This window comes from Dysidea avara, chromosome 8, assembly GCF_963678975.1.
Source record: "Dysidea avara chromosome 8, odDysAvar1.4, whole genome shotgun sequence".
Lineage (NCBI taxonomy): Eukaryota > Metazoa > Porifera > Demospongiae > Dictyoceratida > Dysideidae > Dysidea > Dysidea avara.
In genome coordinates this window covers 8,975,550-9,047,638 of record NC_089279.1, presented here as the reverse complement: position 1 = coordinate 9,047,638, position 72,089 = coordinate 8,975,550, and the positions used below count along the sequence as shown (strand labels likewise).

Below are 72,089 nucleotides of genomic sequence, written 5' to 3'. Positions count from 1 at the left end.
TCATGACGTCGGTATGCAGAGTGTAGGGGTTGATTTGAAGGTGCACTAGGGTTAAAAATTCTGACATCAAAGTATGATCTCTCAAATCGTCCTCCCCAAAAACCATTAGCTGCAATGTCAAGCCTTGCGTTATCATCATGATTAGTTGTTTTGTATTGAAGGGTCTCACCAGAAAGAGGCTGAAGGTGGGGTTCAGTGACAACATTATTACAGACCTCGGAAAGTAAATTGGCAGTTAGATCACGCACTTCATTATGTCTCAGAGAAGGAAACCTGCCCTTTGGACAAGACAGAGCATGTTCTATGGTAAAAGAGTGACCACAGGCACAGGAAGTAGGGCAGGCAGATGGTAGCCAATGATAGCGAAGCGTAATTGCATCACGAAAAGCAGTTTTATGAAGCACAAAATTATGCGACTTCAATGGAAGACAAGAGAGCCAATTCGATGCACCCTTCTCCTGAGCCAACATGACTGAGGAATGCATGCTAGGAGGAAGTTCATTGAACTAGTGATTAGCAGATTGAAGTTGCTCTTGATGGCTCCTAGAGTGATGCTTGGATCGCAACTGAACCTGTGCATCAAGACAGTCACCTAGCTGATGTACCTGAGAGATAATCAAGCCAATGAGACCAGCATTTACTTCTACAGAGCAGGAACGCTGCTGTGACACAACAATCGAAGGATCAAACACACCAAGGCCTCCTAGCCGCACAGGCAAGGCAAATAGCTTTCTCTCAACATCACCAGGGACAGTTCGACCCAATAGACTAGGAAGGAAAACAGATTTAACAAAATGTTCAAAAGGAAGGAAAGGGTATAGTACGAACGAGTGAACTATCAGGGGCGGATCCAGGAGTTGGCAAGGGGAGGGGCACAAACAGGCTAAGTTGTAAATGATTGGGGAGAGCCAGATTCTCTAATTCAGTGCTGCATTTTTGAAGCAACAAATAATCACCTATTAGTGGTGTCTCACTGTTGATTTTAGCCATTTTTTGCCTTTTCAGATGGTTATCAAGTCTTAAAAGCTGTTTAAAAGGCTCTGAGTTTCTTAAACAAATGCAATACGATGATTATTTTTAGAGGCGCTTAGTACGTACAAAGGTGCCGGGTGACAATTTCACAGGTAGTTTGACTTTGATTCGCTTTGGTTTTAAGCAAATTTGTAGTAAAATGTGCATATTTTCATGAGTTCCTTGGCCTAATAAAGTTTGGTAGCTATTTTAATCAGACGTATGACTAGCTCCTCCACAAGGTGAGGAATTGGGAGGATGGGGGGGGGGGGGGGGGGATTTGCCCCAAATTCCCCATCCTGGATCCGCCATTGACTATCACTACACTTTTTCTTCAAAGCTTGTCACTTAATATACTGAGCATAATGACATTGCTATCAGATGATTACCAATGTGCCTGACAATGTCATGCATATTTAAACTGTAAGCTCACTGGTAATATGTACACATGGGGCCAAGGTTGAGATTTGAACTCAACTATGATGAGCACGACATTGCTTTGTGCTGTTGCTTTCACCGTAAATTCTTACAGGTGAAACAACATGACCAAATGGTTAGAACAGTGGCTTGGTATGCCCCATGATGCTGTCTGGCTCATGCTTTTGCAGTTGCTTGCACTACTTACCATGACTATAACAGGCTATTATGGAACTTAGAGCTCCACAGCTTCTATCCATGTTAACCTCCTGCAAGTTACTAGTCTTGTCCAGGTAGATTTGCCCGCATATACTCAAGCGCTTAGGATACTTTTTTCAGCAGATTCAAGCCTAATAGAGCTCATTCTTAACATAATGCAGCATAATTTTTCATTTGATATCCAGCTTTTATTTCTCTTGTAATACTGTGTACCCCCAGACACTAAACAAGACTACGGGACCGGCCATAATTGACGCAATAAGATACTAAATATTCGTGAATTATAGTTTAGCTTTTTTCATTGTACCAGTGATAGACATGATGTCATGCACTCATCCAGTATTTTCTATAAACGCAAACTGAGTACAAAATTTAATATTTTATCTTCAAATGTTTAGTAAAGCACTTGTTCGTATTCTCCCTATTGTGTTGTGCGTATTGTCAATCTTATATCAATTGCTTTATTTTACAGATTATTTAAACAAAATGCCACAGAACTTGGCAGCTTGAGCAATCCTAATGTAAGTGTAGTTTGTCTGTGATTTTACAATAAACCATATGCAATCTTGGGGGCATGGTTTTGTAGTATTAATCATATGCAATTTAGCAAGAATACTATAGTAACTCTCGGATGTTCCTTTCACTAAGAGTATGGGCATTTAAAATTTTCCCAGCATAGAATTTCTTGCTCTCAGGAATATATGAGACTATGCTCTAGATTGCACATAGTCTATAACAACAAAACGGTGTCCTCAGTAAGGAGATTGATTTAAGCCCCCCTACCCCACCCCCACCACCAACATATATTCACATTAGTACCACCCTTTGAGCAAGGCCTAAACTGTCACAGAGGTCATCACAATCCTAGGGGGGGAAGGTCTGAAAGCTACTGTACAGTAGAGAACTTTGGCAGTGTAAAACATAGGTAAATTTGGCAAATAGTCCTTTAATTGTCCAAGTTTTTTTCCTGCCTACAGCCATTGTTAGCTATGTCACTGTGTAGAGATATGTAACAAAACACAGCTGGGGTGTAGCTACGTAGCTTTCTGAATTACCCGGGCACAAGGTCTGGCTGTCCCCATGCAAACCATTTAACAAGCAACGCTAGCCCATCTCTGTGGACTCTTTATTACACATTTGCTTTAAAAGAAATTATGCCTAGCTAACTGCTACACTGCTGTTTGTACAGCGTATTAGACTAAGATACTACTGCTGGAATAGTACAGAAGCTTAGATGACTAACTTAGCCTCCAGCCCCAATATTGTACTTCGTTTTCACTCTTTGTCTCTTCTACTTGTACATACTGAGCGTTTTAGCATACTTCATAACCAACATTGAGAAATTGAGTAAACAATGATCCTCCTTAATATTCCTACCTCCCGGCAGTATAAGACGGGCACTATGGCCTACAGTAGGAATTAGCTTTTGTTTGTCTTTCATCAGTTTACCATTGTCCATCTAGCCCATGGAAAAATTAAACATCTAATAAATCAATTACTTTACATGTCCAGTACTGAGCAGTTTCACCAAATTACAGCACATGTTTTGACTCTCAACCACACAAATTTAGTCAAATATTATTATAGAGTCAGGTATAGCTACGCCACTGAAACACAGTGATTCATCAAATGGATATTTTGCACTGCCAAAGTTCCTACTAATATAAGGAACATGCATTTACTGCTTTAATTTGGTGCAGTCATTAGTGGAGCTACTTGTTATAATGTTGGTTGTGAATTGTCAAATATGTTTTATTCTATGTAGCAGCATAGTATCTACTACAAGGTATATTAACATAGGTACGTAGAAATGAGTGATACATTTATCCATTCACAACCTACAACAAACAATAATTTGTAACTATCGTTATATTAAACATGGTAGGATATCCTAAACGATATACTACCATTTTTATTTACTCATTGCAATGTGTTAACATGCCCATGTTTTTTCACTCCTTGCATTCCATTGCAATGAAATGTTCAGATTTCTTTAGGAAGGGACTATGGTGTGTACCATTAATCATCAGAAGGTGTCCCATATTTAAAGTTTCCAACAACGGACTCGTTATTTACTGTTCAAAAATTACCTTCATATTGTGTTGATTTTTAGTTAAGACTGTCACAAGTGCATGGTGAATGTTCCTCTTTATATTAGGTGCTAGTGGTACACCGATGTTTATTCATTGGAGTCATGTGCATACTGCTGAGGTAAGTCTATTGTCAGCTATGTATATACTGTACCATATGGATAATCAAATCATGAATCGAGCATTGTCATTTGCTCAGTTCATTCAGTGCTATTGTAAGGATGATGTAGGTTGTCGCTTTTCTGCCTTACAATGTCACTGGAAAATTAGCATGGTTTCAGAGTGACCCAAAACGCTTCTGGGAAGCTATTAAATTTAAATTTTAAAGAATTTGTATTGAATAACTTGACGCCTTCAGCCAAATGTATCTCAACTATGCTGGTTTCTTCACTGTTAGACATTGCTTAGGCCTAAGATGTGCCTTTTCACCGACCATAACAGCTACAATACATGCATCATTGACTTTCCTTTGTGTCCAATGCCTTTCTTACTCCACTACTGCAATAGTGTTGATTTGGGTAGTGAGATTTTGGCTTCATTTGCTGATTTGATTGTCCAATTTCTGTAACGTGTTTAGTGGTCTTTTATTTCTATGATAATTGGCAATTGTCATTGATAGGTGTTCTGGAGATTATGAGAAGACACCACACACAATGCAATTGGTTTATAATAGTGTGTATTCTATCTTATTCCATAACTAATTAAAGTTTGTTTGTCATATCGATTGAGTTGTGTATATTTTTATCACTTGTTCAGACCTGTTGAATATTACAAGTTTAATCAAAGGTTTACTTGAAGGTGGCCAGAATAACATTAGTTGATGGGAACTAACGTTGAACACTATATATGTACTATTCAGTAAATAGCTAAACAATAGGGTTAGCTTGATCACTATGCATGTCAGCGTTGAAACCGGGTCGGGTCATCCGAGTCTGACCTAGGGACCCGCTGATTATGCTCATAATTTTACCTATTATGCTCATAATTTTACCTATTATGCTATGCTGCACTGCTAAAAAATTTACCTATTATGCTTAAATTTATGCTCAATACTTACCCATTATGCTCAAATTATGCCCAATTATTTATGCCTTAGTTCTCATGCTCTGCTAATAATTTCCAATTTATGGATAAATAATAAGTGGCTGCAGCACAAACTTACTTGTCAAAATGCATATTGTAACAATGTGCTAAGAATGTTCTAGAATGATTTCACAACACTCACGTGCCTTGTACAATCACGTGCTAATCTATATATTACATCTCCATCATTACAAAAAGGAGTGTGTTACAGGGTACAAGGATGAAAAACCCTTACAGTGCTCTAATCAAATAAGTGAAAGTAGTGCAGTGTGTGCGTATGTTATAGTCACGAAAACTGGTCGGCATATCGAACTGGTGCTCTTATGGTTCTTTGGGAGCGTCTCAGGGCTGAAGCTGATACAACAGAATTAGTGCCACAACTTTCCTCAACTGGTTCATTTGTGTCACTGTCATATGCTTGATCATCTAGGAACTCATCAGTGCTTGTGTTAACCTCTGTTTTACCCATCACCTTTTTTAAGTCCTTTCGGTTTCTACGATAGTATTGCCCTTGTGGTGTCACAATGTTATAGGAGCGTGGAGCTCTTTGACTAATGCTGGTTACTTTGGCTGGCTTCCACGTGCCATCCTTTGATGTCATCAACACTGAGTCACCTATTTTGAGGCTTTTCAATGGTTTTGCCTGGCGGTCGTAAAACATCTTTTGTTGTTTTCTGTGTTTTTGAAGTTCCTCCTGTACTGCAGTTGGGTTAATTGTTGCTGGCTTTAGTAAAGTATTTGCTGTAGGTATGAGAGTCTTTGTCCGCCTCCCCATAAGTCGCTGGGCTGGTGACCCAAGGGTGTCTGACCATGGTGTGTTCCGATACTCTAGCAGTGCTAGGTAGTGGTCATTTCCATCATGTGCTGCCTTCTTCATCAATCGTTTGATGGTTTGTACTGCCTTTTCAGCCATGCCGTTGGACTGTGGATGGTATGGGCTGGATGTACTGTGGTCAATCTGGTATTGCTTGATAAACTGTTGGAACTCGTGGCTGGAAAATTGGGGGCCATTGTCGGATATCAAGACATCCGGTATTCCATGACGGGAGAACTGAGATTTGCAATGCTTAATTACTTGCTTTGCTGTGGTGTGAATGAGCAGGTCTAGTTCAACAAATCCTGAGTAATAGTCCACTATCACAAGGTACTGCTTTTGCTGCAGCTCAAAAAGATCAACACCAACTTTGGACCATGGACGGTCTGGGATACAATGTGGGATGAGAGGCTCCTTCTGGTTTTTTCTTTGGTATGTATTGCAAGTGCCACAAGCTGAAACGGTATCTTGGATTTGGGATGACATCCCTGGCCAGTACATTATATCTCGGGCTCGCCGTTTGCATTTCTCTATACCTAGATGGGAACAATGTATCAGTTTCAACATCTCTGGCTCAATGGCCTTAGGAATTATGAGCTTTTCCCCTTTTAGAAGAACTCCGTCGCTGGAGGATACTTGATCTCGGAATGACCAATACGGTAAACACTCAGTTGGCACTTGTGACTTGTGATCTGGCCAACCATCCAGTGTTAGTTTCATTAATTGCTTTAGAGCTGAATCAGATTGGGTCATTGATTGAAATTGCTCTAACTTGGTTTTTGATATTGGCAGTGATGCTACTACATTCACTTCAAATTCAAATGATGTGGAGTCATCTGGCTGTTTTGTTAGATACGCTCTGGACAGAGTGTCTGCAATCACTAGCTGTTTACCAGGGCGGTAAATAAGATTGATTTGATACTTTTGTATGGACATAATCATCTTCTGGAGTTGCAGTGGTGCTTGATGTAGTGGCTTCTTGAGTATGGCTTCTAAGGGTTTATGGTCAGTCTCTACTTCAACAGACGGCATGCCGAAAATGTACTCATGAAATCTGGTGCATCCAAAAACCACAGCGAGCATTTCTTTCTCAATCTGGGCGTAGTTCTGCTGGCACGTAGTGAGGGCTCTGGATGCATAGGCAATGGGGTGATTATCTTGTAGAAGTACAGCTCCCAATCCTTTAGAACTGGCATCGACGGATAGCTTGGTAGGTTTACTAGGGTTGAAATACTTGAGCACAGGGGCAGTGGTGATTAATTTCTTCAAAGATAGAAAACTGTTGGCTTGTTCAGTGTGCCAATGCCATTCCACATTCTTTTCCAATAGGGTTCGTAGAGGCGAAGCTACAGTGGATAAATTTGGTATAAACTTGCCCAGGTAAGTTAACATACCTAAGAATCTTTGAAGATCATCTTTGTTCTCTGGGCATGGCATTTTAAGGATGGCATCGGTCTTTTTTGGATCAGGTTTGAGACTATCTTTGCTAAGTATGTGACCGATATAGGTAATGACATCCTTTCTGATTTGGCACTTGGTTCTATTGAGTTTGAGATTTCTGTGCCGTGCTCTTTCTAAGACTTGTATTAAGCGGGTGTTGTGTTGCTCTTCATTTTCGCCCCATATGAGCAGGTTGTCCACAACAACTTCGACTCCTGGTATATCTTGAAACATCTCTGACATTATTTTCTGGAAAATGTCTTGGGAAGACGAGAGCCCGAAAGGAAGACGTTTGAACATGTAGCGTCCAAAGGGTGTGTTAAACGTGCAAAGCTTTGCACTTGGTGTGTCTAATTGGACTTGCCAGAATCCAGAATTGGCATCCAGGACAGAGAAAACCTTGGCATTTGGCATTCTTGTGACGATGTCATCAATTGTGCTCATTGGATAGTAATCACGTTTGACTGCCTTGTTTAAATCGCGTGGGTCTATGCAGATTCTGAGGTTACCATTTGGTTTAACAATTGTTACCATACTATTTACCCAGTCTGTGGGTTCATCAACTTTCTGGATTACATCGAGCTTTTCCATGCGACTGAGTTCCTGTTGAATTTTGGGTCTCAAAGTGACTGGAACTTTTCTCGGTGGGTGTACAATAGGCTGGGCATTTTTGTCAATTTTGATGTGGTACAAGGCGTCTGTGATACATCCCAATCCGTCAAAGACATCACTGTAGGCATTGAGAATATCATCAGGTTGGTTGTTGATAGCATCTAATTGTTGCACTAGATTCAGTTCCATACAAGTCGTCAAGCCTACTATGTTGGGAACATTCTGGTCAATCACTTCAAGAACCACAGGGTAACCTTTTCCTTTGTGCTGGCAGTTTAGTGTGACCTTACCACATGTGTCGAGTCATTGGCCACCAAAGGCAACTAGCCTTGCATGAGACTTTTGCAGTGGGGTTGAGCTTAGTTGGAGGTATTTCTGTCTGGAGATGACATTACATTGCGCACCTGTATCAATCTTAAAACTCATTTTCTGGCGATTTACGAGGATTGTTACTTTCCAATCGGGTGACTTTGAGGTAGCACATTGTATCATATCAATAAACATGTCGTCAGGGGAATCGGAGTCTTCATGTGTAACACTGTGCACTTTCTTTTGGTACTTTGTAGCAGTGCGACTTCGGCAAACCTTTGCAAAATGGTTTCTACGACCACAATTGTAGCATTCTACGCCTTGTGCTGGACAGGGCTGGTGACGATAGTGTTGATTTCCGCATCGGTCACATCGAGGTTTGGGGTTAGCTTCTTGACTTTGACGTCATGCTGTAACAGCAAGGACTTCCTGATAGTGTGTTTCTTTACCGGTAGTACTGGAACTAATGGTTTTCAATTGGGTAGATGTAGCTTCGTTCGCTCTACATATGTCGAGGGCCTTCTGAAGAGTTAAGTCGTTTTCTTTTAATAGACGCGCACGGGTCTTATCGCAAATAATGCCACACACAATTCGGTCACGAATCAGACCATCCTTCAATTCGGAAAATTCACAAGACTGAGCTTTTGTTTTTAAATCTGTTACATACTGATCAATGGTTTCTCCTGGTTGCTGGTTTCGCGTGTTGAACTTGTGTCTTTCCCACGTAATATTTTTGCGAGAGTTGCAATACTCATCAAACTTTTCTATTATTTTATCCACCTTGTTCTTGTCGTCGGCATTTTGCCATGAGAAAGTATTATAAACTTCCAGTGCCTCCGGTCCGGCCACGTGAAGAAATGCTGCGGCTTGAATTCCCGCGTTTTTTGTAGATAGTCCACTAGCAAGGGAAAATATCCCGAAACGTTGTTTCCATCGTCTCCAGTTGTCAGCAATAGTTCCGTCTAAGTTCAATTCCTCTGGTGGCGAAAGCTGATCCATTTTCGCAAGAAACTTCTGACACCATGTAACAACGTGCTAAGAATGTTCTAGAATGATTTCACAACACTCACGTGCCTTGTACAATCACGTGCTAATCTATATATTACACATATCACAGAAAAGATTGATATACTCTAATAGAACAGTCAGCTATGTGATTGTTCTATTAAAGTTACTGACTGTTCTATTATAGTATATCGATCTTTCTGTGATAGCTATTTTAATAAGCAAGAATTCATACTATTACACAAATATTCTACCTATTATGCTAACATTATGCTCAATGCTTTCAGGCACCTATTATGCTCATAATTATGCCAGCATGGTCGGCGGGTCCCTAGTCTGACCCGGATTGGATCACGTGAGAAACGAAATTGTTCGTTTAACGACGTGGAAACTTATAAGGCTGTTGATATTTAGCCGGTCATTGCAATTAAAAAAAAAAACTTAGAAAAAATCGTGACACAAAAAGGTTTAAGAAACGAAGAAAAAAAAGTGTGGCGTGACCCAGACTCGAACCCACATATCCAGGTTTAGACTACCACTGTACCACCGGTGCTTGCTGGCTGCCCCTCTTGTTTTTGGATTATTTAAATGTTACAAATATACAATACTATATAGTCTAACCATACCAATGAAGAAGAAACCAAAGCTGAACCCGACCCTAACCCTAACGCTAACCTGACGTTTGCCTGTTAAACGTAATGATGGCTTTCACTGTCTGTATGAAGATAAGTTTTTGGGTGAGTTCGAGGCGAGCTAGGGTTGGAGCGAGCGAAGCGAACCCTAGCTCGCCTCGAGCTCACCCAAAAACTTACCTTCATACAACTAGTGTGTTTGATACTAGAGTTATAGGTGGCATTTCCCAACAAACGACCGGCTAAATAAATATTTGCGCCGTGACCGGTGACCGGCTAAATATCCACTTCGAACTTATAAACGCTATCGCGTACCTCTTTCGTGAGCCACGCCCACTTATCGCGTTACCAACATACGCTCAGCTACGCCCATTTATTAGTAAGTGCAGTTTGTAGCACGAAACTGAGGGTATTTATGGTGAGGGGGTAGCTATAGAGCATTTTCAACACGTGATCTACATTACGTAACTTCAAATATCGCCTACGCGTCCGCCATACTAGTGAACCAAGCACTGGTGAACCGTATAATAGTTCGCTCAGTATAGCGGTGTGTTTACAATATTCTTCTGGCAGTGGAGAGAAGCCATGGTTGCTGTGGAAGAGAATTGCATCTTTGGCAGTGCTTTAGAGGCTAGGAGGGTGATTAATACTGAGCACGAAAGGCGCCGGGATTGAGCTGAAAGAAGGCGTTCTTTAAAGAATCTCGAGGGAATTTCTTGTGTTAGACACCCGTTTCTTAGTATCCTTGACAAGAGTGATCATTCCAGTGTGTAGTGGTTCAATGTCAAAGGACTGGGATGGGTAAGGCTGTTCAACATTTCCGCGAGCATTTCCGCGTAAGGGGGCACTAGCTAGCTACGTTTGTTATATTGCAGCTGTTCAGCGCTACAACCTTGTTGGCCTCTGCACCATCTCTAGTTTGTAAATATTTTGTTGATGGTATGGAGACCAGCCTGTATACAGGAATGGGATGAACACATATATTATAACAGCATTTAACTGCTAAAACCAGACATTTTGTTTAAGACTCCTTACTGAATCTGCCTTTGCAATGATCATGCTGATACCTGTATGCTGTGCCCATTTTAGGTTGCTGTCCAGCAATAACAACACCCAGGTACAGCACTTAGTATGGCTTACTAGGTGTTGGATAGGCTTGGGTTGTCAGAACTAACATGAAAGTAAGGCAAAAGTAATTATGACTGCTGAAGTATGCCCAGCAAATGCAAATCTCAATAAGCTGGATTTTACTGAGTGCCACATGTGTTCTGTTCTTGATAGCTATGCCATGATGGTATGACCAGACACTTGTCTTATTGGACAATTTACAGATAATATCGTACTTGAGTTGTTTCTCCATGGCAAGTGCTGCACGCAAACAGAGTTGTGTGAAGATCTTCTGCACACCTGCATGCAAACTCAAGTGTCATGATCAACTACAAAATTAGAGTAGTAGACTAGATAGTAGATGTCCAGAAAATCTATATGTATTTTTGTTAACAACAGATGGATCAGTCCACATGTTTGTGTCGTTTGTAAGATTTGTTGTTGTTTTGTTATAGAAAAACAGCCATATTCTTGGACTCCATGCACTGTTTACCAGGAAACCAGTATCTGCAATTTAATGACGTAAACAGTACTACACACATCAGGGGAATAGATCACTTCTGATTAAATGTTATCATGTCTGTCCATGTGTCCCATCAGCACTACATGAATGTCTCACATCTACATACACTGGATAAGCCACAGTTATGACAATCATGTCAGAAAAATTTATTGTATTAACCATCACTGAGACTCACCACTTCACAGTTGTAAAGTGGATCACCCAAAATTATAATTTTCACGAAGTTCTTGCATTTAGTGTATGATTATTTTACATGTTTGGTTTTGTAAGTTTTTACATTTGTATACATCTGAGGGGCAGAGACGATTAGTATAGTGACCCATCTACTATCTGAACCCAGAGTGTGTTCTGATAATTGAAATGAAATTGAAGCTCACTCATTTCTGTACAGAACTGTTCAATTAGTCTAATACAATGCACACTTACTCTAACAAAACTATCATTTCTACAGCTCAGATATGGCCGTATAAAGGAGGATAAGTCATCAAACATAGACAACTTTAACATAATTCAGTCTCATCACCTCAGCAGTAGTACCTATACTTTTAGGTACTACTGCTGAGGTGATGAGACTGAATTATGTTAAAGTTGTCTATGTTTGATGACTTATCCTCCTTTATACGGCCATATAAAGTGTAGCATTCATTGCAAGATCTGTGAAAGACACCTCCCAGAGTCTTCCTTTCAGCAATCCCACTTGCAATATGTGCACTGAGTATTTCTAGGTGGCAGCTGGCTACATATACAATGGACCAAAGAATCATATAGCATCATAGCTAAGTTTTCTATCCTGGAACAATTAGTAATAACATTTACAAAGACATACAGAGTTCATATCTCACTAAAAATCAGGCTGAGCTTGAACCATTCACACTGTAACTCGAACTTGGCTACAGTGGATCTGCTGAGTCAAATGCCGGGCGCAGGGCCGCCCACAGGGGGGGAGGGTGGGGCAACTGGGGCATTTTGCCCCGGACCCCAGCCTGAAAGGGGCCCCAGGAGGCCCCATGAAGGGCCCCCCGAATACCTGTTTAAAAGATCGATATACTCTAATAGAGCAGTCAGATCTAAATACTCTAATAGAGCAGTCACAGTATTCTTCAGAGGAGCAGTGTAGCAAGCTTATAGATAAGGAGATATGGTTGGTGATGGGTAGTTATTGTCATTGCCAGCAGGTTGTGACCTTTTTTTTTTTTTTTTTTTTTTTAATTTTTTTTTGGTCTTCACCTTACAACTTGGGTCAAGGGCCCCACTTTAACTCTTTGCCCTGGGCCCCTTAATTTCTCTGGGCGGCCCTGGCCGGGCGGTACTCCGGCCAGCAGCCAATACCTTTAGTAACAACAGCAAACAGAGTAACTTGTCCGGGATAGCCTTTAAGAGAATTCCCTGTTGAACGGCTCTATTCAGTCAAGAATCCCTGTCCGCCCCTTCGTGCAGTTACTGATCAACCTTGTAAAGAATTGCCAGAGATGTAATTCTCTTCCACTTCTAGTATGAGTTCTCTTCAACACCAGTAGAATACTGTAAACACGATACACTGAGCGAACTATTACACGTTTCACTCGACGTTTCACCAGTAGCTACAGTGGTTCACCGGGGGTGTCTATTTTACGGACCGGACCGGACCGTCGGACCGGAAGTTCCTGCTTAGCAAGCTAGGTGTTTAGCAAGTCTATTTTACGGACCAGACCGGAAGAGGTATAATTAAGCGGGCATGGATCTCGGCATGGATCGCTCGACGTGGATCGATGCTTTCATGATCGTGCGTGCTTTTTGAATTCCGTGTGTAAGGCTCTAAAGGCTGAAAGCTTGTGAGAGCTGCGGGTTTTCGGGTCCCATCAGAGCTAGTGGTATTCAGTAGCTATCTCAGCATAATGTAGTGTGCCATTGTTTCAAAGTGGACAAAGAGTGAAGATTTAGCCGTACACGAAGTCATAAGATTATTAATTTAAAGCTTCACTATATGAGTGCAGGTGATTCAGGGACACTGAGAGATTGCAGATTAGTAAGTAAGCAGCATTTCTGCAGATTATTTACAACTAAATGAAACCAACTCGGGATCTGTTGAAGAAAACTGGAATTATATACGTGGAAACCTCTTACAAGCTGTTGACACCTACATACCAATGAAATATATTTCTAGCCAGAAAAAACTTCCATGGATGACACCTTGCCTTAAAAGACTAATAAGGAAAAAGCAGAGATTTTACAATAAAGCAAAGCGAACCAGGACAGCTACTGATTGGGAGCAATTTAAGAAGATTCAAAAACAAGCACGCCGATCCATCCGACTACAACATAACAACTACCTTACCAATATTCTTAATTCTTCAAGTAAACTGAAAGGAAACAAACCCTTTTGGAACTTCATTAAATCTCAGAACCGTGACCACACTGGAATTAGTGTACTACAAACCCCTGATGGAATAGTTACTACACCAAGCAGTAAAGCTGAAATTCTCAATAGTACATTTCAATCAGTGTTTACAGTAGAAGATCAAACTTCCTTACCTACATTACCAGAATCAGTTCATCCACCCATAGAAGAGATAACCATCACAGAACCTGGTGTCTTTGCTCTCTTATCTCAGACAGATCCACACAAAGCAGGGGGGCCAGACAACATTCCAGCTCGAATACTTAAGGAACTTGCATATCAGTTAATACCAATACTTACACACCTATTTCAACAATCTTTGACTACTGGCGATATACCACAGGAGTGGAAGTCTGCATTTGTAACTCCATTATTTAAAAAAGGCAAAAGATATGATCCATCTAACTATCGTCCGGTGTCCTTAACATCAATTGTCTGCAAAACGTTGGAACATATTTTAGTCAGTCAGATTATGAAACACCTGGAAACAAATAGTATATTGTGTAACAACCAGTACGGATTTAGAGCTAGACGCTCTTGCGAATCACAACTGCTGCTAACAATTGATGATTTTGCTTGTGCATTAAATAACAGGTTACAAGTCGACATTGGAATTCTGGACTTCTCAAAGGCATTTGATAAAGTTCCACATGCCAGGCTTGTGAAGAAATTAGACTATTATGGAATACGAGGGAAAACACTTCAGTGGATTACATCTTTTCTAAACAACAGATCACAGCAAGTAGTCATTGAGGGCACATACTCATCCCCATGTAAAGTCACTTCTGGAGTACCTCAGGGTACAGTTTTAGGACCAACACTATTTCTACTATATATTAATGATCTAATATCAAATATTCAGAGCACTGTTCGTTTATTTGCTGATGACTGTCTTATCTATCGTCCAATAAATTCTCCTAACGATCATCAGCTATTACAACAAGACTTAAATACACTAAATACTTGGGCTAAAACATGGCAAATGAAATTTAATGTTGACAAGTGTTGCATTCTTCAGTTATCCAAACACCACCATAAAACAACATTTCTTTATCACATGTCAAACAAACCCCTCAAAGTTGTTGAACAGCATTCTTACCTTGGAATAATAATAGATCACCATCTTTCTTGGGGACCACAAGTTAACCATGTATGCAACAAGGCAACCAGACTAATCGGTTTTTTACAACGTAACTTAAGAAGCTGTTCACGTGCACTTAAAGAACTAAGCTATAAACAATTTATCTTACCTGTGCTGGAATATGCTGCTGCAATTTGGGACCCATACCACCTAAAGGACATAAATAAAATAGAAATGATACAACATAGAGCAGCTAGATTTGTCCTGAATCGACCATGGAGAAGGAATATGCGAGATAGTATAACTGATATGCTAACATCATTCGAATGGCCACCACTCCAATTAAGGAGAAAATGTGCAAGATTAACTCTATTATACAAGATTATCCACAACCTAACTGAAATACCTAACAGCTACTTACCAACATTATCACCTGTCACTATTACAAGATCTAATCATGAACAAAAATTCCTACACTATCATACATCAATAGACAATTATAAGTACTCATTTTTTCCAAGAACAATACCAGAATGGAATGGACTACCACAAGACATCATCAACCAACAAACTATTGACAGCTTCAAACAATTATTATACAATCACTTTTAATTTAATGTACATTAGCACTTATGCCCCAGGCGGGCTCTGCTAATTAAACAATATAATAAAAAATAATAATAATAGCCATGTGCAAGGCAATGTGTGACTTCTCTGGGGACTGGAGGCATATTTTTTATGCCTACTTGAAGAATGTCCCTTACCAATCAGTAATCCCATAATCAATCATATTGTAAAAATTTTGTATGCATGTTTCATATGTGCGTTAATCCTCAAACTGAGGCTGCAAATTTTTGGAAAAATAAATAATAATAAAAAATGTGTAGTCCACGAAAGTAAACTCCCACTGTAGCTATTTGTTCTGTTGAGCAGTCTGAGCAAGAAATTTTTCGGAAGAATAGTTAGCTATTGCTGCATGCCAGAACCAAAACATTGTTTCAGTGTGTAACCAACGGCAGCTTTGATCAAATTAATTAACACTTTTTCTTCTGATACAGATCAAGGAAAATTGGCCAGTCAAAAATAATAGCTAGCTATGGCCTTTTAAATAATACTTGCAATTGTATACATAGCTATAGCATGCTAGACTATATAAAAAACTGCTGTAATATTACACAGTGAGCTATAGCTACTGTAACATTTTCATGTGATATTGGTTTGTACGATAACTGTACACAGAGGACTGGAAATCTGACCATGCGGCATTGCATACCGGTATCAAAGTGGAACAAAAGAGCTTTTTGGTAGAGCTCAAGAAGGTTCACAGTGTGTGTGTGTGTGTGTTTGTGTGTGTGTGTGTGTGTGTGTGTGTGTGTGTGTGTGTGTGTGTGTGTGTGTGTGTGTGTGTGTGTGCGTGCGTGTGTGTGTGACACCAGATGGAAAGGACATGTGTGCAAGTCTTTTAAATGCTTGACTTGTTAAATATTACCTAGGTGTGATCCATGCGCAATACCACAGTGTATATATAGCAGTCCAGTTTCCACATGGAACTTATAGATCAGGGTGTTATAATCACTCAAAAAATTCAAACCACAAAATGGTTACAAAAAACAAACAGGTCAACGTTGAAACCGGGTCACTACTGCTGACCCGGATGACCCACTGACCCGGATTAATTAAAGCCGAGACGTGTTTCGGCTAGTCTCGGGCGAGCGAACGAGTCTACATTTTGAGCGTTCGATTCGTGTTGAGTAAATATTGCAACTTCAGCCTAGCTGTAGGTTGAAGACCAAAAAAAAAGAAAAAAAAAGGTCTTCACCTACTGACAATAGCTACCCCTCACCATAGATACCCTCAGTTTCGTGCTACATACTGCACTTACTAACAAATAGGCGTGGCTGAGCATATGTTGGTAATGTGATAAGTGAGCGTGGCTCACGAAAGAGCTACGCGATAGCGTTTATAAGTTCCACGTCGTCAAACGAACAATTTCGTTTCTCACGTGATCCAATCCGGGTCAGACCCGGATAAATTGTAAACCGGGTCAGACCCGGATGACCCCGAGAAAATGTGACCCGGATGACCCGACCCGGTTTCAACGCTGACACAGGTACATCCCTACTTTGAATGAGACACAACAGCATGAAACTACAGCAATTCTTACAAAACTGAAACTAAGTTGTATTACATCAAGGTGCATGTGATTTGATGTAATTACAATTGATAATGTGCGTGCATTATTACAAGTCATTAGCTACATCTCCTCCTTTAATTGACGGAGCAATTATAATTAAATAGTAAATAATTCTGATGCCTTTTATAGGTTTGGTATACAACTACATCTTGGATTACGATGTGGCAAAAGGGAGGGAACAGTCTCTGTTATTGGGTGTTCCCTAGATGATCCAAATGGCTCAGTGACAGTGGTTTCTTGATGTCGTCTTAAATGGTCTTGATGTCTCCTCCATATAATGTCCCCATCTAACAAGCAAACTTTAATGACAATGCATGGGCCACTCATGATTGGATGTAATTACAATTAATAATAATAATGTATGTGCATTATTATACAAGTCACTATACTCTGGGTTTCTGATAAAGCATGCAGTGATCACCACAGGAGCATGGACAAATTGCAGTATTATCAATGCCAGCCAGTTTACCCTGTACAATCAGCCAAGATGTTTTTAATGAACTATACATACTCAGCAGTCAGTGTTAGTTATATCCAAAAATTTAATGCTACATGATGTTGACAGACCTCACTGGCTAACTGTCAGTAACCTGACCAGGAATTACATATGTTTATGTTATATAGCATGTAGCTAGCTCTCATGTTTGAGCTCAAATGGCATGTTTGCAACAGACAGAGAGTCCGGTCCATCCATATTCTAAATTTTGTAGATGTGCATGCATACGTGAGAATCTTGATGACTGGCATATAAATTTGCCTCGTATAAATTACTAGCATTACTTATTTCATTGCTTTGTGCCTTGGTTGACAACCTGGATCTTTATGACCAGCCGTGGGAATTTATTGAAATGTCTTCAAAATCAGCACTATAGTTTTCATTGTTTCCTAGTAAAGGAAACTTCTATAAGAAGAGGGCATTTAAAGTCTGACAGCAAAATAGTGTAATTATATATTCCAAGGCAACCAGATATCAGTGATCTGATGAAAAGTGGCACCCTCGGTGGTAGCTACTATGGCAACAAAGATGCTTGGAACAGATATATGTTACTTGGTCAGTAGCTATTGCTTTCAAATTCAGGCTGTTCTTCAAATCATTATCTATACACATGCTTGATTATTTGGTTGTATGAAAAGCGTTCAAGCTGCTACGTACAGACTGATATATTGTTGAGTAGTCACTATTTTCAATCATTTGATTTGTTCTATCACCTGAAAAGGGCTAGCATGCTCGACACTATATTAGCTAAACGTTTGCTGCTGCCGGGTAGCTATAGTCCGGTAGATTTAAGGCTGGATCCAGAAAAAATTTGAAGAAAGCTGATTTTGGTATCATTAGAAAGCAATTTTTTCATAGAATAACATATCCAAAATCCTTTAAAATCCACCTTGGGGAAAAATTTTTATGGCCAATTTAGTATTGAAGCATTTGCGATGGGATTCGGGAAAGTGGATCTTCCACACATATCCAATTTACCAACTTTGACAACTCATAACTTCAGATTGGAAAATGGTATTGACTTGAAATTTGATCAGTAGTGAGCACCAGCGTCACTTATTAGTTACAGAAAATTTCAGGTTGATATATATTCACCTTGTACACTAAGTTGTGGTTTCTTTATTAAATGCATTTGGTAGACCTATTTTTTGCAAATCTGGTCATTTGTGACTAACAAAAATGCATATTATCCTTAAAATATTTTCTCATAAGAAATTCATTGCAATCAATATTAGCTGTATGAAATAAGAATAAGACTGGTTATAGAAATAAAAAGGTGCCTATCATGTAAGTTCTGAACAAATACATTTGTCACAATTATTGTAAACAGTTTCCTCAGCACTTCTGCAACTCTCTCCCCTGCAATTGCCATATGCTGCAACATACTTTAATCCATGATTACAATGAGAGCATAATGTTGCTACCACGTGGATTTGCAGTAGAAAGCTTGCATTTATATTGTACAAATTTAAGTAAGACTTCTGGTGCTAGTCCCATGTCTGTCATCATCAGTTGCATACAGCCTCGATCCTTTTAGTTTCCAGCTCCATTATGGTGATGGATCAAGTTAGTCATCAAGTTCCTTCTAATGAATAACTTGTAGATGCACATAAAAGTTGTGAAAGTGTGTTGCTCTTGCAATCATTTGCACATCATTTTCTTCTTGATTAGGCCAACTTTACCCTGTTCAAATGTTGCAGATGTTGTGTCACAGCCATTCTATGCAAGCATGCGAAAAGAGAAGACGCAATTATGACATTACAAAGGATCTATGTGCCCAATAATGTCATCAATTTTCCAATGCTCAAATGTTTCCCAACCTCGGAAAGAAAAGATATACTTGCTATGTTATGGTGCACCATGCAGGAGGCTGTGTCATCAGCTACAACACACTTTACTTCCTTCAATTGCAAATTGAAGTGCACATTGAACAATCAGTGTGTCAGCATCCAAATTACTCTGATGCACAACCTGGCCATCATCTCTCAGATATTGGACAATCAATTGATGTTTGCTCTTTTCATTTGCAAGAAAACTTCCTGACTTTTGTACTGTACTTCCATAGATTCACTTGACTGAATATCTGCACCTGCACATACCTTAACATACCTGGGGATGCTGACAGCCCTAAACACTGATTGCACACATGGAGATTCTGACATATAATACTGATGGTCCAATGCGCACTTCAATTTTGCAATTGAAGGAAGTAGAGTGAATGTTGTAGCTGATGACAACAATGAAGTTCTTGTGCTACTGGTGCGCGCTGGAAGCAGAACATGACAAGTACGTATCTCTTTTCATTCAGAGGTTGTAAAACATGTGAAAATTTGGAAAAATGATGATGTTATTGGGCACATATGTAGGTCCTCTTTTCACATGCCTGGGGTGGCTGTGATACAACTTCCGCAACATTTGAATAGGTAAAGTTGGCCTAATCAGCAATCAAATGATGTGCAAACGATTGAAAAGTTAATGGTGGATTGTATATATAATGCAACAATTGCACATGTTGAAAAAGTTGGAGTTTGATGGGAATCAGTCTGATTTATTGAGGAGTCTCAGGTATACAAAACAAAGTACATGGAAATGGTGGCATCAGAAAGTTATTACACATGCGAGCTGTGAAAGTGTGCTAACCCTTGCAGTTGGATGGAGTTTTGAGGATCAATGGTTTTAGCTGATGCAAGAAGTTATTCATTGGAGGGAACTTAATATGGGGCTGGAAACTAGAAGGATTAAGACTGCAATCGATGATGATAGACATGGGACCAGTCCCAGAGATCATATATATTAATTTTGTACAATATAAATGCCAGCTTTCCACTGCAAATCCATGTGGTAGCAATATTATGCTCTTGTTGCAAACATGGAGTAATAGTGTGTTGCAAAATGTGGAGGAGAGAGTTGCAGAAGTGCTAAGGAAACTGTTTCTTATGGAAAAATAATTTAAGGATAACACATTTTTGTTGGTCACAAATGACCACATTTGCAAAAATGGGTTTGTAAATGCATCCGATTGAGAAACCACAACTTAGTGTTCAAGTTGAATATCAATCTGAAATTTTCTCCACCTAATACGTGATGGTGGTGCTAACTACTGATCAAATTTCAATTCAATGCCATTTTCCAATCTGAAGTTATGAGTTGTCAAAGTTGGTAAATTGGATATGTGTGGATGATCCACTTTCCTGAATCCAGTCACGTATGCCTCAATACTAAATTGGCCATAAAATTTTTTTCCCAAAGGTGGATTTTAGAGGATTTGGATATGTTATTCTATGAAACAATTGCTTTCTAATGATACCAAAATCAGCTTTCTTCGAATTTTTTCCGGGTTCACCCCTTTTTTCAGTTATATCTACCGGACTACTAAGGGCATTAGCTAGCAAGATTGCTGTCGTCTCTGATAAGCTTCACCCCTGAACTGTTGCTATCGAGGTTGCTATATACTGTAAGCTATACAGTTACTGTAGTTAATAAAATGGCTTTGCAGGGCTATGGCTATAGCTCAGTGGCGGATCCAGGGGGGTTTCATTGGTTTCCACGGAAACCCCCTTTGAAAAATGATTGCGTAACAATTAAATGTTTTAATTATCGCGGCGTGCGTCTCGATCGAGATACTGTAATTAGAGCAGTCACAGTAGCTACTAAAGTAGTGTGTAGGAAGTTTTTAATATATTTTATGTACTATTACTAGGCTGTGACCTTTTTTTTTTTTTTTTTTTTTTTTTTTTTTTTTTTTTGGTCTCACCTTACCAAACCAGACGATGTAGTGCAAACGTTGCGTATCTCATGTCAATATATATCTCCACCTTCTAAACTGGAAACCCCCTTTATAAATTCCTAGATCCGCCACTGTAGCTAGATACGTACGCCCAGCACGAGAGTGACCAGACCAATGCGAAGCTACAATCATCCGAGCACGACAGAGCTGGCAAAATGTTCGGGGGCTGGCACACAGACTATTTCTAGTCTGGTCCGTAAAATAAACTTGAAAGTATTAAACACTTGGCTTGCTAAACAGGAACTTCCGGTCCGGCGGTCCGGTCCGGTCCGTAAAATAGACATTCCCTGGTTCACCAATATGGTGGACGCGTAGGCGAAACTTTAAATTACGTAATGAAGATCACGTGTTGAAAATGGCTCTAATTATTATTTTTTTTTGGTTTTCAACCTACAGCTAGGCTGAAGTTGCAATATTTACTCTCGAATGCTCAAAACGCAGTTTCGTTCGCTCGCTCGCTCGAGACTAGCCGAAACATAGCTCTTATCGCACACCTTTTTTTTTTTTTTTTTTTTTTTGAAGATATAAAGAAAATAAGATTAGAACATACAAATAACAGTTAAACAATTAAATCAAAAACTGAGTCTCTGATTGCACCAAGGCCACAGGAGCACTTTTGATGTAACGACCTTGTGAAGATCGTGGTCCTCTAATGCATTGGATTGCTGAACGCAGTAAACAAAATGACAATCTACATCTAATCCATCCTAGTACTATGGCATAAGGGTCATTCCATTTGTCAGACAATAAACTCGCCAATTAGTAGAGCTGCTAAGCACTTTCTTTGTGCACTTTGTGATAAAAGTATGAAACTTGGTACATAGTTTGCATGTATCATAAAGGTCACTTTAAGATCGGGAGCCACCTCAGATTTGACCTTTTGTGACCTCTAGAGGTCAATTAAGTATTACAAATGCTTAATTTCTACCTTTTGACCATTTCTACAATGAATAAATATAAAGTGTTGTGTATCAAATGAAAGCTGAATATTCAAGGAGTAAAATGAGACTGGAATTATGTCTGTACCATATTCTATTATAGATGTGTGTTTCATACGACCGTCTTTTGCAGTTGACGTCAGATTTGGGCAATGGGGTATGTGACAGTTTCGCTTTAGATGGTGTTGTTTGTCCTCCAAAGATGCATAGTGGACTATTTACAGTGGCAGTAGTTGACAATATTGATTACAACCCCAGTGCTGCCACAGCAAAGGATCCTTTTCGTGGTACCGGAATCTCTCTCATACAGCATCGTTCTGATGGTTTTGAAGGCAATGATCGAGGTGCATTAATCATTGACCAAAGTACTTCCGGTAAAGCAATTGCTCCTCTTCCTCAGATGTACACTAGTGTGCCACCAGCTGCATTTAAAACTAAAGAATTCAAAGTGCCAATTATCAATAATCCTGTGCGATGTTCCAATTTTCATGCTGTTAGCAAAGCTAGAGAAGAAGAGTGGAAGTGGCTTGAAGCGGTAATGGCAAGTCTTAGAAAGCAGCACTTAGAGAAAGCAGATTGGATATCTTGGTCGGCATACCATTCCAGCATGCAAGAAGCTGTGATCCCACCACCTGCAATTAATGCACTGTTACAATTGTTCCTAGATAGTGCAGATTCTGTAGCTATGATCAAACATTCAATGGAAATTGTTAGAGCTGCAGTTCAGCACCTCAACCCTAGTCAAGTCCCTATTCTTGCTTTGGATCAACCACTGTATGCACTTGCCAAGCTAATTCAGTGGACTTGGCCGACCAGTTTAGGAGAAGATCACTTTGTACTGATGTTAGGTGGACTACACATAGAGATGGCTATTTTAATAATATCCCTTAAGACATTTAAACATTTGTAAATAACTACAGGTATTAGGAAACTGGCTTGAAGGGAGTGGATGGACCAGTGCTCTAGTACAAGCATACATTGCAAGTGCAGGTACAGCAGATTCCTTCATTAAAGTAAGTCATGTGACCAAGACAAGGCATGCACACCAAGTCACAGTCGCATGTATCCATGCGCTCTTGAAACAAGCATATGACGAATACACATCTGAGCCAGGGATTAATTTGCCTCTTGAGTAATGGTGCTTATCACAAGCACAGCAGAGTTTAATGTTCAGCTACTGGCTTAAAACATTGTCCCTGGAGATTCTTTTACTGCTGTATGTTAGGTCTATTCGGGAGGTTTTCAGCTTTACATTGAATCCCTTACAAAGATCACTCCCTGGATGTTTGCACTAGACCACATTCATTACTCCAGGTGGCTACCGGTACATATTCGTGACATGATGGCACTTTCGAAAAAACATCCAGATATTGTGGCAAAATTCCATGCAGGAAAATTCGTCATCCACAAAACTAGCAACAAGTTTTCAGCAATGGCTATTGACCAGTGCCATGAGCAAAATAATGCTACAGTCAAAGAGCCAGGAGGAGCAATTGGATTGACAACTGATTCCTTAGCTTTGAGGCGTTGGATGGTGGCTGGACCTGAAGTTGCAAGGATTGTAGTAGAATTTGTGGAGTATGCAAACATAGCACAGGAAGATGGCAAACACTTACATCATGAACAGTATTGTAGTGTCCAGCGCACATTTCAGAAAGATGTAAATTCTTTAATTGCAGTGTTCAAAGAGTTTGGAAATCCATTTCTTGAGAAAGGTCAAGATTTATTGGTCTTTGATACAAGAGATATTATGGATAATTCTGTTGGAAAAGCAGTCCAGGAAATTGAAGCGATTGGTGAAGATCAGTACAAAAGGTTCATTGAAGAACGACTTGAGAAATGTGAAAAACCCATTACAGAGCCAATCATCAAAAATAAGTTGCCTTTATTCAGCAAACCAACAGTCAAACATACAGTCAAACATCATCCTACAAGACAGCAGAATCAAATCACAGCACTAAAGAATGACTGTAGTCTTTTTTCTAGACTATATATATCTTGTCAAATCAGAGATGGGGATTTGGATACATTCTTTGCCAATGAAAATCAGGCCACTCCACCATCATTGTCATTGGGAGGAAAAATTAGACCTAGTGCAAAGTCAGATCTCCTCCATTGTCTTGAACTGTGTGAAAAATAGTTGTTACATGCACCTAACGTTGATGCCATAATTCTTGATGGTGCTGCTGTTGTTCACATGCTTCATCCTGGAACGGCAAGAACTTTTCAAGATTATGCAGACACAGTGTTTGGTTCATATATATTGTCTCAGTTACAGAATACCAATAGAGTTGACACTGTTTGGGATGTGTATATGGAAAATAGTTTGAAAGCAACAATGAGGGAGAAGAGAGGAAAAGGTGTATGAAGAAGAGTTGCTTCTACTACAATCCTTCCACCTAAATGGAAAGATTTCTTATACTAGGATGAAAATAAAACTGAACTTTTCAGGTTTCTTTCTCACCAGGCAATAAAGATCCCAATTGTAGATGGTAACAGTATATATGCAACTGACAGAACCAATGTATTATGCTCACTGGCTGATGCTGATCTAGATAATGTGGTTCCCTGTTCACAAGAAGAAGCAGACACACGTATATTCCTCCATGCATCTGATGCTGTAAATAAAAAGGATATAGAAAGTTATCTGTGAGGACTGTAGACACTGACATAGTAATACTAGCGATTTCTATGTTTAATGAGATAAACCTTGAGGAGTTGTGGCTGGCCTTTGGAACTGGATCTAATTTTAGGTATATATACCTATCCATGAAGTAGTTGTTAACATGGATCCTAGAATTTGTGCTACTCTCCCAATGTTTCATGCATTTACAGGATGCGATACTGTCTCATCATTTTGTGGTAAGGGGCAAGAAGACAGCTTGGAATACATGGAAAGTTTATCCTGAAGTCATCGAGGCTTTTGAAGAGTTTCCATTGATGCAAACTGAGATATGTCATGACTGTTAATGATAGTAGGAAATACTTGTTCACACAGAAGACCAGAAGTCTTGAGAACCTGCCACCAACTTGCGAAGTACTCAAACAACATATTAAACGAGCTAGATACCAGTCTATTTGCTGGAAAAGGGCCTTAACTCCTATGCAGGAACTTCCTGACTCTGCAAATTGGGGGTGGAGAAAGACTAGTACAGGCTGGGAACCTCTTTGGAGCACAATTTCAGAAGTATCACTAGCATGCCATGAACTAATCCATTGCGGTTGCAAGAAAGGATGTACCAGACAGTGTAAGTGTGTCAAGGCTGCACTTAAGTGCACTGCTCTATGCTTCTGCCAGGCCTAGGGAGAATGTCACTATGATTTATAAATGTGGACTATTGTCTGTGAACTTTCTATTGTTTAATTGAAATTACCATTGTTGTACAAATTTATATACATGTAATCAGGTAAATAATAGCATAAAATTACAATAGAATACAGTACAGACATAATTATAGTCTCACTTTACTCCTTGAATATTCAGCTTTCATTTGACACCCAACACTTTATATTTATTTATTGAAAAGTGGTCAAAAGGTAGAAATAAGGCATTTTAAATACTTAATTGACCTCTAGAGGTCACAAAAGGTCAAATCTGAGGTGGCTCCCGATCTTAAAATGACCTTTAGGGTATATACAAGTTGTGTACCAAGTTTCATGCTTTTATCACAAAGTGCACAAACCTTCCTGTTTTTAAGACTTAGCAGCTCTACTAAATCGATTGTAAAAAACACTGGCTTCATGGCCCATTCCCCCGGAAGCAGAGAACACTAGAGGGGTAAAAGAACTGTGTTCCACTTCACGGATTCGCAGCTCATAAGCTCTCTTCTTTGTTATTTCGTGTTTCCTGTAACATGACTGAAGGGTGGTTCCACTGTTGGATGGTGCAAGTGGGTTAAAAACTCTGACGTCCGTATAACATTTTTCATAACGACCACCCCAAAATCCATTCATGGCAATGTCCAAGCGTGCGCCATCCTGAGTGTTGGCTGTCTTCTGTTGAAATCTTTCATCACTTAGAGGCTGCAGATGAGGCTCAACCTCCACATCATGGCACACTTCAGATAACAATTCAGCTGTGATATCCCTCACTTCGTTGTGGCGTATTGAAGGGAATCCACCCTTAGGACAAGATAGGGCATGATCAACAGAAAAGTTGGTACCACACGCACAGTGGGAAGGTGTACGAGAGGGCATCCAACCATACCTCAAAGCAAGGGTATCTTGAAAGGCAGTCTTGTGTAGGGAGAAACCATGTTCCTGCACAGGTAGGGCAGTAAGCCAGCTAGAAGCACCCTTTTCCTGTGCTAAAGTAACAGCCCTCTGAAGAGTGGGAGTAAGCTTAGAGAACAGTTCCTTAGAAAGAGTGGACAAATTGATAGTTTTGGATTGTTTAATTTCAAGCTTACGGGAGTACAGACTACAACGAGTATCAGCAGTATAGCCAAAATTCTGTGATAAAATGAGTGATCGTAAGGGTGCTGTGACATACATTGAAGCAGAAAACTCAATAGATGATAAAGAATCAGGTGCAACAATGCCCAGACCACCAAATCTAGTTGGAAGGGCAAAGAGTGAACGTTGAAGAGCACCAGGAGGGTCAAGAGCAGTCAAGGCTGGAATAAACTTTGTCAATAAGGCTTTCTCGAGTGACTGGAAACTAGAAGATGTATCAGGGACTGTACGTGTTACATACAGCCAACGGCTAAATAGTCCATGAGTAAAACATGTATAAGCAGCATGAGGTTGGGAGATAGCGATGGAGGAGAGTGTATTAACTTCAGAAACCCACTGGCTAATCTTATCAAAAGTAAATCTTTCCACATACTCAGAGGTGCCAACTGGGGCACCAAGGTGAGGCCTGCCATCAGATGTAACATTTACAGCTGTGTCATGAAACAATTCCTTACCAACAGAGCAAAACTGAGTCTTAGTAACAAGCCATGTCTTCTTTGCATTAGGGAAGTAACCAAAGCTAGGGCCCAGTGAGGAAACTTGGTCTCACCACATACGAAGAGCAGAAATTTTACCACAGGCAGCAGCATCATCTACATACCACACCTGAGTGACAGGTACAGTGAGTTTCTGAATTAAAGGTACAGTGGCTAGAGCATATGGCATTGCAAGTGGGTCACCTCCGGGTCAGTGGGTCATCCGGGTCAGCAGTAGTGACCCGGTTTCAACGCTGGTACATTCGATAATTATTATGGCCACTTCAAACCACGAGAAACCAATTAGTTGTAACAGGGTATTCCTCAGCTCGTTTAGTCCTGTATACCCTTAAATGCACCTAGCCCGTATACCACAAGTATGGGTTGAGGGTATGAACCTTATCCACAATGATATCACAGCATAAAAATGGTGGCAATAGTGCATGGGACTTTGTACAGAGGGGTATTGGGAGATATGGTGATAATGCACGCATTGCAGCAAGTGGGAAGGTGAGGCATACACACTCTACTTACAAGACAAATTTGCATAGTTTGTATCCATATCACAACTTTGGTCTGGTTTTGCTTAGTCACATCGATTGATCATGCTAACTCTTACCTTCATCATCTAATGGTTCCATGTCGTAAAAGCCACAAGCGAAATTCCTTTTGGCTACTACAGTTGAAATCCCCACTAATGTGGCCATTTTGTCAATTATGATGTCATTGTGGATAGAGGTGTACTGATATGGGTTTTTGCCATTTTCCGATATCCAATATTGATGTCACCTAAAGAAACCAATAACCGATGGTCGATTCATTATTTGCAAGGCACAGTTTTCAACATAATTTAATGTAGCTAGCCAGCAGTAGATAATAATACTATACCTATCTATGATCTACTGTAGTTCTTTTATACTGTATGCAATCTATGGTCTATGTTTGTGGTGTGGCTTCTATTGTGCAACCCAGATAACTAAGCACCACAAATATTTTATGCATGCTCCCATCAAGGCTTAAATGGATTACTTCACATTTTGGTAGAAAAGACAGATTCTGCTTTCCTTAGTTCTCCTGTGGCTTTTTCATCATCTCTAAAGTACTAGCTTTTACTATTTCACTTTAAACAATGGATAAATGCTTCCGCAAAGCAAAAATCACCTGTGTTTGTATGGCTTCTCATAGTGTTGCATTCCTTGCCTCAATAAACAAGGAACATGCAGTGACACTAAAAGTGCCACTGATTAAGTAAGAAACCAATGTAATCCCACTGTGTGAATATTGCTAGCAATATCAGTTCTCATAGCACTGTTACCGATTACCAATATGAGCTAAAATTCCCATATCGGTGGCCAATCCAATTATCGGTATACCTCTAATTATGGATATGGTCCATTAAGTGAAGGTGGAGGTTTGTATTGTTAATATTAAGAATACCCAGATTCGAAGCATTCTTTGGAAGCCAGCTACTACACTTGTATTACTAAAGCCTGGCTCAAAACCAGAATATAGATTACATACATGCAACTGTGTATATCCCCTCCTAGCCATGAACCTCAAGTTTTGCTACGTGGGGGTTTATATTGTCAATATGTCTCAGTACATGTAGGCATGAAATTGTAATTTTATGTTAATATCTCAATTACATAATACAAATGTCCTGCTTAAAGCTTGTCCTATTCTATTTTAACGTCTGTCTGGAAAAATCACATAATTGGTATAATCATCATCTTTAAAGCACTGATCAATGTCTTTATTGTATAAGCAACCAGTTCTCCTGTGAACCACTCTCGGTCATATTTTACCTTTACTTTTCCTCCTATCTTGGGTTTATTGCTAGGACTGGCGCCCTTTTTTTTCTTGCCTGCTTTAAAGTCATCTTCGTCATTCAAAAAGTTTTACTGTGCATGTTTGTCTGGAGGACCACAGATAGCTGCATATCTCTTGGCTTCTTTTCCTTTGTAATCGTTTCTTTTTAGCTTGCTCTCTTTTAGCCTCCTCTGATCTACCAATAGCATAATAAGATTTATCATTAACTAATATTAACAGTATTATAATGTTACACACAGAAGAACAGTCATTAGGAGTCCACAGGTGTTGGCAATCTCCCTTGTTTCCTGACCTTTTCTCCATGAACCCGAAGCTTATTAATATTTCTTTCTACCTGTTTTTGTTATAACAGAATTTAATAACTTAATCATCAGCACGCGTGTTACATACAAGACTAGTTACAGCACACTGATTCTTATCTAAATACACCATACAAGTACAAGAAATACAATTACATTTGTTAACTTATTTGCAACACAATCATTGCTGGTAATGCTGCATATAGCTCATTGAGCATAGCTAACACAGACATTATTGTCTGAATGTGTGCCCCTCCTATCAATTTTTATAAGTTTGTTGGTTGTATCATTATCATTACAGCTATGTCTCCATTACACAGCATTTAAACAAAACTTAGCAGAAAAGCCCTTCTGTATTCAATCCAGTCATTATGGAGAAACGGTCAATTCACTGGGAAGTCATAAATGCTATTGTGTGGCTAGAGCTACAAAATCAACACCTTGCACTGTAAGAAATTGGACACAAAGGAGGACAAATGAAAGTGTGTGAATGGCATGATGTGTTTTTTATTTTTATTAATGCTTTACAGCACAAGTGCTGAAGGTCTGTAGGACACCTGGTCCTATAGCCTGCTCAAAGACTTTAGCTACATAAGGTATGTTTGAAAAGTTGCAGAAAGGAGAAAAAATCCATGACTGGACCTAATGTGTGTGCATTGTATATACTACAGTATGCCAAAAGGCACGGGGTCAGCATCTAACAGCGAGCTTGTATCCTTAGCTGTTCTGACTGAAGGCAGTGTGTCATTACAAAATTCTGTTTTAAAATATTCTGTATCAATCTATCCGAAGCATTTATTGGCTGTTCTAAAGACACTGTTAGGTTTGTTACTACCATAAACAACAAAAGTGTAGTGTGGCTTAAGCAAATTTGACGGAAATTTGCCAAATTTATTTGCCAATTAGTTATTTTTATATTGTTCAATACTGGCCATATACAGTAAATTTGCCAAACTTTTATCTGCCAACCTGCTTTGCATGTTGATTTTCCAAAATTAAGTTGCGCCAAACTATCATCATTTATGGTACCTAACTAGTGCTGCCCACAGTAGCTAAGTATCTACAATATTTTGCTAGGGTATATTAACTCTTTCAAATATTTTACTGACCCTGATGATAGTGCATGAATAAGCATAGAGGTTATTCTTCCAGCCAACTTAATCAGTCTATTTATTTAATTCTTCATATTTTACCACTGATATTTATCAACAGACTTCAGTATTATCAAACACACTGGTATAAATTTTTGTTAGGATTGGCTCAGCTATTCATGCTCGCCTTGAACTCAGAAAAAAATTACCTTCATACTGACAGTGAAAGTCATCACTTTGATAAACAGGCGATATTAAAGTTATGGTTAGGGTTGGGTTTCTTCCTTTTTACTATACAGATTAACATAACTTTTGACAAATCCATGAAGTGAGTAGCTAGCATTGGTGGCACAGTTGTTCCATTCTGAGATCAAACACTGCATGAGATCCAATCCTGAATGTTTTTCCCTTCATTTATAATATTATAGGAGCTACCCTGACAAAGTAGGCATCCAGGACCAGACCAACAGCCTCTACCTTTCATAAAAAATATAATGAAAATGGAGGTTAAATTATCCATAAGTGAAATACTGTGTATGATGATTATGTGCTTACTTAGCCTGTCATGGTAAGATAAGCTGGTTCCCTCTGGTGCCACAAGGTGTTCCATAATGACCACTTTGTCCATGTGGTAACATCGACCATAGCATGCGTTATGGAAATAGCAATCAACCCAAGGTTATTAGCTCTGTCAAGATCATGTATCTTGGCTTTATTGCCCAACCTTTCAGTAAACAGCCACTCGGGGTAGGCATGAGGCTATTATGATCCAAAAATTGAGCATTATGCTTTTGAGCAGTGCTCAAAAAATCACTTATTATGCTTTTGAGAATTGCCCATTATTCCCAAAATTATGCCACAATAATTGGCTAATAATGCCAGTTTATTGTTGTATCAGGCCATTTTCATTTATGTTAAAGCTTCCAATAGTCTTGGATTCTTTATCTGGTTGCTGTATTAGAGTATTTCGTTTCAATGTGACTGCTTCATTAGAGTAAATAATATTCAGTGACTGTTCTATTAGAGGTTCTGACTGCTCTATTAGAGTATCTCGATCTTTTTTAACGGAATTGCGCAATCTGCAGATTTTCCTACTGTTAAAGCTTTATAATCACCTCAAAATGCTAGCATGATTCCTGATTCCCACACATACCTATTATGCCCGAAATTATGCCGGCATAATCGCTGTATCTCCAACCCAGGGGTAACAAAAATAAGGTTAAAATCTGAATTAGGATCTAAAGCAAATGCTATCCAGGGGCGGATACAGGTGGGGGGAGTCAAAGGGGGCTCTTGACCCCCCTCCAAAAATTTTTAGTATACCAAGATCGAGATACTCTAATAGAGCAGTCACTCTAATAAAGCAGTCACAGTATTAGAACAGTGTGTAGTGAGCTATTTAAGGATTTTTATGTACTTTATCAGCTATAAATACGTGGTTGGTGAGATGGGCAGCTATTGTCAGCTGGCTGTGACCTTTTTTTTTTGGGTCTCACCTTATCAAACCAGAGACAATGTAGTGAGTGCCTCAGTTCATTTTTGACCTTTTTTTTGGTCTCACCTTATCAAACCAGAGAAAATGTAGTGCCTCAGTTCATTTTTGACCCCCCCTTTCCATAAGTCTGGATCCGCCCCTGCTATCGTCTGTTGATATTTAGTTACTGAGCCCATATATGCCACTTTAATCCCATGTTCACTTACTTGTATAGTTTGATCATGCATGAGGCTGATTGTGGGCATAATAACAAAGGTAAACAGGTGGGAATTGAAAGCAAAGACTTTTCACATTTCCAGTAGATTGGATAACAATTGTGTCCTTCATATCCAGTACAGCATCAGTGATGGACTTCTGATACAGATAAAAGGACAGAAGTGAAAAAGATTCAACGAAAGTTAAAACTTTACTGGCCTCAACACCATCCATAGATCATTACTGTGATGGGAGTTCTGAGAACTAACAATGTTGGTGCTGGGTAGTCTGGTGCTGGGACTCTCTTCTACAGGCACCAATGCACACAACACAGTATTATTCAATTTTGTACAAAGATTCATGAGGTATAATCACCAGTGAATATCCAGTTCTTTTGGGGTTACGGTGTAATAATTCTACGCAATTGCTGCAAAGAGGGCTTCCTTAATGCAGCCTCATTACAGTACACTTCACAATCCATGTGGTTGAACCGCCAAAAGTCACGTGATCAAATATCATGTGGTAAAGCCCGCTAAATTCATGGTTGAACCGCCAAAGTCACATGACCAAAATCAAGTGGTAAAGGTCTGCTAAAGTCACATAATATGGGCAAGTGATTATAGAAGGTGTGTGTGGAGGTACCACAATTGATTTGAAAAGCAAAAGCTTATGTGGCAGTCCAGGTAATAAATATGGTACTGTAGCAGGGAATTCATGGGACAGATTGCGTGACAGTGGGAGGCAGACACGTCACAACTACAGATACCTCAGGAGTTCACAAATGAAACAAGATCACATAACACAGTGGCTTAAAATTCTCCTGTAAAGATGACGGAGATGATTACTTAAAGTTTCCCCGTAATGAAGACGGAACACATAACTTAAAGTTACTCCGTAAGTATGATGGTGCTGGTTACTTAAAAATTTCCCATAAAGGGTATGGTAATTTTTGCATTTTAAGTAATGTCTGCAAGACCCTAATTAATGTACTGATCTTTAAGACTATATTAGATGTATTTTTACATGACCGCCGGTTTGATTTTATTTAGATGTATTTGAGATTGGTTTTTATAAGACTTTGTCTTCCTTATACCAATTAACAAATAATAATAATAATAAAACCTTCAGTTCTGTAATTTAATTGTTTAAGCTCTTAAATTTTGTTTATTTATCGGCTGTGCCTAGAGTCATGGCAATCACGTGAATAAAAAAAAACTTAGACAAAAAACCTAAGAAAAAAAATTCGGAAAAAGCGAGGCTTGAACCCAGGACCTCCCATGCTCTAGCTCAGCACTCTACCACTGTATCACTGCTGTACGAGCTAACCTATATCCTTAGTTTGTACCAGCGTTGAAACCGGGTCGGGCGAATTTTTTTTTTGGGACCAGTTCTGACTTAGAAATTTTTCTGAATATAAAATACTGAAATATCTGAGATAGTATGTGACATTGATTAGTAAAATCCTTTCCCATCGAAACATTAGAGCCGTTCATACGGGTGAGTGTGCCCGCTGTAAAGCATTGCTAACAGTGATAATGAGTATCGATGAAGTGATTGATTTAGACTCTGATTTAGAGGTTAGTAAAAAAAGCATGGGCTTATGCACCTATCAATGTTAAGCCCCACTACCCCCCTCCCGGGCTTACTAGGGGATTAGTGGGGGATTTTGACCTGATTTGATCTGAAACTCTGTCCCACTAGTGGGGCATTTGACCGCTCGAAATTTTAGATGTTTGTTTTAACTTGCAAGCTAAAGGAATTGACCTGTTTCCTAAAGTACCTAACAGCCATACTACATGGAGATTTGACCACTAGTCGTTCCCCCATGGGTGGAGAATTTGATTTTTCAAAAAGTCAAATCCCCACCATTTCCCCCACTACGCCCGGGAGGGGGTAGGTGGGGGATAACATTGATAGGTGCATTAGTAGTTTGAGTACACGTTTATAGTGAGTCTATAATTTAGCGGAGGAATTCGTGTTTTCTTTCGGTAGGGAGAGCCACAGAGGGAAACCGATGTTTTTAATACTACGCTGGGAGGAATGCTAACTGATGAAGTGAGGGATTATGTTCTGTTGATACATATTTACAGATGTATTGTTAAAGGTGATACGAAGATATTTGAATCTTATGCAGGTGGAAGCAAAGAAGGTACATTAAATGGTCAAACCTGCGGTAGCTAACATCTTACTTTTCCTGTAGAATGGAAAGGATGTAGTCATTTTTACATCATTTATGGTAGAAAAGCTACAACGGAGTGGAGCAAACTCACTGTGTAGTTGGTTTAAGAAGGTACTAGCTACCTATAGTGTATACCTCTTTGAAATACCCAAGTTGATACAAAAGTCACTTACGGCATCTTGGGTTTTATTTTAGAATTTATTAATATGATAGTAACTTTCAAATTGGTATGGCCTACTTATACAGAGCATGGCATTACAACCATCTCATTATTGAGTGGGGCAAAAAAGAATGTAAAGGGATGGTTAGTTTTTGACAAGTGCCAAATCATATAGTAGTGTACACATAGTTGTATTATATAATGACTTATTGCAACGGCTGGGCAAGTACCATGGATAATATATGTGACCCGCTGAGCGAAAACCCGACTAGTTTGCATTTTTGTCAAACTTCTTTTTATAACTTCTTTGTTATCCACAGGGTAAAACCAATGGGCTGTCAAGGTTTTAGCCTTATCTGGTGGATAGTTGTGGAGTTATAGCGATAGACAACAGAAAGAGCAAAGCAATCAATTTGCATAGGGAAAAAATTACAGGTGCTAAAATAATCAATCATAACTCATGAAGGAAACAAGCTAGGAAGATGGGACTTTGCTCATTGTATTCACGATGAATTGGGGCATTTAGCAAGGTGTAGTGTTTGGCCTCAGTGCACCCATGCATTTAACAAAGAAGGCTGTTTTAGCTTAGAAACGGCGACATTTACGTAATATTTTACCGCAACGTAAACAAACAGCCATAACCATAACTCAGGTTTGCTTCATGCCACTAAAACGAAACAAAGATATTCTTACTCACCATTAATAGGCGAATCGGTTGGTCACTTAGTTTGCTCAATTTGGGCTTTGTTTCAGTGTTAACTGAAGCAATTAAAACGTGCATAAAATTATTTTTTGTAGTACGCGTTTTCATAGATAGTATATTACTTAAAAGACCGGGATTGGAAACGGAGTTCGCGCGTTGAAACACTCCGTGTTACCGGAAGTGTGGAGGCAAGCTTCAGGAAGGACCGAATACACGGCTATTTTATGTGCTGGCGAAGAAATGGAAGGGTTTCTTTACTTAGCCTTAGGTGCACAATTTCATTGGGAAGCCAGTCAATTCAAGTATATATGGGAAACTAGCCGCGCTACACAACCAATGACTAATTTTGTCACCAGCTGTGCGTTGTAGTAGAATAGCGTGTGTTGTATTAGAGTTACTTCATCACACAAACGAACGGTCTCGATGACTGTTTCGCCGGGAAAATCGGTCCTAGTCAATTCATGCACTACCCGGCCATATTAACAATAATATAGTTTATCACACAGGCACACACACACAACCATGAACACACTTCCCACAAGAGGAGTCATAACAATCTAATTATGGAGAAACATTTTCTTCTGACAACTGCAGTTGCTATCCAAGTCTTTTAGTCCATCTCCATTAAGTACACACCACAGAATCAATCAAGATGATGACTTAACGTTACATCCTTTCCTTGCTGACACTTCTCCATGTATACTTGCTGACACAAATACAATCCTATACAGCATTAAAAGTGATACACAACTATCCACTAAATACAATAATGAGTTGATTAATAAATACACAAGAACACAACATGTACTTTGTATAGTATTAGTAGTGTACTACATCAGCATATAGCATAAGGGACCGTATGTAAGTCATGCACCACAATAAGTCATGTGGTTCTCACTTGTATGTGATACGGGCCTTCAAATTACGTATATTTACAGATGGTGCCTAGTGTCCTCAGGTCCTGTTTGATGGGGTAAAACATGTGATATCATGGCACTGTATAGTTTGGTTTCTATTTGGCTTGTTATTGTCAATTTTTGAAAACTGTTGCACAAGGCCAGTTACGAGTGGCAATGTAAAAAGTGTGGACTTACAGTCCATTACACTACTACATACTCAAACATATAGTTGAAAATTAACCAGTCAAACTAACAACTAACTATTTACTGTACAACCAATGGAGCTAAAGCCTTTACCACCCAGACTGGGTCAGCACTACTTTACTTTAATTTCTCTTGGTGCACAGCTTTATTTACCCAGGCTTTCGAAGGCTGGAACCCTTTTCACAGCTCAAGTTGCTTTTGTGCAGTACAACTATACAACAAAAATATAAAACCAGTGATCAGCTTAGGCCATGACAAATTAATCTTATGTTTCAGGGATGCGGATGCGGTGGGTCACTGTTTTGGCAAACTCAAAAATAAAATATTGTGCAAGCAGTAACAGGTGTAGTAGCCAAGGGGAAGGAAATGGAGCTCCGTCCCTTTATTATGGAAGGACTTCAGCTTTTGCACCAGTCAAGATAAAGATACTCTAATAGAGCAGTCATATAACTATCAAAACCTGCTGGCTCACTACTAGAGGGCAAACAATCCATGAAATACATGATTAATTTGGTATGGCCTTAGTATAGTAAATTACTGTGGACATGATAGTGCCACAAAATTTCAGAACTATGGCCAGACAAATGTACCAAATGATCAGCACTTCAACATTCGCAACAGTTCAACTATTCCTTACCCTTCTTATTTGTGCATATTTACAGCAGTAATGATGGTACACTAACCAAATAATCATTGTCACCTTCAAATTTACACCAGGTTGGTTACAATGAAATTTTGAACTAACACACTTAGCACGATTAAAACTCTTTACCTCACATCCTTACATATTGTGGCACCATTAAAACTGAACTTGTATCTAGAAGAATGACTCACATTTAGGGTCCATACACAAGGAAGCAAAGATTGTTGGCATGAAACCAATGGATGGTCTGTTGTTCTTAATCTACTACAGATACCAACTCAAAATATAGCCTAAGTGATGTATTTTATCACAGACAATCACCTCGGCGACTCAAAACGATCAAAAGATGCTTGTCTGGATAGTTTCACGCCCATTTGTGAAACAGGCAAAAAGATACCACTGGCTAAAATTTGGCACAAGTCACGAATTTGTTACAATAACACCTCTAAACTCACAGTACAGTATCACTATTGAATAGCGCATCAATACAGCATACATTCGTGACATAAAACAATTTAGAATTTTTGCTTGCTCCAGTGAAAGAGAGAGGAAGCAAAAATAGCGCATATTTTCAAAACGTGAATATGCACTTTTTTCGTACAAAAACTGGACTAGCGTGTACAACATGTTATAATATGACTAACCACGTCGATAACTCATCAGTTTTCAGATTCTCGAGTGACTTTTCAGCGTCCAAAGGTAATTATTTTTCCCTAGCGCGGATAACAGGGATTGTTTCAAGAGTGCCTACGTCATAACTACAGGGTATATTGGGTCCGCGAAAACCGTTTCCAATCCAGGTGTTATAATATCTATGGCGTTTTTTACCCAATGTATTTCAATGCAGTTTTTCTCGACAACAGAATTATGCAAACTAGGCGGGTTTACGCTCAGCTGGTCACATATGTTACACGTGGATTGGAAATGACCCCGTATAAATTACACGAAACGGTGACATTTCCTGTAATAAATTTGCAGGGCAAACTTAAGTAAAGCTAGCCATTTACGCAAAGGAAGGTGACGTTTTATTCAAAACTGATTCTACTAGATATCATTCTTCTGAGAAAGGATAACAGAATATAGAGCCCTCACTTGAGTTTATGTGAATGAGAGTCAGTAGTTTCCATTGCCAGTGGTAAAGTAGCCCGAGTGTTATGCCTCACACAATGCCGACTTACCACATAGTAGTGCTATTAACACAGAACAAATGCTACTCCTTCATATGCGTTAATTAAGCTAGTCTAAGTACATGCTTCCACCACCATGATTTGTCTACACAAACATGCTTTCTCAAACAAATATGGCACATCAAATGCCATTACATCCAATATTAATCAGCAGAGGACAAATATATAGTTTCATGAAAAACCAAATAAGACTGCGTCTGTTAGAGAATACTCCTTTTCTACACTGATCTTCTCTACCAACTTTGTATAATATCGTGACATATATATCAAGGACTATATACCACTCGTAATACATTTTATGTGTGCGTTTATTATATGTTGCTGTGGCAAGTACTATATATAGCTGATTATCACCTTGCAATGGACAAAGCATTCAAAATTACTAGTAACTGAAAAATTAAATGTCCATTTTATTTTTATTGCAATTTGTTGCCTACATTATGCTATCTTAATGGTCAATGTGGTCATACAGACAATTTATGTATACAGATTGACAACCTGTTGGAGTGCTATATGGTGATAGGCTTTATTAATGTTGATGGATGCCACTGGACTCTTATGACAGCTAATGGATCTAGAAGGGAGATGATTTATTATGATTCTCTGAGAGGAAGTGGATCAAAGTACTTTGACACATACCAGTACGGTTTTAAATACGCATGAGTTAACATAAATTACAAGTACAATGTGGAAGTGCTGCATTAACTATGAGGCCCCAACACAATAACTGCATTTTCTGTACAATGCTTTAACTGATTTATTGCTTTATGGGGGAGTTCTGAAAAAAACTTGAATCTAAGACATTGAGATTACCATATTTACTTGGTTAAACGCCACAGCTACTATTACCTTAGTCCCAAAAATCGATGCAGCTACTATTCAAGGGTGGCTACTGTTCCAGGGATGTGTTTATTGTACTTAAATGCTGATTACATGTGGTTAATGCTCAAACCAAGCACAAATTCCATGAAGGACTGTCCATTTTCGTCCGAATTGTCTGCTGTGCCAAACTGTCTACCATACAGTGCGAGGCATTTGTTAATAGCCACGGCATTTATTCAAGGGTGGCATTTATACTAACAGTTGTAGCATTTATTGCAGCCACTATTCAAATGCAGCGACTATTTGAGGTGCGGAGTTTAACTAAGTAAATACAGTATTAATGCTTTGCTATTACTGTATTTACTTGTAAATGCTGCACCTTCACTAGTAGCCATACTTTAGTGGTCCCACAATTGATTTTAAAATCATGAGCTTTAACTTCATTTTCAATCATCAAGTATAGTGGTCTAGTTACATTGATTTCCTGAACTAAGGTACTTAATAAATGCCATTGCATTTAACCAAGTAAATATGGTACGTAAAATGGTTAATGACTTTTTGACTTAAATTTGTGCTTGTTTGTAAACTATGAAACTGAAAAGATTAAATGTGAAAGCTTACATGTATGGCCAGTACCATTGATCCTCCCATGCAAAACTGCGCTAACTAATACATCACCTAAGATTGTGTAACATAAAATGATATCTCTATTAAACAGGCAAATATTTGATGTACATCAGCTAACTAAGAATAAAGAAGCTATTCCATGGAATTTGTGGAAGTTTGTTGAAGCAGAGGTAATGGCTGCATTATGGATATCAGAACCTTATACTTGTAATGCGATGTAGGGAATTCCTCGCCAATCATCTGGCCATGATTGTGGAGTGTTTGTCTTAAGTTATGCACGCTGTCTTGTGCTTGGTCAGAAAATGCTTTTTAATCAAGTAAGCTAGCATACTATTGTATTTGTGTGCGTACATGAGTGTTTGTGTGTGTGTGTTGTTGTTGTGTGTGTGTGAGTGCACGGTGATAACATGTCTACATAGTTCATTCCAAGTTGGGTTGATTGCTGCTGTGATTTTTAGTGTAAGCAATGTATTGTGTTATACATTGGAGTTTGTGCTACTTAATGCCAAAAATTAGTTGTTCTGTAATGAGTGACATTGAATAACGTTAGCCATGTTTGTTTCACATCACAGGAGGATATCCCTGCAATACGCTTAATGATGGCTGATGAGCTACATAATCAAAGAGTGCTACCAGTAGTATGTGGAAAAGATATTCACACTAACAATGAGAGCATTTTGCCATTACACAAGAAGATGGATGTAAGCCATGTTGACAATGACTCCCTAAAAATACCTACCTGTATCAATGATGGTTTCCCTCAGTCACCTATCAAAAGTGGTTCCTGTGAACCACCAGTTGATGATAATTCCCTACAAACAGCATTCAGTGACAGTTTTCCACAGGTACTTGTTGATGACGACTTCCTACGAACACCCATGGAAGATAGTTCTGTCCATATTCTCGCACATACACCTGTTGATGAATCCCCTGGTGACAACAGCTTTAGCTTTCTAAAGAAAGATAACAAAATTAATGTTAACTCTTGGGAAGAGTTACCAGAAGAACTTCAAGCAGTTCTGCCTAGTCAGTCACAGTACACCTATGTAATAGATAACTTTCAAACATTGCCATGTGAAGACTTTTCTGGAGCTCCAAAATTTTCATTTGAATTTCAAGCTCGCATCAATATTTCCTCTGGTGACCAGGCTTCACAGTGGCTTTCAGATATGTTCTTGCACTCTAAATGTACCTACCGTCACGCAGGCGGTAGGCAGAGCAAGGGACAAAAGGTATTGTATAAAGCGTACATGCACTGTCAACACAAAAAAAACCCTTTAACTCCAAAACAGATGGAAAAACCAAAGAAGAGTAAAGAAAAGCGACCCTTCTTAGAAAGTGTAAGGAACAAGAAAACTGATTGCCCTAGCTCTTTAATATTGACTGTGACTGTTCCTTCCAATAAAATGAAAAGAAAGAGTCAATTAAACTGTGTGAAAATATCACATCCGACAATTATCAAAATGTGTTTTAATCATGATCATCCTGTCGATTCAGCACATGCCTTGAGTTTTCGACCTATTGCCTCACAAACAAAGGAGTCATATTATAGATTATTCAGTTCTGGACATTCTGTTGCAACTGCCCGGCACACTTATGAAACTAGAATGATGTTAGAAGCAGATGAGGAAGAAGAGATGGTTAAAGTAGGTGATAGGGCATTTAATCCTAACCCACAAGACGTTTCTCGTCTATATGATGAATGGAGAACAAAAGAGCTTGGCCCAGAAAATGGATGTGAAATGTTTAAAAAGCTTGATGAAATAATTGAGAATTATAATAAGTCATCTGGTGGGAAAATTGTCATGCAAAAGTATGCTACTGAGATGTATGATGAAAAAGCTGAAGTTTCAGAAAGTGATGTAAATGATGAAAACGAACCACCTCGTAAAAAAAGGAAGAGTGTGCCATCACCTTTGAATGTTGCTATATGTACTCCTTTAATGGCTAGAGTACACGAGAATATACCGCAGGCTGGTGAAATAGCTTTTATAGATTCAACGTCAAGCTTAGATCGTTACAATCTCTCAATGTTTATAATTTCAACTAGCCATTCTGGCGGTGGTCTTCCCTTAGGGGTATTAATAACATCTGATGAAAAAGCACCAACTTTAGAAGCTTCACTAGCATCTTTCTGTGGAATACTACCTGATAAAGCATTTTTTGGTCAAGGTCCTTCAACTGGTCCACAAATAATAATGAGTGATGACAGTTCATCACAAAGCCTAGCAGTTACAGCGACATGGCCTAAGGCAAGACAACTTCTGTGTGTCTTTCATGTGCTTCAAAGTTTTTGGACCTGGCTTCATGATGGAAAACATCACATTCCTGCTAATCATCGGCAGCCATTGATGTTGAAAGTTAAAGATCTTGTTTATGCCAAAACTGAGCAGCAGCTCTGTAGCAAATACACTGAACTTCTGAAAGACAAAACAGTTAAACTTTATCCACAATTCATTGAGCATGTCAATACTCACTGGTCAAGGAAGGAAAAATGGTCTATATGTTATCGAGAACATCTACTGGTGCGAGGGAATCACACAAATAACTATGCAGAATCTGGCATAAAGATTATGAAAGAACTTGTTTTTTCACGTATCAAAGCATACAATTTGATTGAAATGATATCTTTTGTTGTTGATACAATGGATTTGTACTACAAACGCAAACTTCTTCACCTTGCCAACAATCACATTGAACGTTGCATTAGCCTTCGCTTTTGTGGAATGAAGTCAAGTACAATTGCAAAGGAGAATATTGCACCAACTGAAGATCCAAATGTGTTCATGGTAGATAGTCAAACATCTTGTGGAGTTGTTTACACCATTGACATGCAGTTTAGTGTTTGCACCTGTCCTCTTGGAAGTGACGGGTCTCCTTGTTCACATCAAGCGGCAATTACAAAACACTTTCACTATGCGTCATGCAATAGCATTCCATCTATGTTTCCAGAGAAAAGGCGAGAATTAGCAATGATTGCTCTAGGAGATAAAGCTGTACAAGATTTAAGCTATTATTCTTCTTTGCACCAGAAGGCTGATGAATCTTTCAAGTGTCAATCCACTGTAGATTGTGTAGAAGAGACCACATTTGATTTTTCATCTAATTCCTGGAAGATAATTAAAGAAGGTGCATTAGATGATACACTTGATGATAGCCAACACTTGGTTATGCCAAGCAATATCGACAGTCGTACTGTCAGTATACTTGATACACAACAGTGTGGTTCTACTTCTTTGCTTCAGGATATTGAATTTGTATTCAATGACCTGAAGGAACGTGTGAAATCTGACTCAGATAACCATCTAAGTACAGGAGTTAAAAAATTTTGTGAAAGGTACAAAAAAATGCTACAACAAAGCCCTAACTACAACACACTAACATCTGCATTTCACAAGTTTGGTTGGGTATTCGGTGGTACTATTACCAGACAAGTAGGAGCGTTACGACATGGTAGGAGAATTTCTGTTCAAGCAACAGCTGCAGGTTGTCGTCGCAAGACTCTTTCACGTGGAAAACAAAGGACTCAGTTAGGAAGGCCAGTTAAACTTGAAAGCTCGACTCAGCGTACAAAAGGTGGAGCCGTCAGCCGTTATAATATTCCTGCAAGAAATTCAAAGCCTCCAAAAAGGCTGCATTCTTTTAGTACAAATGTACAGTTAGGCCAGCAAAATGCTGGAAAACGGTGACTTCCTGAGCAGATTGATCGTTACATTGGTATAGTGTATTTTAGTGTTATTGTAATACTTTAACAGTGAAAACACACAAAATACAACAATATAGAATTCATCAAAGTTAAATCCAATATTTCTTTGAATTAACAAGCTGGTTTCAGCAGTTAGCTAGCTACATGTCACAAGTGTGGTAAACGAACTAGCCTCAGTAAAGCTACTCCAGGAATAAAGAATCCGTTGATCTGTTGTATTGTTGGTATCTTAGAAACCCATCTGCATATATCAGTTTACACACTCCAAGTCACACCATGGTATGTTCCCATTGCTTGACTCATTAATAAGACTTCCACACTTGCTGCAACTCAAATGTGACCACATATCTCCAGTCCCACTGTACAGAGGAATCTGTTAACCCTGATTGATGTGTTTGTACAATATCCTCAATTCATAAATAGCTGGTCAGCAAGTGTCCTACAAATTAAAAAAAAAATATCATGAGTCAATTTATGTGCATGCAACTCAGTAGAACTCGTAAAAATTTACAATGCATGCAGATAGCCACAGTTACACTGTAAAAGGTTAAAGTGTCCTTTATATAGGGTCTCACTCAAGGTCCCACTGTACAACTATAATTGATGCGTCTTCCTCTGATGTTTTAAATTATTGTGCACCTTGGTGGTGGATGTCTGGCATCACTTTGTATCCAATAACGAGAATGGCGTTTGCGAGTGTCGCTAAGAGTTGCTATCCATCTGATCCATGGTCGCCACCACGGTGTTAACATGGTATCGATAGCTGCCTGCGTAGGGCGGAAGTCTTGCCACAAAGAGTCCCCTGGCACAAACCACAAACGACCACTAATCAATTTCGCATACTATCTCGGATATTTCAGTATTTTACATTCAGAAAAATTTCTAAGTCAGAACTGGTCCCAAAAAAAAAATTCGCCCCGGTCGGGTCATCCGGGTCACATTTTCTCCGGGTCATCCGTGTCTGACCCGGATTGCATCACGCGAGAAACGAAATTGTTCTTTTGACGACGTGGAAACCTATAAACGCTATCGCGTAGTTCTTTCGTGAGCCACGCCCACTTATCGCGTTACAAACATACGCTCAGCCACGCTCATTTATTAGTAAGTGCAGTATGTAGCACGAAACTGAGGGTATCTATGGTGAGGGGTAGCTATTGTTAGTAGGTGATGACCTTTTTTTTTTGGCCTTCAACCTACAGCTAGTTTGCGTCTGGATCCACCTCTGTTTACTCAACACGAATCGAACGCTCCAAAAGGTAGTCTCGCTCGCTCGAGACTAGCCGAAACATAGTCTTGTCGCACGCCTCGGCTTTAATTAATCCGGGTCAGTGGGTCATCCGGGTCAGCAGTAGTGACCAGGTTTCAACGTTGGTTTGTACCTTTATATATGCCAATGACGCATTCACGAAGAAGCCTATATCAAGACACACGGTAGTGTGTCGTGCGGCCCAAGAAGCCGGCGCGCCACACCGTGAGCATATTAACAGGAAGAAAGAAAACGTAATTTTCACACTTTTGTATCTCGGTGATCCCTTATCCGATTGGAACCAAATTTGCTGCAGAGTTGCCCGCCAGCTAGGGGACTCCACATTCCAAATTTGAGGGAAATCGCTCAAGCCATTTCCGAGATACGAGCAGCCAACGTTTCGGTTTTTTTCGTTTTTTTCTTCTTCTTCGTCTTTTCGCACACTTGCAAAAATTGCTATAAAACGCAAGCGCGTACTCCGATTGCCTTGAAATTTGGTACAGAGAAAGGGAGTCCAAAGGCGAATCCTATTATCACATTTGGTGCAAATCCGATGAACGGTTCAGGATTTATGACAAATTATTTGCGTATAACAAGATCGATTTGTTGTCACGCCTACAGGATAAACCGCTTCATGGAATGAGCTGAGAATCGGTTTGTGGATATATCAACTATTGTAGGAGTGCCGTTTGGTGGTTTGTAAGCAATCGAAATAAAGATCACGGAGATATGACACGAAACCGAAGGTGTGTAACAATTGCGCGATCGAGATTCGTGAATAAAAATACCAAGAATTTGCACGTCTACCAGGCAAACCGCTTACAGCAGTGAGCTGAAAATCAGTATATAGCTGGAATACTCATTCTAGAAAGTCCTTGCAATAGTACAGAAGAATCGGATTACAAACCACTGAGTTACGATTCGAAAGCCAACTCCGTGTAGCAACTGCGAGATCGAGATACTCTAATAGAACAGTCACCCTAATAGAGCATTCAGCTTACTCCATTATAGAGTTCTATTACATTGCAAGTTATTCTGTAGAGAGTTCAGCCGCAAACAGTTACTCTTATAGACAGTTTAACTGGAAGCAAGTCACCCTGTGGAGAGTTAAGCTACAAATATATCACTGTAGAGATTCAGAACATTACAAGTCACACTGAAGAGAGTTCAGCTATAAACAAGTCATGCACCCTGTAGAGAGTTCAGCTATAATTAAGTCACTGTCTACAGAATTCAGCTACACACAAGTCACTGTGGAGAGAGTTCAGTTACAAACAAATTACCCTGTAGAGAGATGAGCTACAAGCAAAATACTTTGTAGAGAGTTCAGCTACCAACAAATCAACCTTTAGAGCAATCAGCAACAAAAAAATCAACTTGTAGAGAGATCAGCTAGAAATAAATCAACCTGCAGAGAGATCAGCTACAAACAAATCAGCATGTAGAGAGATCAGTTACACATTAATCAACCTGTAGAGAGATAAGCTAGAAACAAATCACGTTGAGGAGAAAGTCACTCTGTAGAGACATTAGCTAGAAACTAGACATGGGAGTTCAGCTAGAAGCAAATCACCCTATAGAGAGTTCAGCTAAAACAAATCAACCTGCAGAGAGATCAGCTACAAACACATCACCTTATAGAGAGTTCAGCTACAAACAAATTACCCTGTAGAGAGATCGGCTACAAACAAATCAACCTGCAGAGAGACCAGCTACACACAAATCAACTTGTAGAGAGATCAGCTACAAACAAATCACCCTGCAGAGAGATCAGCTACAAACTAGACACGATATAAGTAGTTCAGCTACAAGCAAATCACCCTGTAGAGAGTTCAGCTAAAACCAATTAACCTGCAGAGAGATCAGCTACAAACAAATCACCTTATAGATAGTTCAGCTACAAACAAATTACCCTGTAGAGAGATCAGCTACAAACAAATCAACCTGTAGAGAGATCAACTACACACAAATCAACTTGTAGAGAGATCAGCTACAAACATATCACCCTGTAGAGAGATCAGCTAGAAACTAGACACAATGTAAGGAGTTCAGCTACAAGCAAATCACCCTGTAGAGATTTTAGCTACAAACAAATCACCCTGAAGAGAGGTCAGCTACAAAAAATCACCCTGTAGAGAGATCAGCTAGAAACAAATTACCCTGTAGAGAGTTTAGCTACTAACAAATCAACCAGCAGAGAGATCAGCTACAAACAAATCAACTTGTAGAGAGATCAGCTACAAACAAATCACCCTGTAGAGAGATCAGCTAGAAACTAGACACAATGTAAGGAGTTCAAATCACCTTTTAGAGAGTTCAGCTACAAACAAATCACCTGTAGAGAGTTCAACTACAAACAAATCACCCTGTATAGAGATCAGCTAGAAGAAGTCACCTTGTAGAGAGTTCAGCTATAGAGAAACCACCATGTAGAGAATTCAGCTGCAAACAAATCACCTGTAGAGAGTTCAGCTAGAAACAAGTCACCTTGAAGAGAGATCAGCTAGAAACAAGTCACATTGTAGAGAGTTCATCTAGAAGTCACATTGTAGAGAGTTCAGCTACAAAGAAACTACCATGTAGAGAGTTCAGCTGCAAAAAAATCACACTGTAGAGAACTCAGCTACAAACAAACCACCCTGTAGAAAGATCAGTTAGAAGAAGTTACCTTGTAGGGAGATCAGCTACAAACAAATCACCCTGTAGAGAGTTGCAAACAAGTTATCTGTAGGGAATAATTAACATGTAATAAATGCATTATTACATGTATATGTGGCCAGATTTTACAGAACCGATCCAAATCGCACATCAGGCAACATCAAACTAACACCACCAGTGGATAGCTACACTATCGTACTACAAGTTTTGACCCTCAGCACTACTCAAACTACACGAGGCTGGTTTTTACACACGTCTTTTCTGGATGGTGTGGAGTGCTCAAATGGCGGTTTCAGGCCTTGTGAAGGACCTGGCTTGGCAAGAGTCAGTGGTTTACTGGTGGACAGCCTTATAATGTTGGCCAGACGTGTTCTCTGTTGAGTTTGCTACATATCAGCCACTAAGGAGCCAGCACAGTCCTGTAATCTCGTGTCTGCACTCCAATCGTGGTCTGCTTCCATTTTGAGGTCTATCTCTTGCCCTCCCTGCCACCCCCCAGCCTCCACCCCTTTGTGAGCACTCGTGATACTACTTCGCTTGTCCAACTGCTCAGATTTTCTATCTTATTTGGTGGGAAACTGTACAAGCAGCTACAAGTACTGGAAGTGGCTTGAAAGGTAACAGATTGATGCATCTTTTGTGTAAATTTCATACGTGCGCTTGCTATCCTTGGAGAGTTATGCTGGCTTCAATTCTTTAAAACTGTTTATCTCGGAACTTCTAATGTGTGATTTGGATCGTTTTTCCAAAATCCAGTCACATATATATAATTTGTACATTTACTGATAAAATCAGAATTAGTTAAAGTATTTAAAAACTTCTTCATCTTTCACTTCTTCATCTTTCTCTTCTTCCTGTGGTAAAGAAAAAAAGATAGGTTAAAAAAGCCACAAAGCCGGCCATAGGCTGGCTTTGGGGTATACAAATACAAAAAGAAGTGAAATCTAATCCAAAACAGCCAAGCTGTAAAAAAAAGAGTGCGGTCCTCAGAAAGGCTATGGTGAAAAAAGATGTGAAATCCAATGTGGCGGCCAAGAAATGGCTGTGATGGTAGGCTAATGGTAAAAATTTTAATAACCGTTATTAAAAATTTTACCATTAACCTACCATCACAGCCATTTCTTGGCCGCCACCTTGGATTTCACATCTTTTTTCACCATAGCCTTTCTGAGGGCCGCATTCTTTTTTTACAGCTTGGCTGTTTTGGATTAGATAAATGTGACACCATGCAGTAAAGAAGAAACCAAACCTGAACCCTGACCTAACCTAACATAAAAGACGCGTCTCCTAAAGTTGAATGTTCGGGGCATACTACTAGACGCGTCCCCTTAGGCCCCTATGTGGTGATTATTAGTTTCTCATCCAGCCTTTCTAATTACTATGATGCGGGCGGGAGGGTATTACCATTGTGCCATTATTTTATAATATTAACACACTGATGTACAGACCTTGTCCAAATTGTCTTTCTTTCTTACTACAAACATTTCCTTCACGAGTTGATTCTACTTTTCGTGATCGCCAACTGTTTTTCTACAGTCTACTGAAATCCTGCTTTGATGAAGTCGATAGAACACGATTGCAACTGGCACTGCAGCAATTTACTAAGGAAAACAACAGTTCTCCTGGTGATATATAGCGCATTGTAGCATTCATCAACAAAAAATTATAACAGTTTGGTATCACGTGTTCATGCACAGAGTAAATCAGGGGCGGATCTAGGATTTATAAAAGGGGGAGCTAACTCAAGGTACTAATCTCTTGGGTAGAGGTGTGCAAAGCACACTTCCCAGCATGTGAAGCATGCTGGAACTAGGGGGGTCTGGGGGCATGCCCCCAGGAAATGTTTGAAGAATAGATGATAAAATACTGCAATTTGGAGACATTTCCACATAAAATTCATAATATTTTCTGCCTGTAGATAGATATTTCATATACTGCCTTTAGATTATAGGTATGGCTCTCTAAAGCATTTTGCTAATGGAAAAGTTTGGGTAGGTACAGACAACCAAGTACATGATGCACCCCTCTCACAATTGCACAACACTGAATAGGTGCATGTTAGAATAATAATGTTGAACGTGGAAAATTTTGAAATTTGAACAATACAAGATTGAATCTGAGAGCATTTTCAATGGAAATTGTATACCTGAATTAAGTATTGCCATATATATATTAACTACACAAGTGGATGAATGAAGCCCTTTAAACAAACCAATGCACTTCATTGTATATATAGGTGCAGGCAGATTTGGAAAAATTCCATAACAGAACCAACTACATATTTCCAGTGAATGTTCTATTAGAGTAGTTAGCTGACTGCTCTATTAGAGTATCTCGATCTTGTACACCACTAATGCTGATCTGGGTCCTTGTTGCATAAACTGTAGCATAAATCCACTGATAATACCTTGGAAAGATGTTTATAAGGTGATTTTATGTGTATTTGTATTATTACACAGTAAATTCAAATGGATCAATTCAACCTCCATGGGTAAATTTAAACTACAAACTTTTTTTGTTAAAATGACCATCTAAAAGTGGTTATAACTAGGGTAGGCTTTTGGACTAAATCAGTCAAAAAACTAGGATAGGTCAATATAACTGTTCACTTAGGATGTTGAAATGACATATTTGGGTAATTTCAGTGTGTATGGTCAAGTCTACTATGGCACAGATTAGATTTAAGATTTAAGATTAGGTACTGGGCAGTCAGCTCAGCTGGTTTGCCCAGGGGGTGAAAATCCCAAATGGTACAATCAAATACATACATACATACATACATGCAATTTGATAATTAATTACAGTAGTGAAGGTTAAGTACGCAAATAAATTCATCCAAATTTCTTTATTCTATTATATTAATTGGCAACTCATTCCAGTCTTTAACAGTTCTAGGATAATAACTATATTTATAGGTGTTGAGGGTTGCTTGTGGCAGAATGAAATGATTGGGGTGATGTTGCCTGGTACAAAATTGAGTTCTTTGATAATGTGAGGGGATGGAGATCGGTAGTGTATTATTAATTATTTTATAGAATAGTGTTAATCTTGATGACTGACGGCGTTGTTGTAATGTAGGTATACTAAGAGAGGACAATAATGACGTAACACTATTTCTGGAGTAATCTGATAAAATCCATCGAGCAGCTCTTCTTTGCACCTTTTCTAACTTATAAATGTCAGTGTTATAATACGGATCCCAAACTGGGGTGGCATATTCCATAATTGGTCGAACCAATGTTAAATACGCTGTTATTTTAGTATCAGATGGGCAGTTGTTTAGGTTTCGTTTAATAAAATTTAGCACTTTGGTTGCTCTGTTACTTACCGTTAGTATATGTGATGACCATGACATAGTGTTATCAATCGCTACACCTAAGTATGTATGGCACTTCTTTATATCGACATTATGACCTGATAAGGTATACGTATATTGTATGGAGTTCAGGGAACGAGTACATCTCAGCACAGCACATTTCTCAACATTTATTTTCATTTGCCATTTGTGAGTCCATTCACATATTTATGTAAGTCTTCCTGTAACTGCTTTGAATCTTGCGGTGTTGTAACAGTCTTGTAAATAACACAGTCATCAGCAAACAATCGAACTGAAGATGTAATGTTTTCATTTATGTCATTAATATATACAAGAAACATAAGGGGGCCTAGTACAGCACCCTGTGGTACCCCAGACTTAACAGTTGTTGCGCTAGATGATTCTCCATCAACAATTACCCTTTGATATAGTTTGGTTAGCCAGGAAGAGATCCATTGAAGAAGAGGCCCTCGTATACATAGAATTTTAATTCGTTTAATAGTCTTTTGTGAGGAACTGTGTCAAAAGCCTTAGAAAAGTCTATAAACAATAAATCAGTCTGTTGCTGGCTGTTCATAGATAACCAGCTAAATGGTTAAATTTACAGTACACTGGCCATTATAACATTTGTGTTACATCCCACAATCAAAAGTGAACATGGAGAACATAGGTTTTATATACAATTTGAAAACTCTATAAGATCAGGTATGTTTAAAGTATTAAGATGCAGTACGTAACAATTATTGTGAATATGTGTCGTAGATAGATTAATATGTATGTTGTTACTAATGATGAACGACTTGTTAATTAGTGTAAACAAACAAATAAACAAATATTTTGTGACGTGAGTTAATTTTACCACAGATGGTTAAAATAACCATGATGGCAAGGTTATTTCAAACACTTGGCTAGAGGTTGAAGAGACTTAAGGGCATCTGGATAATATGACTATATCTAACAAAGTTAAAATAACCAAGTAGATCCTTGGGTCATTACTAAAAAAAATCGGTCGTTTGAATTGCAGGTAAAACAACCCAAAAATTCGGGTCATTTGTACCCATTTGAATTTACAGCAGAGAGAATTTACAGTGTAGTGATCATATAATTATGCTAAGACAAAATTTCATTATAATACTCAGCATATTGATCAAGTAAAGCCTAAATTTGAAGGGGGGGCTTCAGCCCCCAAAGCCCCTCCCCCATCCTGGATCCGCCCCTGTAAATAATGGCCTACCATGCGGTAGCTTAAGAAGGATGCGGGCGGGCAGTCACCTGGCAGCGGATGAGAAACCAATAAGCATCAAATAGGGGCCTTAAGCTGAATGCTCGGGGAATACTACCATATCGATTCTACGTACAATGACACTACTAGGCGCGTTCCCTAAAGTCGAATACTCGGGGAATACTATAGACTCGTTCCAACCCTAGCTCGACTCAAACTCAACAAAAACTTACCTTCATACAACTAGTGTGTGAATTCTGGGTGACTGCGCCGTGACTTTAACAGCAAAATGTCCAGTAACGGCGCCGTGACTCTAGGCACAGCATTATTCATCTGTACAATCCTGTAAGTATTAATAAATAAAACAAACAGTGGTCGAATCCGAGGTGGGATCTCCGACAGCGCGTGCCTACGTACGTACGTAGCTAGCCATTCAAAGCGGTACAAGAGACTTACTTCAGTGTAACTTAGCATTAGCTAATGGTGTTCTTTGTTTTAAGTCACGTCCTCGGCCTTCTCAGTCGTCACGCCTTTTTACCAATGATACATCATGTCGTCATTACATTTCAAACAAGGAACAAAAATTAATGCCGCCAGGCTATATATGGTGAAGTCTCCGCAATGAAAAAACCACACCAATTCAAAAAATCTGGTCACGTGAGAATGTGACTGTCTTTCTCTCCGCACTGAGCAACAGGATTTACCTATTGAAGTTTCAAGTAGCTATTAAGTTTTTTCACGTCGATGGATACAGATTTTGGAATTATCGCAAGCGGTAAGCAATATTGCTGTGTTAAAATGTGGTGACTATCTCGGCGTTGTTTACGCCACTTCAACGGCATTACTCTTTCTGTATTTCACGATAAAAATCTCGAGAATATAGGGCCGGTATGTAAGCATGTAAATACAGAAATCAGAACAAAAGGAATACAAAAGAACAGAATACAAATAAGGGGCGTGGTCTCAACGAAACGGCAACTTATTTGTCTTACTACACATGATTGCAGCCATAACTAGATTTTTGGGAAGATATACGCATTGGAAGAATACAATGCTTGTGCTCAGAGTTTCTAGCGGTATTTTAGCTTCATTTCCACTTGCAAAATTTGTCGATCTATGAAAAAAAATAGTCTTGCGTGGCCAGACTGCTTTTTTTTCCCATGGCGGTTATCAATTGGAAATTATAAGCACCGTGGGGGGAAAAAACGGTTTGGCCATGCAAGACTATGAGAAAGGCGGGTCAGATGGGCCCATGAACCAGCTAATCAAATTGACATCTAAATGCTCTCTCTTATGATTGGGCACATACTCTGGAATTACATCAGAGCGGCCATTGTTTGTTCCTTGACTTTTCTAAGGCATTTGCCATTGTGCCTCATTCACGTTTATTATTAAGTCTATAGTTTGTGATTAATCATCTTCCAAGAGCATTGCATATAAGTGCCTTGTGAGACCTCATCTTGAATATACCTGTCCTGTTTGGTTCCATTTACTTCTGCTAACATTAAAGGTCCACTGAAATTGTTATGTATGCGCGTAATACTATTTATATTGTATGCATGCGTAATGCTGTATAGTTACTACTATGTATGCATGAGTAACTTATATTTAAGAGGGTTGTTATTGGTTACGGTTTTGGAGTTGTTGCTACGTGTCAAAGCTCCGAAGGAGTCTAGCATTTCGGAGGTCTTACTGTCGTTCAGTGCTGGTTCTCTGTTGTGCTGTAACAGAATTGGGGGCTTGTCCGGGAGAGAGCAGAGAGAAACTGACGAAGGAGATGAACGAGGAGACGCTGCAGATATACATGGCATGATATGCTCAGGTATGACTCAACTAATCTTCGGCGCAACAGTTGCATTGAAGCAATAATTATCTGAAGTAATGCAATTACTAAATTAACATACAATGGCTAGCCCATACACAAATCACTTAGCTACTACCACACTATGCTGGATGTGGCAAATCCATCATTGATTATAATTTTAGTTGAATTCCACATAGGTGAACTTTATACTTAACATATTATCAAAATATCAAAAATACAAAGACGTTACAATTTATGAAGAACAATACACAGAATGTGTCTACTTAACTTGGCCATAACATTTACGGCACAAAAATTAAAGCATATTCTTATTTCATTGTCAGTAACAATATGGAGTTTAAATACCTTTAGACAAAGTTAATGTTGAAGTCGTCTCAACTGCCACCAGGACGTGAGGCAATATTTGGAGTAATAGGGTATCAATAAGAACACTAACGTATGCACAGTAACACGTGACAACAGTCAGTTGTATTTTGAGCGGCAATCAAGTGCAAGGCGTCAAGTCATGCCCCCAAAGCCAAAGGAGAAGAATGGTCCGAAGAAGAAGGGAAGCGCGAACAAGAGCACCGCAGGAAGAAGGAAGATGGCGACTCCGCCAAATAATTCACCAGCACAAGAGGATTCACCCGCCACCACTACGATCGGCAGAAAGAGATGACAAGCCAACAGTACGGGAGGTTCTCGGGCGAAGCAACCAAAGACACGCCCCTTGACGACTGCTGATATCCCAGATATTGTCTCAGCAGTAGTACAAGCTCTCCCACCACGAACACAAACTGACCCAGTGAGATCTAGCCGACGGAAAAGAAGCAACCCAGCCGAGACAATCCAACCCACCCAGACTGAGCAGACGTCACGCCGCCGTAGAACTGGAACCCCCACAAGCCCGGAACCCCAAGACAGTACCGACGAGGAGGATATAGAAAACGAAGACTTCGGTAAGCAACAGTATAAGCTGTACTTTGCATAATCAGTCACTGCATGTGCTACTTTCAAATAAAGAGCACTATGCCCTAGCTTTTGCAGCATGTAATCAAAAAAATTATTTATTTTTTAATAACACCCCCACTGGTGTTCTTATTAATGCTCACCCCCTTGTAAGGCTGCATCATGCTGAATCACTGCCATGTAGCTAATATGCACATTTGTTCTGTGTCTTGCCTGCAGCACCTGATGACCTCCCCAACAGCAGCCGACTGTCACATATCCCAGAACTTGATGACGAGATTGCCAGCATCGATAGCAATGACAGAGAAGATTTGTCCCAAACCGAGAAACTGATATTGATCAGCAATGGGCTACCTCCAATACCAGTAAGACTAGTGAAACGTGTGGAAGATGGTTTATTTGTTGAGATGGCTGAGCTCCTGCCAAGCTATTTGGACACGGTAGATCTTAACAGACGACCAACATACCAGATCACGGAAGCGACCCCCAGTGCTATTGGATATTATGGATTGGGTGCAGTGTTTTGGGATGTACCTTGCCATAGTTTCTCGCCACAAGCCCAAGCGTGTGGCAGATCTCCTGGGATATCAAAGAATCATAATGGGAGCATCCCTGGATTGTCGTGAAGGGAAATGGTTAACTTATGACCGTCATTTCCGTTTAAAGGCATCTGCTTCTAATCTCAAGCAGTGGTCTACCATAGATATCACCATCTGGAACACAACCTTCCCAGAAAGGGCTATCCGGGGTCATCGACCACAAGGTCCTCCCCCTTACTACCAGCCGAACTCAAACCCTCATTAAAGGTCAACACGCCAAAACCAACCCTACCAACAAGACAGCCTATATGCCTGGATTGGATGACAGCCCTAACGGTTACTCTCGGCCTTCCTGCTGCTATGCTCATTTATGCTACAGATGTGTCCATAACCCTAGAGTCACAGACAGGAATCACAAAGCCTCCCAGTGCACTTACAGGCAGCAGGATAGACAGAACAACAACTAGTCTTGACTTGTCTCAACAGGTTTCAACAAGTGTTTTAAAAAAATTTTTTTTTTAGTATCTTAATCTTGTACACCATTTGCATAGTGTAAATTCAAAAAGTCATTGGCAGTGATATGGGTATACCTGCATGTTTCACAAGGGCAGCTAGTATATGTGTTGCAGTCAGGGCATATTGCGTGGATATTTAGATATTAACTCAATAAGCGTACGAATGCACCCATAATCGCTTTATGACACAAGTGTTATCCAAATCTATTTCTCTTCTGCAATGATGTCAGAGCAGCACATTGTTGGCATGCACACCAAGGACTTATGCTGCAGTTACGCTGATTGGATCTCTGCTTGGACTACCCACCTGCCAGCTGATGTCAAAGTACCACCCGTAGCCACTGTAGTTACATCCCCACTTGATGTGAGTAGATGGAAGGAGGCACTTTCAGACCACCCAAATAAGCCACTAACCTACTTCTTTCTTTCTGGAGTCACACAGGGCTTCCACATAGGCTTCAAGCAACAACTGCACCCATTGAAGTCTGCAAAGCGGAATTTATGCTGTGCTCTCCAACACCCCTACACAGTGGAGAAGTGCCTGGCTGAGGAGATCGCTTTAGGAAAGGTTGCCGGCCCATTTTAACAGTGACAAGTTCCACACGCACATCTTAGTTGTTTTGGAGTCATCCCCAAAAACCACCAACCAAAAAAATGGAGATTAATCGTTGACCTGTCTCACCCAGTTGATGGCAGCGTCAATGGAGGGATACCAAAAGGATTATGCTCACTGAAGTACATCACCATAGACTCGGCAATTGACCAGATCAGACAGATAGGGTATGGCACACTGATGGCAAAGATTGATGTTAAAAGTGCATTTCGCCTACTTCCTGTGCACCCAGCCGATCGCCACCTATTGTCAATGAAATGAAATAATCAGATCTTTATTGACACTTGTTTACCTTTTGGGCTACGATCTGCCCCCAAGCTGTTTAATGTCTTGGCTGACCTGTTGTCGTGGATTCTCAAACAAATGCAGGTGACACCAGTCATGCATAATTTGGATGATTTTCTCACCTTGGGCCCACCTGACTTCCCTTTGTGTGCCAACAACCTTCAAAAAATTAAGGACACTTGCTCCAGCTTAGGAATTCTGCTTGCGCTGGATAAGATAGAGGGGCCGTCCCAGCGCTTGACATTCTTAGGGATTACCTTAGATACTGAACTGATGTAGGCTCGCCTACCTGAGGACAAGCTTTGTCGACTGCGTAACCAAGTCAAAGCCTGGCTATCCCGCAAAAAAACTACTAAAATAGAGATTTTGTCCTTGATAGGTTTTCTACAGCACGCCACTAAGGTGGTAATACCAGGGAGGACCTTTGTCTCTAGAATGTATAAAGCAGCAGCTCGCCTCAAAAGACTATCTCACAGTACAAGGCTCACAGCCGGCTTCCGGTCGGACATCAGATGGTGGCACCTGTTTGCATCCTGTTGGAATGGGATCAGCTTTCTTGACAACTCCTCCCCGGACCACTTCATTGCTACAGATGCGTCAGGGTCCTGGGGTTGTGGTGGGGTCTTTGGACCTCAATGGATACAATTGGCTTGGTCGAAGGAATGGGCATGGAGGGATATCATGGCAAAGGAACTGGTACCAATCGTCTTAAGCTGTGCCGTGTGGGGCCCACTACTGTCAGGCAGCAAGGTTCAATTCAAGTGTGATAACAGTGGGGTGGTAGACTCAATCAACAAGGGCTCTTCTAAGGAGCCATTGGTCATGCATCTTTTACAGTGTCTTTGGTTCTTCTCAGCCTACTTCGGTTTCACAATTGTAGCCTGCCATATTCCAGGGGTGCTGAACACGGCTGCAGTTCAGCTCTCCAGAAACAGATCGGCAGAATTCTTAAAGCTGAATGCACATGTGTCCATCATCCCGGAGGTTATCCCAATGTCACTCTTGAAACTCATATCACCACAAAAGCTGGACTGAACATCCCCTTCCTTTCAGCGCCACTTCAAACGCTCCATTAAGAAACTTCATGCCCCCCTTAATTAATGGGAACTGATAAACACATACCACTATACTGTATAGGCTATATTAATACATTGCATATATGCACACTTTTGCTTCTGTTCATTGTGCATTGATATGTATGCATATATATATATATAATATAATATAACAAGCTTGTCTACTGCACCTGTCTATTAAGGGTATTATTTGTGACTGAATTTTGGAAAATCACTCTTTGATCGTGCCTGAAACAATTAGAATTTTTGAAAGTAGCATGATGCTGTTACTGGCAGAAAGCACTTTTCAAATATTTCTAAAATTTTTGTTGTAATTCAGGGTATCTATGGTTTATTCTACACTTAATTGGGTAGGAATTTAACTTATAATGCTATGTTTCAGAGCTAAATATTTAATGTGTCAAATGCACCCATAAGGGTGATTTTCCAAAATTTGGTTACATTTACAGATTGCTTCAAACCACCATCCTCGCTAAGAACTGTCCACCTCAATAAACTCCTTGGGAAAGCTCATGAACTACTACACACCGGCCTGGCTAAGTCAAGCAGGAAGATCTATGTGGCAGGTAAAAGAAGATATTTCAACTTTTGCAAGTTGGTGGGAAAAAAGCCAATTCCTACAACCGAGTGCACCCTGACACTATTTGTTACACACTTGGCAACATCTAACACATCACTGAGGACTATAAAGGTCTACTTAGCAGCTGTCAGACACATGCATGTCTGCAAGGGGTTGCATAAGCAGTTCAATTACCAAGTCACTCCCCGGCTTCAGCTCATTCTAAGGGGAATTAAGAAGCGTCAAGCTGGCAGGCGTTTCACCAAATCACGCCTGCCGATCACCATTCCCATTCCACGCAGCATCAAAACTGCATTGTCAAAAGAAGCCCCCTCTTACGACAGCACTACATTCTGGGCTATGTGCTGCCTTGCCTTCTTTGGCTTCCTAAGGGTCAGTGAGTTCACTATTCCTGCAGAGAATTCATATGACTCATCCTGCCACTTATCACTTGGTGATATTGCAGTTGACAACAGAACAAAGCCCCGTTTACTGCAACTCTTTCTTAAGCAATCAAAAAACTGACCCATACAAGCAGGGTACCAAAGTGTACATGGGCGCCACTGATAGTACGGTCTGCCCAGTAAAGGCAGTTCTGTCTTATTTGCAAAAAAGAAGTACAAACTGCACTCCCATAGCAGTCTTAGTGTAGCATACAGATGACATTATATAGCCACTTGGTGTTTTCTTATATACAATCAAATGTAATAGATTTTATGCAGATATGCAACTGTTTCACCAGAGGTTAGTTAAATCATATCATGCCACATATGGCTGCAGAGACTTCAGAAGTCTAGATCTAAGCGACACTTTGCCCACCTTTTTTCAAAGAAGACTGACTTGGTTCCCTGGTACTGGTTCGAGGCAGCAGTAAAGGTGATAGTATTATCACGTTTGATTCAGTGCTTTTCTCCTGTTGAATCTATAGCTAATTGTCGGGCGCACCCTTGTATTGAATACTTCCTGCTGCGCTCCAGGCCGACACTGCTGTAAAGACCAAGGTAAAGACTTGTAATTGGTACAGTATCTACAGTACAGTGGTGAGTCTGTTGTAATGTTGTTTGATATTGAAGAATTTATCGCATACCCTTTGAAAAGGGAACTAGACTCGTTACTAAAGCCTCAATTAAAGCAGGTAGTCCAGCGACTGGGAATATCAGTAGAAAATGAAGAGAAAGCAAAGAAAGCTGAAATGAAGTGCTGATTGCTAGACTATTTTGTAAAGAAGGTTTTTTTTTCTGAGGAAGAGCTAAATAGTGTGGGGAGCGAATCACAATTAGAAATGAAACGACTTGAACTAGAGCACCAAGCGAGACAGCAGGAGAAAGATAATGAATGTCAGTTAAGGATGAAGGAATTAGAGCTTAAGGAAAAAGAAATTGCTGCTAAGAATGAATTAGACTTGAAAGAAAGGGAGTTAGCTATTCAGAAAGAATTGGATTTTAAAGAGAAAGAACTGCAAATGCAACTGAAGATAAAAGAACTTGAGCTAAAAGCTAAAATGACACCAGTATCCAAAGAACCTATAGCTGGTTCAACGAATGAAAACTTTGATTTTATCCGCCACATAAAGTTGGTCCTGCTTTTCCAGGAACATGAAGTGGACAAATTTTTCCAGAAAATTGCTATAAATCTGCATTGGCCATCAGAGGTACAAGCCATGTTGCTACAAAGCATTTTAATCGGGAAGGCCTGTGAAGTGTATTCTGCCCTATCAGTGGAGCAAGGTGCTGATTATAATTTAGTCGAGAGGAGATTCTGCGAGCCTATGAATTAGTGCCTGAAGCGTATCGTCAGAGGTTTCGAGATGCCAAGTGTCAGGATAGTCAGACCTACATGGAGTTTGCACGTGAGAAAGAAACCCTGTTTAATAAGTGGTGTGCCTCCCAGCAAGTGGGAAATAACTTTGACAAGCTCAAGCAACTAATCTTACTGGAGGAATTAAGAAATGTATAACTACTCTTATTAAAACTTACCTGGAAGAGCAGAAGGTTACTGATCTGCAGAGAGCTGTTAGTTTAGCTGATGATTATAAACTTACCCATAAGTCCTCAACCACTGTTCCAGAATCCAAAACTGTGAAGATTGGCAGTAATGTGGATTCCACCTGTCCACAGCAAAGAAATATACATGACCAATGGTCTGGACCTACATGTACTTATTGCAAGAAACGAGGTCACCTGATGTCTGAATGTTGGATACTTCAGAAGAAAGAACATAAAACTCCTACCTTGAAAGGTACAAAACCAATTAGCTCTGTTTCCTTATCCAAGGCACCAAGCAGCTATCAACCTTTTATTTCCAGTGGATATTTGTCAATTCAGGAGAATAGCCCACCCATACCCATCATGATTCTTCATGAAACTGGGGCATCACAGTCACTGTTAGCTAAAGGAGTAGCTCCTTTGTCCGATGAAACTGTAACAGGTGACAATGTTTTAATCAGTCATGTGGAGTTGGGATTTGCAAGTGTGCCTTTACATAAGGTTTTCCTGATGTAAGATTTAATTTCTGGGTATGTAACTGTTGGTATACGCCCAGACCTTCCTGTGAAAAGTGTTAGTTTGCTTTTGGGTAACGACTTGGCTGGTGATAAAGTAATCCACCTGTATCCAGCCTGCCAAATGTACTTAGTGATACTGAGATGCAGGATATCCCAGGCCTATATCCTGCTTGTGCCGTAACACGTGCTGTGGCAAAGAAGCACTTAACAACCTCTCAAGGTCACTTGAATAACAATGCTAAGAGTGATGTGCAGAGCCTACCAAGTAGCTCATCTATAAGAGATGGTGACCTTGAACTAGCTGACACCTTTATGACTCACCTGGATGAATTGTCAGAAGACACTGTTGTGGGGGGAACTCAAGGAACCCCAGCTCAACTGGAGATGGTAACACCTCTCTCACGGAGCAGTTGATGAGGGCACAAGAAGCTGATCCAGAACTAGAACCACTGTTTCTCAGTGCATTGGATGCAACTGAAGCGAATAAAGTTCCCAGTTGTTTTTATAAGAAACAAGGTATACTGATGAGGAAATGGAGACCTTGTACAGCTCCCAGTGATGAAGAGTGGCAGGTTAGCCACCAAATTGTTGTGCCTCAATGTTTTTGAAAAAATGTGCTGAGTTTAGCGCATAGTTCACCCTTAGCTGGACACCTCGGTGTCAATAAAACCTATCAAAAGGTATTGTCACATTTTTATTGGTCCAGATTAAAAGGGGATGTTGTGAAGTATTGCAAATCTTGTCATACATGTCAAGTGGTTGGAAAGCCAAACCAGATACCTAACCCAGCTCCTTTGAAGCCTGTTCCTGCTATTGAGGAGCCATTTAGTAGGGTATTAGTGAATTGTGTGGGACCACTCCCTTAGACCAGATCAGGTAACCAATACCTGTTGACAATTATGTGTGTAAATACAAGAATCCCGGATGCTATACCTGTACGGAATATTAAGGCTCCCACCATTTTGAAGGCACTTATCAAGTTTTTCACCTTTGTTGGCTTACCAAGACATGTTCAAACTGATCAGGGGACTAATTTCATGTCTGGAATTTTTCAACACGTTATGCACCAATTGGGCATTGCTCAATGCAAGTTATCTGCTTGCCATTCACAATCTCAGGGTGCATCATTGTCTTGAACGTTTCCATCAAACGTTGAAGACAATGATGCAAACATACTGTTTAGATTTTGGGACGAAGGGGTTCATCTTTTGTTATTTGCTGTCAGAGAGTTGATCCAAGACAGTCTTGGTTTCAGCCCATTTGAGCTAGTTTTTGGCCATTCAGTACATGGTCCCTTAAAGATGCTTAAGGAGGCTTGGATATCGAATGAAGAACCTTCTGTCAATTTGTTATAGTATGTTGCAACTTTTAGACAACGTTTAATGCAAGCGTGCGAGCTGGCTAGACAAAACCTGCAAAGAACGCAGTCACGAGTGAAGGTGTGGTATGACAAGAGATCTAGAGAACGTAGTTTTAAAGCTAGTGATCAAGTGTTGGTGTAGCTTCCTCTACCAGACCATCCACTCCAAGCTCGATACAATGGTCCCTATATAGTAGAGCACAAAGTGGGTCCAGTTGATTATGTAGTTGTGACTCCTGATCGTAGGAAAGGGCAACAGCTTTGTCACATTAACATGTTGAAGGAATATCATGAAGAGAATGGTGACAATGTAGAGGCTTGTGCTGTTGTGGTTACATGTAAAGAACCTAAGCCAGAGGTTGAAGAAGCTGAAGTAGAGTCTGATTGTTTACATGGCACTGGAGTGAGACTCAACAATTCAGCTGTGTTAGCTAATTTGAAGAGCAAGCTTGGCCATTTGTCAGCTAATGAAGCTACTGAATTTGAATGCCTGATATTGAATAATACCCTACTATTTCCTGACACTCCTACACAGACCAGTATGCTATGCCATGATGTTGATGTTGGCGATGCTAACCCTGTTAAGCAACATGCATACAGAGTGAACCCTCAAAAGAGGAAAGTTTTTCAGGAGGAAGTTAAATACATGTTAGATGCTGGACTGATTGAACCAAGCCACAGTGCTTGGAGTTCACCTTGCCCTTTAGTGCCAATACCAGATGGTACTTTCAGATTTTGCACAGACTTTAGGAAAGTCAGTTCCCTTACTAAGCCTGATTCCTATCCCCTGCCACGAATTGAAGACTGCATTGATCGAGTTGGTAATTCTAAGTATGTCAGTAAATTCGACCTCTTAAAAAGTTATTGGCAAATTCCTTTGACAGAGAAGGCAAAGGAAATCTCTGCTTTTGTTACTCCTGATGGTCTTTTCCAGTATAGAGTCATGCCTTTTGGGATGCGAAACGCACCTGCTACATTTCAACGGCTCATCAACGGGGTGATTGCTGATGTTCCTGGATGTGAAGCATATGTAGATGATGTTATCATTTATAATGATACGCGTAGTGCTCACCTAAATCAGATCCGTAAATTCTTTAACAACCTTAGAGCTACTAATCTTACAGTGAACCTTTCTAAAGGTGAGTTCGGTCATGCTCAGGTCCAATTCCTTGGCCACGTTGTTGGAGGAGAGGTAAAACCCATCACTGCTAAAGTGGAAGCTATTAACAACTTCCCAGTGCCAAGTAACAAGAGAGAACTAATGCGATTTCTTGGAATGAGTGGATACTACAGACGATTCTGTAAGAACTTTTCGACAATTGTGGAGCCTCTCACAGCTTTACTTCGTAAAGACAAGAAGTTCCAGTGGCAAGACAAATACCAGGTAGCATTTGAAAAGGCAAAAGGTATGCTAATGCATAAACCAGTGCTGTATGCACCAAACTTTGAAAAGCCATTCAAATTGGTTATAGATGCCAGCGATGTTGGGGCAGGAGCTGTGCTACTTCAGGAGGATGACTTAGGAGTTAAACATCCCATTTGCTATTTCTCTAAGAAGTTTGAGAAGGGTCAAAAGAATTATTGTACAAGTGAAAAAGAGCTACTAGCATTAGTACTAACCTTGCAACATTTTGAAATATATGTGTCTGCTGGACAACATCCTTTAACCGTTTATACCGATCATAACCCATTGGTTTTTCTTCACCGCTTAAAAAAACAAAAATCAAAGGCTACTGCGATGGAGCATTCAGCTGCAGCAATATAACTTGGATATTAAACATATTAGAGGCCAGGATAACATTATAGCAGATACTTTATCTCAGGCTGGTATTGACAGTATTAATTGATTTACAGCTAGCTAACTATTATGTTCAAAATGTTATTATAATTTATCCCCTTTTGTTGAACCTTAGCATACTAAAAGCTTTCTTTTGAAGGAGGGGTGTGTTATGTATGCGCGTAATACTATTTATATTGTACGCATGCATAATGCTGTATAGTTACTACTATGTATGCATGCGTAACTTATATTTAAGAGGGTTGTTATTGGTTACGGTTTTGGAGTCGTTGCTATTTGTTGAAGCTCCAAACGAGTGTAATGTTTTGGAGGTCTTCCCGTCGTTCAGTGCTGGTTCTCTGTTGTGCCGTAACAAAATGGAAACCATTTTATTGAATAAATTGGTTCTTTGTATCATGCAATGCACAAAAACACCTTTTAAATAATTCAGTTATGTTGTTATGCTGAGGTATTAAGCCACAAAGTGTAGTTATGTCATGTTGTGACATAAGACAAAGAACCGGAATTACTGTTATTATACACTAGGTTGACATAGATGAACAGTGAAAGTCTAATGTGCAGGTGGCAATACCAAGCTCTCCTTTTCAACTTCATAGTATTCCAAGATTACTTGACTTAACAATGCTGGCATGACATGCACGACAATGCTGTCATTATCATGCAGTATGGTAGTACCGTATAGTAGGGTTCATGGAGGTTTGGACTTTCTTGCCTAAAAATGTCACCCAAAAGCTAGCCTAACTTTACCTTAACCACATAGCATTGTTTAGCCATAACCAAGCCTGTGAATGTCTTCAGAATGGCCCCAACCCTTCCAGCAAGTTTCTAAATGCTTTTTTATTATTTAAATGAATTGACTGGTTGACCGATGTCTCCAGCCAAGCATAGACAAGGCTATGGGCTTCATTTCTTCACTCTGACGTCACCATTGGTCTGAGTTATGCCTATTCACCAACTACAGCACATGCATCATGACCTTACCTTTGTACTCCTTTGTGTCCAATTCTTTATCCACTAGGTGTTGATTAAAAGTAAAATAAATTGTGGAATAGCTTTAGTGCTTTATTTTCCATAGTGCGACTAGATTGATTGCAGAGGTGCTTCTCGTACTGATCTTCATTAGTAACGCTGCATAATAGGTAGAACATAACTGGAACTGAAACAAAATGGCCACTTTTACAAATGATAACCAGGGTGCATGTTAAACTGTAGTAATGCAGAGGCTCTTCTTGTATTGTAATGCTGTATATAAGGTGGAACATATGTACATCAACGTTGAAACCGGGTCACTACTGCTGACCCGGATGACCCACTGACCCGGATGTGACCCGGATTGACCCGGATTAATTAAAGCCGAGACGTGTTTCGTCTAGTCTCGGGTGAGTGAACCAGTCTACATTTTGAGCGTTCGATTCGTGTTGAGTAAATATTGCAACTTCAGCCTAGCTGTAGGTTAAAGACCAGAAAAAAAAAAAGAAGGTCTTCACCTACTGACAATAGCTACCCCTCACCATAGATACCCTCAGTTTCGTGCTACATACTGCACTTACTAACAAATAGGCGTGGCTGAGCATATGTTGGTAATGCGATAAGTGGGCGTGGCTCACGAAAGAGCTACGCGATAGCGTTTATAAGTTCCACGTCGTCAAACGAACAATTTCGTTTCTCATGTGATCCAATCCGGGTCAGACCCGGATAAATTGTAAACCGGGTCAGACCTGGATGACCCGGAGAAAATGTGACCCGGATGACCCGATCCGGTTTCAACGCTGATGTACATAGCTGAAAAAGAAGTGTAATGATGATTTCACATTTCAGTCATTAGTAAATGGGGTACACATTCAGTCACACGATTATAGTCACGTGATTAGTATGTCTGGCACCATTCTTTTGTTTGATGTGATATGCAATGGTAGTGAGTTATGTTACTGCAAAAAAGTAAATAAAAAGTGTGAGGCAAATTAGAAATTTCACAGAAGAAAAAGTAATGCAACAAAGGAGGTCATCTGCAGCTATACTAGCTGACATTTACATGAAATTCCTAGCTATATAGCATAGCTGCATGTATAGATGACCTCCCTTGTTTCATAACTTTTTTATCTGTGATCCATGTAAAATTTGTAATTTTTCCTTACACTTGTTAGCATAATTGTTTCTTATCGCCTCCATCTTTTTTAACCATGGCTGTTATAAAGGCTGTACCCAATTTCACAACTTGGCTGTTTTGGTGTTACTATACATTAGGGATCATGAAGGTGTGGGCTTTTCTGGTCAAAATATTACTCTAAAACCAGCCTCACAATACTTTCATGGCACCTTGGCAGTATTGGTTAGGTATAACCAAGCCTTAAAGTGCCTTCAGTACAACCTGAAATGTTTCCAAAAAGTTGCTACGAAATATATTAAGTTAACAAACAAGTATAAGGGAAAAAGTATGACTATAATTAGGGACCATAGAAAAATTGTGAAACAAGGGAGGTTGCCTACACCTGGAGACTGCTTTATTATATCAAGTGGACCTCAGATGCAACATTTTCAAGGTATGTGGTCTTTCCATGCCTCCTTTTATATGCAATAGATAATATACAAGACACTATCTGTACACTACTATTTCTGACTGTGCTACCAGTAAGAGGCGTGGTTGATACGTATGATTGATTGCAATAAGTACAGGGGTGGATCCAGGATCTGGCAAGGGGAGGGACACAAACCTTAAGGGATTGAGTTGTAGGAGGAGCTGAGTATGCAGATACTGCTGTTAGTTGCTGTATTTTGAAGCAGCAAATAATCACCTCTTAGTATATAGTGTCTCACCGTTTATTTGCTGTTTTGGCCTTTGTGAAGTCTTAAACGCTGTTTAAAAGGTTATGAATATTAAAAACTATGGAGCAATCTATCCCAGAACATTGTTAATGCTCCCACATACAGAGTCTTGTAATGATTTGGATATAATTACACCTGTACATTATAATCATATATGATTCCTGCACAGTACACAATATAATAACAATATAAATATAAAAACCATCAGAAAAATAATTATTTTTAGAGGTGCGTAGTGAGTATGAAAGTGTTATGTGACAGCTTGACAGCTGCTTTGACTTTGGTTTTAGGTGACTTTGAAATAATTTTGATGAGTTATATAATTGATTTTGGCCTGTCAAGATTAGTATTTCAATCAAAAGAAATATGGCTCCTCCACGTACGTATACTGTCCTCCACAATGGTAGGGGGAATTTTCGCCAAATGCATCTGCCATTGAAGTATGGCTAGATCATTTAGGGGCATATGACTGTGCTTTATTAATATTGGTGTTGCTAGATCATTAAAGGAAGTGGTTGATTACTATAGATAGTGGAGATGTAATTAAACAGGGCATGCCATATATCTATGTGAGGACAACTTGTGGTTATACAGCAGTCTGGTCACTTCAAAGAAGTGATATCTAAACACAGAAAGTATCAATATAGAATAATGTCTCTATATTTACTGAATGAAGAAGATGACAAGCTACTGTATGTAGACATGTTTGACACCATGCCTACTTATTGGGGCTATATATGCCTACTTAATTGGTTGCTTTAGCTACCTGTGAACTTACATGGAACTAGTGATGCACCAATTGGTTGGTTAATAATTGGAAATCGATTTATTGGCCAGATTTCAGCAATATCAGTATTGGTAATTATTTGCCAATTATTTAGTGGATTAATTGTAATGACATTGATGTTAATAAGACAAAAATAATGAAAATTTTACAAAATACTTGTCAAATTTTGGGAAAAATAAAGATTGGATCAGTCATCACTATAGGCCATTAAGTGAATTTCAATATTGATTTTATACTATACAAATGGATAGTCAGCAACATCCAACCCTCTAATCTTGTTGTTGTGTTTAAAACTTATTGGTAGTCTTGTGCCCAAACTGTTGTTTTCCTTGAGTGGGATCCACTCAAATTAGAAAAGGAAACAATGTCGCCTGGGTACAGACTAATAGGATTCAATTAGTTTCTGCACAGACCCATCTTTTCTATAGTATAATAACCTACCTTAGACTATGGCATGCATAGTATGCTTTGAAGTTTGGTTGTTAATGAGGTATTTAAAATCCAATAGACACCTGCGGTAGGTATCTAAACTGGTTTAGATACCTGTGACGATATTTTTTGTCACATGCATCACGTGCTTTGCTGGATTCCAGTCACAACAGCCATCAGAAATCATTGCTAGAGTGTACAGAAAGCAGTGCTGGATCATAAAGATGATTGTATTCATCTAGGAAGCCTGCCAGTAGTCGTTTTAGCACTAATTCAATCAGGAAGCCACCATTACAGCAGTGACCAGCACCAAAAGAGCCATAGTTTAATAACGGAACTTGGGACTTGCTGGCAACATCATGCCTTTACCTATACCAGTTGCTATCTATGTTACAGTCTAGCTCTTGCTTGTTTCAGGCCTCTACTTTGAATAAACCAGAGTCCCATCTGGATTATTATACAGTGTAGGGCCAGGTCAGCAGTGCTAAATCACTTATATAAACCCTGGTATATACCATATTGCCTTGAACTATGGCTGGTCTTGTATAAACGCCTTCGTCTCCGGGGTTGATAACAACCTAACCACCATGAATACTAGTTTATAGTATTCATAACTTTAATAGACATCACTTACTATCAACTGAAACCTTTGTTGTGTCAGCAGAAACCTTTTATAGCAATTTACCTCAGATTTAGTACTACTGTTGGACGAGTGATAGGTGCTTTAAAGAAATAAACACCCGGGCCATAATTCAAGGCAATATGGTACATATATACTTGTGTAGCTGTGATTTTATGACCTGCTACACTGCAGTGAGTAAACTACACCACGCTGATGTTGTGCTGCTTCTAAAAACATGTGTTAGAGGACATGCCCTTTTCACCTCGAAGAGATATTCAATTTTTTGTAGCCCATTTGCTGTAATTTTTCGGTCACTACACCACCCATACAGTCCACTAGTAAGGTTGTCTGGGTATGGAGGTTGGCTGTGGGTACATGTTTAGTTTATTGAAATTGTTTTCTGAAAAACAGGTGTGCGTTTGCATATAGGTATGTATGTTTGGTCTATCCAGTCAGCACCAGGTTTAAAAAGATATACATATTTCACTAGTCTCTACCATTGTATAAAGAGAAACTTTGGTGCTGGTAAACTTTCATGAATAGCCAGCTAAATTGCATTTGGTGCAATAAATTTTGAGGAAATTTATTTAATCTCTATATTTAGCTACGTATAAAGATGCTAATCTCAGGAGTTACAAGCAATTGGCGGGATTTTTTTTGGCAAAATTGTAGCAAACCGTCAAAAATTTTCCTCTATATGGTACATACTTAGTATTATATCATATACACACATATCACTATGTATGTACAGTGGATCCTCAGTTATCCGAACAGTTTTGTTCTTGTAGTTAGCCAAAAGTGTTCAGATAAGTGAAATTGTTCAGATAACTGAAGCCCGTTGATTCATATACAAAGCTTCGTTAAAATACTCTAATAGAACAGTCATTTACTCTAATAGAATACACACTAATCATAAAATACTCTAATAGAACAGTCACATTTGGCGTTCGGGTAATCATGGTGTTTGGATAACTGAGGTTCAGATAAGCAAGGATCCACTGTACTGTATAGAGTAAATAATTATGTGAAAATGTGTGTATAATGTATTATTATGTGTATGATGATATGTTTGTAAAATGTAATGTGTGTATGATGTAGGTATTATTATCATGTTTATATTCATTGCTTGATTGTCATAGGGAATGATTGTCCTGCTGTCAAGGATTTGCACAATCACATTGTGCCAACAGTTGCACCCAAGTGGAAGGATCTTGGAACACAATTGCTAGATGATAAACAGCAAACACATTTAAATACAATATCTACAAATCATCCACAAAATGCTGAGGAATGTTGCAAAAGCATGTTTTCCAAATGGCTGGAAATAAAGACTGATGCATCTTGGAATCAGCTGATAAGAGCTCTAAAAAGTCCAGGTGTTGAGTTGATTCGATTTGCTGAAAACATTGAGCAGAAATTGCAAGGTATGATTCGTTCTCGTATTACATCACTGTATTTTAAAAATTGAAAATGAAGTAAAGATCCAAGCATTAAGAAGTAGTGAAACAAGAACTGAATGAAGGTATTACAGCATAGCTCTGTATACCACAATGACATGTTTTAACAATTATTTTGTTATAGTAGGGATTTTCTCACTGAGCTATGCTGTAATAGGGTTGGGTAATGTTATGATAAATTGCCAATATCGTGACAAAAACATGATGAAATTATTGTATGGATTTTACGCTTGCAATAATATTGTCTAGGCAGTATTATCACATGTATGTAGGCATGGTCATTGGGTGTAGGCAATGTTTAGGCAGCATTACAGTAACATGTAATTCAGGAGGTAAACAACCCAGCTAGCAGCTGTTTCTCAATTACATTCCCAGTATGGTGGGCAAGCTGGTGCCATTAGGGAAGCAGTAAAACCTGGAATAACGGAACAGTGGAATAACGGTGTGATATTCTGAGCCAACAAGAACAGCATGGTTGATTATGTGGCTGATTAAAACAACTGATACACATGCATTCAATGTGTAGTGTACAATCTTGCTATGGTATATGATACAACATATCTGTATGCAATATTGCATCATATCAATACAATATGTGACTGGCTGAGCAAAACCAGCCATTTTCGCACATTCCTTGAATTCTATTTTCATAATCTATAGTAACAAAAGAGTGGACAGCCAAAGTTTGAGCCTTTTATGATGAATGGTTTTGGAGTTATAGCACTTGACAGTTGGATAAACTCAATTTGTACAGCAACAATGTGGGAAATAAATTGCAGGCGCTTAGATAATTGATCATAACGATCACAATTGAAATAAGCTACGAAAATGGAACTTGGCTCAATCTGTGTACCATGATGAACTGGCAAATCAATCAAGGTATAGTTTTTTCCCTATACTCCCCCGTGCTCACTCATAACTTACATATTTTCTGTTGTGCAAGCATGGGAAAAAGATTTTATTACACTCCATAAACAGTGGTGTATAGGTTTTATTGATTTGAGCTTAATCTCAGTGTGTACAAATGCGATTAAAGTGTGCATATTTTTATATGTAGGATGCGTAGTGTATTTCAATATGGTTTTTAGGCAATATAGAATTTTGCGAAAATGACGGGTTTTTACTCAGCGGGTCATAACATTCCTTCCCTCCTGGTAAAAACTAATCAGTTACGTCAGGTAAATAACAAGCAAGAGGTTGTATAGTGCTTTGAGAATGTCAAAGTCCATTGCCAGATTCTGAAATATTGTCATCATTGTTAGAACTCTGTCCTTCACGTACATTCTGTGACTGGTCTGGCATTGGAAAAAGAAATCATCATCACCATTAGTTCCAGTCACCAAGAAGAAGTCACTTACATCTAGTAGTGGTGTCTTCCCTTAATTCATCAAGATGACATCTAACTCGTCTGCCATCTGTGTGATCCACAATAAAGAATGAGGGACCAGTTTTACTTTGAATCACTGCAGACAGCCATGGTTCTCCAGTGCCATAATTCTTCACTAAAACTTAGTCTCAATCTGAAACTGCCTGTCTTGAGCATGACAGTCATGAGCATTTTTTGGTTAACTCTGGCATTGGCGGACTTTGGCAGGAAAGTTTGGTTGTAAAAAATCTAGATGATAGTGTAAGCAAGAGTTCATAATAGAGAGGAGAGTATCTAACCCATCAAAAGTGAGCACGTTAAGTACAGCCATATGTATTAGTAAATTTTCATAATTCATAGACGTGTTAATGAACTATCATCATCACCTTGAATTCCAACTGGCTGGCCTAGCCACATCTACCATGTGCTGCAAGCTTTGTAAATTATATTTCAATTGTGATATTTACAGTGACTACCTATCGATGATCAATGACCATGTACAACAACGATGGATATGCCAAGTTGGAGGAATTATTCAATGAGACTCTGTACAAGAAGATGTTGAATTAGAAACGGCACAGAATCAAGTTTTCTCCGAGGATGAAGATTCGAGTACCACCTTAGGCCAGACTTGTCATGCTGTCCATACCGAGAGCCAGCTGTGTACAACAAGTCCGTTGGCTATTTCTCATGTTTCAACAATAGCGGAGAGTAATTTAATGAGTGGAACGCCCATGGAAAGCATTAGGGAACCCTTCCTTCTGCACTTGTTTGAATCAGCAGTAGCATCATTTCTAATGCCACCATCCTGTAGTGCGAGTCCTGCTACCACTGATACTTCTGCATCTGTTTCACTAGCTGAGCAGCAGCAACAGCAGCTGTTTCTGACAAGCATTTAGGAGAGCAAAAGTAATTTCCCAGATCTTGCTTTCACAATGGCACAAGAAGGTGACTGGTACTCCTGTGTTGACAATAACAAGGAAGAGTTTGTTTCATCACCCTCCATTTGGTTTGACTTCTCGTATTCATATAACAA

At 39.5% G+C, this 72,089-nt stretch overlaps 1 protein-coding gene and 2 long non-coding RNA genes across 6 annotated transcripts in view; 2 read left to right on the top strand and 1 right to left on the bottom strand.

Moving 5' to 3' along the window:
- LOC136263172 (uncharacterized) overlaps positions 1 to 4,486 on the top strand; it is a 4,974-nt gene extending 488 nt beyond the window's left edge. The window contains exons 2-5 of the long non-coding RNA XR_010704484.1: positions 2,120 to 2,168; positions 3,413 to 3,447; positions 3,806 to 3,858; positions 4,357 to 4,486. This is a non-coding gene — a long non-coding RNA (uncharacterized lncRNA). The remainder of the gene's footprint in view (positions 1 to 2,119; positions 2,169 to 3,412; positions 3,448 to 3,805; positions 3,859 to 4,356) is intronic.
- Positions 4,487 to 33,401: 28,915 nt separating this feature from the next.
- LOC136264241 (uncharacterized) lies at positions 33,402 to 43,543 on the top strand. 4 transcript variants are annotated; one of them, XM_066058954.1, is made up of 8 exons: positions 33,402 to 33,553; positions 33,969 to 34,031; positions 34,081 to 34,125; positions 34,177 to 34,266; positions 38,441 to 38,574; positions 39,492 to 39,570; positions 39,622 to 39,717; positions 39,973 to 43,543. In XM_066058954.1, exons 1-8 carry the CDS (start codon positions 33,512 to 33,514, stop codon positions 43,087 to 43,089), a joined length of 3,666 nt encoding a protein of 1,221 aa, XP_065915026.1. In that variant the 5' UTR covers positions 33,402 to 33,511; the 3' UTR covers positions 43,090 to 43,543. The 4 variants fall into 4 exon arrangements, with proteins under 4 accessions (XP_065915026.1, XP_065915025.1, XP_065915028.1 ...); XM_066058953.1 differs by having other exon boundaries at positions 38,441 to 38,592; XM_066058956.1 differs by lacking the exon at positions 39,622 to 39,717.
- Positions 43,124 to 43,960, bottom strand: LOC136264242 (uncharacterized). The gene is made up of 2 exons (XR_010705016.1): positions 43,746 to 43,960; positions 43,124 to 43,545 (listed from the first exon to the last, which is right to left on the bottom strand). It is a non-coding gene; the product is annotated as an uncharacterized lncRNA (long non-coding RNA).
- Positions 43,961 to 72,089: the final 28,129 nt, after the last annotated feature.

Excerpts from the sequence above, each read along its gene's own strand:
- LOC136264241 (XM_066058953.1), top strand. The coding sequence starts at position 33,512 with ATGAGTATCGATGAAGTGATTGATTTAGACTCTGATTTAGAG. Across the intron at positions 34,267-38,440 it reads TGTGTAGTTGGTTTAAGAAG|ATTGACAACCTGTTGGAGTG; the intron begins GTACTAGCTACC and ends TTATGTATACAG. Across the intron at positions 39,718-39,972 it reads AGAAAATGCTTTTTAATCAA|GAGGATATCCCTGCAATACG; the intron begins GTAAGCTAGCAT and ends TTCACATCACAG.